Source organism: Mustela putorius, unplaced genomic scaffold (genome assembly GCF_011764305.1).
Source record: "Mustela putorius furo isolate JIRA1106 unplaced genomic scaffold, ASM1176430v1.1 tig00000238_pilon_pilon_pilon, whole genome shotgun sequence".
Taxonomy (NCBI): Eukaryota; Metazoa; Chordata; class Mammalia; order Carnivora; family Mustelidae; genus Mustela; species Mustela putorius.
This window is the reverse complement of record NW_025421324.1, coordinates 423,136-495,224: the sequence shown is the minus strand read 5'-3', so window position 1 is coordinate 495,224 and position 72,089 is coordinate 423,136. Positions and strand designations below refer to the sequence as shown.

Here is a 72,089-nt window from a genome sequence, read left to right as displayed (position 1 = left end):
AGAAACTACAGCTTGTGCTAGGGATTTGTAAGGGATGTAGGGACCAGCACACCTGTTGTCATCCCTCAGAGTGATGAGCATAGCTTCTGGCATATCAGGGGGCTCAGCAAACATCCCCTTGCTTATGAAATTGAAGCGACTAAGAGAAGAGTTAACCAATAGTGTCTACAATGCATCTTTCATTGCGGACTCTGAAAAACAATCTGAGGGTTTTGAAGGGGTGAGGGGTAGGAGGTTGGGGGAACCAGGTGGTGGGTATTAGAGAGGACACGGATTGCATGGAGCACTGGATGTGGTACAAAAACAATGAATGCTGTTATGCTGAAAATAAATAAAAAAAAAGTCAATGAAACCAGATGCTGTTGATTCTTGTAGAAAATCATTAAAATTGATAAACCATTAGCCAGACTTATTAGAAAAAAAGAGAGAAGACACAAATGACAATAACAGGAATGAGAAAAGTTCTATCACTACAAATTCCACAGATACTAAAAGGATAATAAAGAACCATTACAAACAAATGTATGTGCATAAATTCCACAACTTAGAAACACGAAAACAACCAAAACTTCCACAATTATTAGACTGAAGCCTTTAAGAAGTTACTCAAGTGACTAAGCATTTGTTTCTTTGTAAAATGGTGAGGTTGTTGAGGAGTAAATGAAGTTCTTAGCTGCTATCATCATCATCATCATCATTTTGAATTCAGACAGGAACTGCAAAAGAAGATCTGGATGTAACTGAGAAGAAACCATGTGACCCACAATCAGCATCCTTAGGAACAGTTTGATTTGGTAAACCATTCTCTTTGGACTCTGATCTTATTTCAGTCTTCTCTTTCTACCTAAAAATTTTCCTGTTCACTTGAGGGTTCTTACTGGTGCTTTGTGCATTAAAAACCTGACTAATCACATAAATAAATTGTGCTGATTAAAAAAAAAAGTCCTCTTAGTACAGTCTTTGAACATGTCTTGAATGGATAGAATGAAGTAGCAGAAACTAAAGGCATTTTAAATGGACACTTTAAAGTGATAAACTTCCAGTTTTAAGAGATAAGTACTGGGGATGTAATGTATAGCATGACAACTGTGGCTAAAACTGCTGTATGGTATATTTGAAAGTTATTATGAGACTAGATCTTAAAAGTTCGTATCACATGGAAAAAAATTTTTTTCTTCTTTTTTGAATATACATGAGATACTAGATAGTAACTAAACTGTGGTAATAATTTCACAATATATATAAGTCAAGCTATTATGCTGTATACCTTAGACTTCTAAGCTGCATATGTCAATTATATCTCAACAAACTGGAAGAAAAAACAAGATGTTTTGCCAGTTTAAGTGAAAATTTGTGGAGTTACTTTGTTAACACAGAATGACTGTGGCCCAAGTGTGCTGGAAGGGGCTGTTTTTAAAAATGTGAAAAGGAGAGGAGTGCCTGGGTGGCTCAGTGGTTAAGCCTCTACCTTCAGCTCCTGTCATGATCTCGGGGTCCTGGGATTGAGCCCTGCATCAGGTTCTCTGCTCAGCAGGGAGCCTGCTTCCCCCTCTTCCTCTCCCTGCCTCTCTGCCTACTTGTGATCTCTCTCTGTCAAGTAAATAAATAAAGTCTTTAAAAAAATGTGAGAAGGGGGATGGGAGAGGCCAACCACTAGCCATTTACCTCACTCCCTGTTTTGCACATTAGTCACATTTGCAAGAGGAATACAGAGCCTTTTGGAAAAGAATATCTGAAACCATTGAACACTGCTATTCAGGACCAGCGCAGATTTAAATGAAGAGCCAGGGGGCACCTGAGTGGCTCAGTGGGTTAACGCTTCTGCTTTCGGCTCTGGTCATGGTCTCAGGGTCCTGGGATCTAGCATCCGGCTCTCTGCTCAACAGGGAGCCTGCTTCCTCCTCTCTCTCTGCCTCTCTGCCTACTTGTGATCTCTGTCTGTCAAATAAATAAAATCTTGGGGAAAAAAAAAAAAAAAGAAAACCCTTTAAATGAAGAGCCAGTAGCAAGAAAAAGCAACAAATCTCCTGGAATTAAATTATCTGGAGGAAAAGGGAGTTTATGCTGGTGACCCGTGCTCAAAGCAAAGACCTAAATACTGTTGAAGGAACAAAACTACATTTTCCACATATAATAAAGTAGAGTTTGGGAGCCTTTGAGTACACAGTCATCCTGATACGCTCTTGTTTTTTAGATATATTCTAAGCCTATGGGTGTTAGCAATGAGAGCTGTGATGTCAGAGGCCCCATGTGGGACATCAAATTGTGCAGCCAGGGAATCTATGAAGCTTTGTGTTAGAGCCAGGAGAAATAAATGCTTCATAACCTGCAAGTCAACACTGCTCTCTCGTGGATACTAACAGGAATAGCAATACTGGGGTGAACCTCGTTCTCAAACCTCTGCTTGATGTTTGAAAGGTGACTGAAAATTCTGTTATGAAAACTCCTGGTATCTCCAACACTTAGGGAAGAAGCAGTGAGTGGCTACAGGAAAATACTGTACTTCCAGCTCATAAGGCACATGGGAATTTAATGATTAACTTAAAAAAAGAAAAGATTATAACATTTATACTCTGCTTTTCTTTTCTTCAGTGACACCCAAAATTAATATCAAACCAATGACATGAGTCTGGAATTCCTAAGAATAGAATGTATCTTGGTATTTAATAAGATGTTACATTAGCAGTATAGGCTAAGGATTATGCATGGTAATTAATGTTTATTCATTCTTCATCTCCTCAGCCAAAAATTAGTTGAGTGTTTTGTGTGATTAACACATTAGTGATTAATATAGAGAGTTAGGAATAGATAAACTACTTTTAGAGAATTTATGGTCAAAACAGTCCATGAACTATCATTTTCCCCCATTTTTCCAGTTAGTCAATTGAACAAAAAGGTAAAATGCTAATGGTCATTCAGCTAACAGACTGGAATCAACTGAGAAATCAGGCGTATTTGCTAAATAAATCCATTTTTCCTATCATGTTGTCTAGAGATTGAGGTACATTTTTAGACTTCACCTGGACAGCTTTGTAGTTTTCTGATATATTTGTGTTCCAGATTATGGATAGCAGAGGCAGTGCACATCAAAACCATCATATATCAAATTAGTCAATGCAAGTAAAGTTAGTTAATACAGCAAGGATACCACAGTAACTTAGCACAATACTATTTTACTTCTCATCCAAACCCATTCCAGTGCATGGGGGCTTTGCTTCATGTTAATACTTAGGAATCCAAGCTTCTTCCTTATGTAGACCCTCCACGTATTAAGCCCTAGGAATGTCCACAGATATTTCTGAATCTGGCTGATGTACAAATTTTTTTTTAAGATTTTTATTTATTTATTTGTCAGAGAGAGAGAGAGAGAGAGAGAGAAAACACAAGCAAGGGGAGCATCAGGCAGAAGGAGAAGCAGGCTGCTGCTGAGAAAGGAACCCAATGTTAGACTTGACCCTAGGACACTGGGATCTTGACCTGAGCTGAAGGCAGACACTTAACTGTCTGAGACACCCAGGCATCACATTGTTCCAGATCTTGTAGGAGATTTTAGTGGCTCACTCTGAGAGAGATTTATGTCACTTTTTCTTTCATTCCACTGGCCACACTGCTCACATAGATCCAGCTGCCTATGGCTGAGACTGGGTCACTGAATAATGATTTTTTAAGAGAAATGATACAAGATACTCTTGCATGTAAAATACACTTACCTTCTCCCCAAGGGAGACCACCCAGGCTCTCACACAGTCCAAGATCTCAAGCAGGGAGTGTCTTCTCCATCAAGTCCTGATGTGATTCCTTGTGGATCAGTCATTTTTCTCACCGCATAGGTAATGGTGGAGTACTGGTACCCATCATTAAGATTCCCATTTGGAGGGGAGGCATGGGATTCATTCAGTTGGAACTTGTCCATGGTAATGCTGGAATATTTTGAGGGCAGGCACTGCCACATTTTTACCCACTGAAGCGGTGGAAGTTCCTTGACTAGACACTGGTTATGTTCTCTGGGAGGAACTTGCCATTGTTTCTCTGGCCCCTTGTTCTGCCTTTGGGGAGTTGTGTCTTCTTCATTGTCCCCCATGGCGTTATGACATGCAGGCACTGGAATATGTGACTTCTTTTGCATTACTGCATTTGGAGGCTGCTTCCAGCTCATAAAATATTAAGATCAATAATTGCTTTAATTATTTATCTTGATATTAAAGATATGGATACAATGCATATTTAATTAATTAAAGTTGAGTTTGATAGACTGACCTTTACTATGGTATTATGAACATTCAATTATATGCACTAATACTTCTGGAATTTTAGAAAAGGGTCAGCTCTTAAGTTATTTTTCTCTTCATTAAGTTAAATTAATATACAATTCTTAGGTTTCTTCTTCTGCCCCAAGGAAAACATTCTTAATTATTAAGAATTTTAAATTAGAAAGGTACAGCATAGGGGAATATAGTCAGTGGTATTGTAATAGTGTTGTATGGTAATGGATGGGAGTTACATTTGCAGTGAACACAGCACAATGCACAGACTTGTCAAATCACCAAGTTGTAAACCTGAAAATAAAGTAACATTGTGTATCAACTATACTCCAATAAAAATACTAATAAGGAAAAATAATTGCTTTAATTATTAATCAAAAACTTTCTTTAAAAGCAAAGCTCAGGTGTCTTTGTCAACAAACACCCTCAAAACCCAAACAGGTTTCTGATCTATTTGTATCAGGCAGTTCCATGCATTAGTAATCACACACGCATATGTTCTTCAGTATAATTTTAAAAATTTTTCTTTTGTTTCTTTGTCTTTTCCAGTTCACCATGCCACTCCTTTTTAGGAAATGGTGTCTATCTAAGGCCACTGGACTTGAGTACAACAACTATGCACATAATCTACTCTTCTTAGTTCTGGTTTCTATGAGTCTGTGTTTTTCAAAAACAGTCTAAAACTTTCTCTTAACCTCTGATGTCCCAAGCAGTAGGACAGTTTTTCAAGACTCCATATTTATGGACTTTCTCTATTATCATTAATTTCTGCTTGAAGATCAGCCAATTTCCTGCTAAGCTCATCTACTTATCATAATAGCTTATCAATGAAATAAACAATTGCAAATACCCACAATTATTTTCAACTGTAACCAACTGTTTCCCCCAGACTTACTATTTAGTAGACATGTCAGCTTTCCTTGTTGTGTGATCTTCCTAACATTGGTTGTCAATTTTCTCAGTGCCTGCAGTGTTAGTCAGGATATCTTGCTAGCTGATGAAATGAACAAGTCCAATGTGTTAGGGGTTTAACACATACAACTTTATTTTTTGAGGACATCCATCCAATGCATGTGGAAGAGGAGGCTCTCCTCCATGCCATCTTTAAAAAAAAACAAAACAAACAAACAAAAAAACCTAACTTCTTCCATTGTGTGGTTACATAATTTCCAGGGCTTCACATCTTCCATGGATTAAGTTCAACTGGCCAGAGTGGTGGGGAGAGAGGGTAGAGGACATCAAGTAGGCTGTAAAGATTGTGCCTAGAAGAGGTATGTTCCATCTCCTTGGTCAGACTCAGTCTTACAGTCCCACTAACTATAGGTGAGACTTGAAAATGTAAATGTATCTGTGTGTTTAGGAGGAGGAAGAACTCAGTTTAGTAAACATAGCCTTGTCTCTGTCATTTATATCCAGATGAACTTCAGGTATGCAGTGGGAAGGGGGAGAAGTGGTGGGAGAACTCAGGATATTTTGTGGCTCTCCTGGTCTCTCTGAGACACTGTGAGCACTAGAGCCTGGTTTGCTCTTTGTTTGCCTCTTTCAGAACCCTCATTAAGTAGATCATCAGGTTTTATTTTAGACTCGTAAGAGAGAAGCAAATGAGCCTTTCTGAGTTCCTTCCATGTTTTCTAGTCATCCCCGTAACAGTAGTAAGGATGAAGAGAGGGACATTAGTATCTGCATCTTAGTGGATTGGTACAGGGATTTCAATGCCCTCCCTTCCAGACTCAGTCTGTGGCCCAGGACTGTCCAAACACATTCCTGAAAGCTGCCTTAGGATTTGCTGGGATGACATCAAGAACCTGACATGGGAATCAAATGAGTAATGCATTTTTTGCTTATTCCTTGAGTTTGTACAGAGTTCTTCTGGCCTGTCAAGAGACATTGCTGTTAGGACACAGCAGGTGGGGACCTGGTGAGTTAATCTTCCAGTGAAGGACAGATCTTGCTGGATTTATTCCACAAAGTCACTGAATTATTGCCTTCACTTGGATGTTTATAATAGAATTAAGAACTGTGTCCTGTTTGAGAAAGAGGCTGTGAGTTTCCTTAGACCTATGCTTGTTTCTGAAAAGTAAATATTGATTTGTCTGTAAATGGAGCCAAAAGAGATCTGTTCATGGGTCCATGTCCTGAGAGCTGGGTGAGATCAGTTTCCTTGCTGCTGCCTTTGGAGGAGTCTGAGGAAGTCTGTGCACTCTATGTTTATCCAGCCAACTACTGCCCACTAGAACGTATTTCTGAGACTGTAAGATCACACTTCTCTACAAGTCTTTTTTCTGTTGTGGGGCAAATACTGCTTTGGTTAGTATCACCATCTTCACTTTCCTTTTGCACCATCATCTTTTTTCTCAGCCAAATGGATTACATAGTTCACCTACCCCCTCCTCATCCTGCAACCCTTAGTATTTTCTCCATATTTATGAGTCTGTTTCTCTTTTGTTGTTGTTGCTTATTTGTTCATTCATTAGCTTAAGTGTTTTTTTAGATTCCACATATAAATGAAATCACATGGTATTTATCTTTCCCTATTTGACTCATTTTATTTAGTATAATACTCTCTAAGTCTATTTGTGTTGTCACAAATGGCAAGATTTCATTCTTTTTTATGGGCAAGTCATATTCCATTGTGTGGATATATACCACATCTTCTTTATCCATTTGTCTATCAAAGGATATTTAGGTTGCTTCCTATCTTATATATTTATATATATATTTATATATATTTATATAACATATATATGTATAACATGTTATGTGCTCCATATGTCACATTATAGATGTCATATATGTACTTCATATTATGTTATATATATATATACTTGTTATATATATATATTCTTTAAATATAAAGTATATTTATATAAATATAAAATATACTTTATATTTAAAGTATATATATATTAAATATATACTAAATATATATATTAAATATTTTATATTTATATAAATATAATATATTTAATATTTATAAATATATAAAATATTTAATATAAATATTAAATATTTTATATTTAAAGTATATATATATACTGTACTTTAAATATATACATATGTGTGTATGTATGTGTGTATATATATACACACACACACACATTTCCACAGCCTTCTGATATCTGTTGTTGCTGTTGATAAGTATACTACCAGTCAATTGCTATTCCTTTGTAAGTAATGAATCATCTCTCTTGCTGTATTCAGAGCACCTCATCTTTAAGGTTCTGGAATGTTAGCATATGTGTAGGTTGTTAAAAAAATAGATTTGAGAGCACAGAAAAAAGCCCATATTTATATGGTCAATTAATCTACAATAAAAGAAACAAAAAATATACAATGGGAAAAGACAGTCTGTTCAATAAATGGTACTAGGACAACTAGCAAAAAAGTTCTTACATCACACACAAAAGTATAATCAAAATAGATTAAAGACCTAAATGTAAGACCTAAAAACATAATTCTACTACAGGAGAACATAGGCAGTAATCTCTTGTACATAACCTTAGCAATATTTTTCTGGATATGTCTCTCTACACTAGGAAAACAAAAGCAAAAATGAATAATTGGGACTACATCAAACTAAACTCTTGCACAGTAAAGGAAACCATCAACATAAGAAAAAAGCAGCCTACTGAATAGGAGAAGATATTTGTAAATAACATATCACATAAGGGGTTAATACCCAAAATACATAAATAACTCATACAACTCAACATCAATAAAACAATCTGATTTAAAAATGGGGAGAGCTCTGCATAAACAGCTTTCCAAAGAAGACATACAGATAACCAACAGACACATAAAAAGATGCTTGGCAACACTAATTATCAAGAAAATACAAATCAGAACCACAGTGAGGTATCACCCTGCATCAGCCACGAGGGCTGGTATCAAAAAGACAAGAAATAACAAGTGTCAGCAAGAAAATGGGGAAAAAGGAACCCTCATACACTGTTGGTGGGAATGTAAAGTGGCAAAGCCACTGTACAAAAGAGTATGGAAGGTCCTAAAAAAATTTAAAATAGAAATACCATATAATCTAATAATTCCACTTCTGGGTATTTACTCAAGGAAAACAAAAACACTAATTCAAAAAGACAGATGCACCCCCTTTTTTTTTTAAAATTTATTTTTAGCATAACAGTATTCATTATTTTTGCACCACACCCAGTGCTCCATGCAATCCGTGCAATTATATTATATATACATATATTATATATATATTATATGTATAATATATATAATATAATATAATATAATAATATAAGAGATATAATATAAGAGATTTAATATATTTATAAATATATATATATAAAATATATAATATATATATTATATATAATATATATAAAATTTTATATATTTATAAATATATAAAATCTCTTTAGATTTATTATTATTATTACTTGTGTTATTCTTGCTGTGACTTTATGTAAAGTTTCAGTCTTCCTCTGTAAGATGACAGAAGCCATTTAAAAAAATTTTTTTTTTATTTTAAAGATTTTATTTATTTGACAGACAGATCACAAGTAGGCAGAGAGGCAGACAGAGAGGGGGGTGTGAAACAGGCTCCCCACTGAGCAGAGAGCCCGACGCAGGGCTCAATCCCAGGACCCTGGGATCATGACCTGAGCTGAAGGCAGAGACTTTAACCCACTGAGCCACCCAGGCACCCCCAGAAGCCATTTTTTAATGTACATATTTCAAATGTAGTGCCTTGTCAAAGTAGGGTAAAAATATTTGTTCAAAGAAAAAGTAAAAGTAATTTTATCCTTACAACAAATCTGTGTTGGAAAGTTTGTTATGTCTATATTTCAGGTGAGGGAATTGTGGTTCTGAGAGCTGATGAACTTTCTTCAAGGAAAAGCAATGAGAAAGTAGTAGAACAAGAGTTCAAATAGAAACCTCCAATTATCTCTTCCCAATATCCCTATGATCTGACAGTGAAGAGGGATTATTCATTTATAAGAAACACGGGGGCCAGGGTATTTTGCCCAGAGTGAACTGTATGCTTGCTCTAGCAACATTCTTTCACTGAATGATGATTCACCCATGAAATAGTTTTTTTCATTTAGCATATCTATCACTCTATTTGATGCTGACAAGGTCCTTGGCACTTCAGGCAGGACCTCCAAGTAGCAAGGAGGAAACAAGATTATATTCTATCTACATTCCTGTCCTGAAGTCTCTTCCAGTAGTTGTGGGCAGGAAAGTCTAAGACCTAGAACCAGACTGCACTTGCTCTCCTCTCTGCAAAATTCCTGTGCTCAAAGCCTTAAAGATCCTACATTTAGCCTGAGAATCCCTATCATAAGACACATCTGGGAAGGTCCACAGGAATGGTGATCTTTTAAGTTCTACTGTGCACTACCTTCAGAGTGGGGGCTGCACTGGTGGCAGTTACACTTGTTCCCAAGGAAACAATGCCAAGTGTTTCTGTGTGGAAGGTAAAAATTGTTAATGGTTGATCTTTCTGCAACCACAGTTAGATAACAGAGTTTAGACCAAGAACGACCATGAAGGTGAAACCTTGGACATGAGACCCATGTGTGTAAATGGCTCCGCCCAGGGATTTGCTTGGATGCAAACCATGGATGCTCCCACTGCAGGAGAAGGACTCACAGGGAATGTGCTCTCTGGCCCCTTGGTTGCCCATGGTTCATGCTCCTCTGAGATCCATGCTCCTTTTTTGGCTGGAGGTGTCCCTGTGTCACCTCTTCCACAGAGTTATAGGGCTGAGGAGAGTTTAGTCAGTTCTTCACCATAGGAGCATGCACATAAATTTTCCTGGAGAAGATTCTCATCACACAGTTTCCTTACCTTTCTTTTCTCAGGCTTTCTTTATTTAGACTTCTCAAGAACCTCTGACCTCTCTTTATTTTATTGACAGTGCTGAATCAAACCTTTTACAGTATATTCTCTTGGGAAACAGACCGTGGGACTTCAGGGCCCTAGTGCTTAACAAGAGCACCAACTCCCGTGAGCAATGGGGAGAGGGGCCACAGTGGAGGCAGAGTTCATAATACCAGCCTCCAGAGCCCTTGAAGGGGCCAGTTTAGCGCTTTCTCCAGCAGCCAGAAACAGCAGCAGTGCAGCCTTCTGAAGCTGGTGAGTCTCAAGCTGGACCAAGCAGGATGATTGTGAGGAAGGAGATAATGAAGAGAGGAGGGACTCCAGGACCTTAGTTTGCAAAGCAAAAAGAACTCTTTCAGTAGGACCTGGTATACATGCTCACCCAGCCAAGATGCTTAGATCTGGTATAAGGCTGAGTGGCAGAAACTGACCTAATGCTGTTAGAGGTGAGGCTGAGTCATTTTGTGTCCATCCAGGATTTTTTTTTTTTTGAGTCTGTAGACTCAAAGACCCCCGCCCCCTACCAACCCAATATCATGGCTGGGACCCCAAGACCCCAAGACCCCAAGACCCCAAGACCTTCCTTTCTGTGCTCATCTAAATTCATCTATGAGCCAGGTGATCAGTCTGTTTTCTCATATGGGCTTGGGTATTCTGTTGTAATTTGCTTAGGCAAGGCTTATGTGGCCTTTCCAGACTGTCAATATATCCCTGGCAGAGACCATGTTTGTTCAATAGCACTTAGAACAAGGATCACCCCTCTGTAGATGTCAGTCTGCCAGTACAAATGAATGGAACTTAATATTGAATATCAGAGCAATGCCCCAGATGGCCAAAGAGTCCTCATTTCTCAGATTAGGAGACCTCAGTGAAACTGAGGAGAATGCAGAAAGAGAAGAAGGATGATCCCAGCTTTTAAGGAATTTACTAACAGAGATGAAAGTATATTACCACCTGGGAGGAAATATCAGTGTTACAGGAGTTAAAAGGTCCCTGGTGATGTTCTGGACTCCAATCTCTCTGCCCACTCAACCTCTCTTACACTAAACTCTGTAGGTCTCACCACACTTCAGATATATCCTTCTTCTTTGCCTGCAATAGCTTTCCTTCAGATGTTCATCACTTTTCCTTTGGACTCCTCAGGCCTCCCCAGAAGCTTCCACCCTTCTGTGTGATCCCCTGTGTCCCATCAACCACATCATTTCCCAGTCTCAAATCCTCTGTGCTTCCTTACAGTGTACATGATCATGACTTTTCTCAGGCAGACCTCACATGGTTGCGCCTGCACAACTTACCCATGTCTCCTGACACTCTGCTCTCCTGCATGCTTCCCCCAAGAACATAGGATCTACCAGCCCCTAGCATCTTTTTACCAGTCATGCTGAACATCCACATATATGTTTCTTCTCTTGCCATTGCCTACAAAGAGAGTCCTCCTTTCCCAGGTGAATGTGGCCTCATTTTTGTATCCTTCTCTGATGCTCTCAGCTAATAGTGTCTCTTGGCCTAATAGGGCCTCAGGAAATCATAGACCTTTTTTTCTCCCCACAACAACATCTGAAGTTAAATATCATTTATTGATTTCATGTGAGGAACATATACATCACAGAATTTAAATAGCTTTCAGGGTCCTTTAATGTGTGTAACAGGCTTCATTTCTGTTTGAAGCTAAATTTTCAACCATATCACATTGCTGTGTTCATCTGTGTATTTGCTCTTTCCGACTATTTGTAAGATCATCTTTACTACCACGAGTATACTGTCTTACAAGTACGTGTAAGTCAGTTTTCCTCTATTAGTTTTTGCCTAATGCATACTATACATTTGTAGGCCTAACATTAAGACTAGGTATACGGAAGTCACTGACCATTTTCTTGCTTATTCAAGAGATCAGGTTATGCTGAGGATATAGACCTTAAGGTTTATGGAAAGGACAAGACTTTACTGAAAAGGCAGTTATGTTTTCTATCCTTTTTATGTCTCTGATTCACATTGAGAGTCATTTCCTAATCACATATGAAAATACAAGGCAGAGTTGATGCCTAATTGTCCCTACTTTATTTTAGTCCTTGAATCTTTGGTTTGTTTTAAAGCCCTTTAATTAGTAGAAAGTGTGTGAAGTGTGTTTTTGTGTGTGTGTGTTCACATGCTTGCATGCACATGTGTGTGTATGTGTGTGTGTTGTATAACCTTATTTGGGAAGTCTGGGATATTCAAATATTCAAAATGAAAATCTTATCCAATCTATTGGCTCCTATCTTCTGTGGCAGCTAGTCCGATGCCTTGTTTTCCAAATTTATTCTTTTTGAAGAGATTTATCAGGTACCACAGGTGAACAGGATCAGTAATCCCACCTATACTGTTGAGTTGCTACCAGGGATCCCTCTCCTAGTTTACTCTGACTCCCTTGCTGTCTTCTGATTCTTTGGCTGGGACAGCCCTTACTGTCACTCTTCTTTGTACTTGACCACTCTGTTCTTTTTTTAATGGTGATGGAAATAAGATAGTTTTCAAAAAAAGAAATAACTAAATAAAGCAGAGGGGTTTATAGAGCATAGATTCCACACGGGTAGAATAATTGGATTTTGGCCACAAGGGATCACAGATAATGTTGCTTACCAGATAAATGAATTCTGTATAGGTTTATATACCTGAAACATTACTTCCAAATCTACCTTTGGTGAATCTACTGGTATACCCCTCAGTACTAATTGTCTGGTGTACCCCTCAGTACTGACTGTCTCTGTTACCAGAATATGAAATTTATAGGTGTTTCTAAAGAATCCAAGCCAAAGAAATACTCTAGAACATCACAAAGAGAAAACACAGAAAACCGGGAAGAGTGATAAACTCTATGCTTTTAAGAGTGAAATCCTCTTTGGTACTAGAAGATATTACTGCTTTTAGATAGAGTTAAGGGATGCCCTACCTTTAATCCAATATTCTTACAGAATGAAAATTAGAAACCCTGAAGTCACGCCTTGTCTGAGTCAATGGAGTAGAGGCTGGGGTTTTCTGGAGACTTCAGTTCTGCTTAGTCCTGCTAAACAAAACTCTCATAATTTATTCCTTCTAAATTCCAAAGGAAGATAGGGCTTAGTTAAAATTGTGTTTGTTGAGGCTAAGTAACGTATAGTTGCTGAAAGCAGAGAATTTAGTCAGACTCTTTTGTCATAGTCCTGGCTTCACCACTTACTGGCTGTCTAATTTTGATCAAATTACTTCGCTCCTCTGCCTATTCCTTTTAATTACCTGGAAAATTAGGATAATGATATTATTTACTCTTAAGTGTTTTATAAAATTAAATGTGATAGTGAATATAAACTTTCAGCATAATGTGTAGCACGTGATAACTTCTCAGTTAAAGGTTAGCAATTATTGAGATGGGATGATAATGATGATTTGAAAACTTGAGCCGGGTTAAAAGCCCTGATGAAAACCTGAGTTTTAATACATGTAGAACACATATGTGATGAGCACTGGGTGTTATATGCAACTAATTAATTGTTGAACACTACATCAAAAACTAATAATGTACTTACTATATGTTGGCTAACTGAATATAATAAGAAAAGAAGAGAGAAAAAAAGAACACATACTTGATATGTTGATGTATTTTTGTCCTACTTTTGAAGGGACTCTGGATTTTTAGCTTGTTCAGGATACTTTATATGGCTTCACCCAGCAACTACTCCATTGCTCCTGTTATTGAATTTCTCCTCATCTGCTTCCCTAACTACCAGAGTTGGCAGCACTGGCTGTCCCTGCCCCTCAGCCTCCTCTTCCTCCTGGCCATGGGGGCCAACGCCACCCTGCTGATCACCATCTGGCTGGAGGCCTCTCTTCATGAGCCCATGTACTACCTGCTCAGCCTCCTCTCCCTGCTGGATATCGTGCTCTGCCTGACGGTCATCCCCAAGGTCCTGGCCATCTTCTGGTTTGATCTCAGGTCCATCAGCTTTTCAGCCTGCTTCCTCCAGATGTTCATCATGAATTGCTTCCTTGCCATGGAGTCCTGCATATTCATGGTCATGGCCTATGACCGTTATGTGGCCATCTGCCACCCACTGCGATACCCATCCATCATCACTGACCAATTTGTGGTTAGAGCTACCATATTTGTTGTGGCCCGGAATGGCTTCATTTTTCTTCCTGTTCCAGTTCTTTCTTCTAGGCTCAGATACTGTGCAGAGAACATCATCAAGAACTGTATCTGCCCTAACCTGTCTGTGTCCAAACTCTCCTGTGATGACATCACCTTCAACCGGCTCTACCAGTTTGTGGCAGGCTGGACCCTTCTGGGCTCAGACCTCATCCTTATTGTTCTGTCCTACTCCTTCATCCTGAAAGCTGTGCTAAGGATCAAAGCTGAGGGTGCTGCAGCCAAGGCCCTGAGCACATGTGGTTCCCACTTTATTCTCATCCTCTTCTTCAGCACAGTCCTGCTCGTTCTGGTCATCACTAACGTGGCCAGGAAGAAGATTCCCCCAGATGTCCCCATCCTGCTCAACATCCTGCACCACCTCATCCCCCCAGCTCTGAACCCCATTGTTTATGGTGTGAGAACCAAGGAGATCAAACAGGGAATCCAGAAGCTTCTGAGAAGGTTGTAAGAGGTAAAATGGATCAGATCCACCTTTGGAAATGTTAGTAGAATTCAGGAATTATTTTTATGTTGGAAAGGAAATTTTACTTTTTAATCCCAGAATGGATTCTGATTCTTTTTATCTCAGACAACAATGAAAAGATTCTGTGAATCCTTGTTTCCTCCTGCTTCAAAGGAAACCTTCTTTCCTGGATTCTGTGGTGACTTGCAAATTTGCCCTGACTGACTCCTTATCTGAGGGTCTTGCCAAGCCTTAGCCAAGTGGAGCTGGGTTGGAGTGGGAGTGTTCGGCCCCAAAGAAACAAACTTTATAGTTAAAGAAATCTGCCTGTCCCGATTTGCAAAGAACACAGATGACTCTTCTGCCTCCTGTTTCAGACATGGCTTTTGTGTTGTGAGGGGTTGATTGGGCTGAAGTAAGGACATTCAATCAGAATTTTGGTCTTTGGCATTGAGTGCTTTATTGTGAATATCCCTGACTCTCTTTGTTGGCACCCGTGGCAGATGTGTCATCTCCTGGCTCCTCAGATCCTTAATAGGGGTTGACCCTAATAAGCTTTTCCATTTGTGCAACTTCCCTGGGAGCATCTTCTCCTACTCACCCTCCCTCCTTCCTTCCCTTCCTCCTTTCCTTGTTTCTTTCCCTTTTCTTTCCTTCCTTCCTTCTGTCCATCCTCTCTCTCTATCTCTCCCCGCTCTTTCTCTTTCTTTTCCTTCCTTCCTTCCTTCCTTCTTTCTGTCCATCCTCTCTCTCTCTCTATCTCTCCCACTCTCTCTTTTTTTTTCCTTCCTTCCTTCCTAAGATTTTTTGTTCAGATTTTTATTTGTAGAGGAGGTAGAAAATTTTTTTAGGATTTTTTTTGCGGGGGAGGGGAAGACTTGTATTGTTTGAAGTGTCTTATGTTCTTTACCTCATTATCTTCATGACTCTGTAATCCTCACTTTATCCCATATACCTCCTACAAGGAACTTAGAATGCTACATCACATTTCAGACACCATCCCTCTCCAACTATGACCTGTGCATCCTAGGCACAACTCAGCTGTCCAGTTCATTCCTTCTATTGCCATATTTGCTTCGACCTTCAGCCTGGGCTGGTATAGCTGTTGACAGTTTTTCCAGGATGACATAGAAGCTCCAGACTCTGATTTTCATGAATAAATGTGTTCCGCTATTTTGCTATCCCCTTCATGATATCACATGTTAGTCCAATGTTTCCAAGGAACATTTTATAATAACTACCTGTCTCTTTTGTGGATGAAAATTAAGAGTTTGTAGTCTGTTATTTTACCAAGCATCATTTGAAGAACATTCCCATTGGACTATCCTACTTTCTTTTGTGTCAAAACTTTTCTTGGGGTGCCTGGGTGGCTCATTCAGCTAAGTCATGATCCCAAGGTCCTGGGATTGAGCCCTGCATTGGGTTTCCTGCTTCTCCCTCTCTCTCTACCACTCTCCCTTGTTGTTCTCTGTTTCTCTATCTCTCTCTGTCAAATAAACAAATAAAATCTTAAAAAAAAACAGAAGAAAAATGAAACAAAAATATTTTCTTTGATGAATGACTTATATTTAAACTTAATATTTCTGTACTATTTTAAAAAGTTATATATTTTGCAGCAGTGATCCTCTTTTCTTCCTTAGAGACCTCTATTTTTGGTTCTAACAGACTTTCAGACTTATCTCAAACTTTGTTTCCCCTACTGAGCTAAAGCAAACTGCTCACTTTTCCCTGAACATCCCCTTTTTGTGTTTGCTGTCTGTCTTTAATCATTTGACCCTTTCAAGACGAACCTTCATTTACTAGTATCATTACTGCTGAACTCCATATTTCCCATGAGGCTGAAGTCAAGCAGCACTTTGCACAAGGGGGACTTCTTTTAATGACTCTCACCTGGAATCGCTACTCTAGCATCTTTAGTATCTATATGCCTTTCTCTGATGGTGTCATGAGTTTCTTTTTGGTTGAGAGACTATTTTATTCATCTTTTTATTCTGCATGTTTAATTTTATGCTTCCTTATGTAGAAGACTTTAGAATAAAGATATATCAAATAGGGTGGAACATTTTATTAGTGCATATCTTGTCCCTCCTGTCCTTTGAAAACTACTAAGGAACAATGATCAAATCTTACTGTAATATGTGTTTTTATAGTACCTAATACAGAGACTATTTTTAGCCAACAATAAATGGAATTTATATGAAGAATCACCCTCAGGTTGGAATAATCAGAGTAATTGGGATTTGATTCTTAGATAGACCAATCTGGCCAAATTTGCCAATTCAGGTTTTATGAGCTTTGGCTAAACTTCTTTACCTTGAAAATGGTGATAATGATCCTTATCTCTTACCATTGTCTTGAAGAGTAAATAGACTAAGTATGAAAAATTTTTCTCAGTACCTTGAATGTACATACCTTAGTTACATAGACATTAAATGAAGTGTTATTATTATTTTCCTAAGCACACTGCTTTCCCCGCTGCCCTCTGAGTATGAGGCAGGTTATTGTTTCACACCTCATTTTCCTTGAAGTAACAGATATTTGTGTCATTTTGTCTTCCTCTAGCTCTATAGTCATTTTATTACTAATACATTTCCTTGAGAAATCTTTTATATATGTGATGGTTACTTTTGAAACTCCAAACTATTTGGTGCTCCATAAATCTGTCAGTCAGGAATATTCTATTCATATCTATTTTAATCTGGGTATGCCAATAGGCTACCTACAAGTGTACCTTCTGGAACTGCAAAGGTCGCCATGGGTGATACATGGCTATGAAACCATCTAGTGCTCACCTCCTTTGAGGCTCTCTGGCTTCCAATGTCACCTGTCCCCCAAAGCTGCCTCCATGTTTCCATCTGGGACAGTGAAGGGGGAAAGGCTCTGGCACACCGGTCATGAAACAGCAGTCTGCTTTCATCACACCCAGACAGCTGTTGTAGTACATTATCTTACTGACTTGCGGCCACATGGTATGCAGATACTTGATTGCTTTGCAAACTCAGGGCAGTAGAAAGGAATATCACTCTCAGTTTACCTGTAAAGTAACCAAAGAAATAAACAGAGCCTAAATTCTGTACCACTTATTTTCTACAGGTTCCACGGAGTTCTTACTTTAGTCCAATTCCCCTTTTCTAGGCTATAAGGCTCCTGCAATTTCTCTCAGAACCAGCTATGACTTGGCACTTCATCTGAGAAAAGCTGCAAAGCTATGATTCTCTGCTTTGGAATTGTTCTCAGTAGAAAAGAGTGATGGTATCATTCTTTGGTCTCATCACCATTGTTTGTATGCCTTTCTCTTTTCTGTTATGATTTCATCTGTGTGTATTATATTTCCTAATTTAGACTCTTCCTGAGTGAGGGCTTCTGGTTCTGGCACATGGATGCTACATAAACCAGATGGTAACAGGAATCTGGGAACTTCCCTTCTGTGCAGGAAGAGGTGGCAGGGTTAGAAGAATAAAGTAGAGCAGCATTACCTCAGTCCTAGGCAATAATCAGGGGCAGTGGTAGCATAGCTAGTGAGGTGAGGGTAATAGCAAACCCAAGATTCCCTTTGGAAGACATAGAGACAAATTCAAAGCAAAAGAGGCAGTGTCTTACCCAGCTATGTCCCATCATCTGAAATGTGATGACAAACCCAGTCATGGGACTCAGACCTTGTGGAAGTGAGAAAGAGAGAACCGTGTCCAGCCTCTTCTCCAACTCCCTCACTCCTATTTCTGGTACCTCGAAGTTTTCCACAGCATTTCCCCTTTACTGCTGTGTATACTCAGATGAAGCCTATACTCATCAATAAGTTAGGCTTTCATGTTCTTATCATGCCCTCTCATTAATAATAATTTTTGAAGTGTCCATTTAATTGGCTATTTCCAATTAAGCCACTGCACTGTGGGTAATAGAGGAAATGATATGTCCATAACATGCTAGTTGCACGGCCCATTTTTGTACATTGGCCATAATGAGATGACCCTAGTTTAAGGATAATATTAAACTCTCATTTAATCATAATTTTTCTAAGAGTACACTTAAGACCTGAAATAAATATCTCTCTGTTCTAAGTCTAGAAATATTTGTTTTTCAAATGTATGTGCTCTTTATTTAGAAGCACCCTTCTCCCAAAAGATTTCCTCAACTCTCTCCTTGTTCACTGCTATTCCTATATTAGATTTTTCTTCTCTGTTTTCTCTGCTTTCTTCTCTGCCTCCTCTCCTGAGAATATGGACCTTAGGCTCTATGTTCAGATGGCTAAAATAGTTTTAACCTCTGTGGGCTGTGGGGAGGGAAGAGACAGGATGGGCCGTAGGGCCTTAAAAAATAGCCTCTGGAGCCTCTGAAGGGCTTGGCCGGGTGGTGCAGTAAATAGTCATAAATAACAGCAGTAGAGTACAGCCTCCTCAAGCTGATAGGTCTGGTTTGGAGGCAGGAAAATCGTGAAGATACAAATGACACAGCATGTTGGCCTCCAGGTATTCAGTATTCAATACGAGCAGGGAGAAGGAATTCTTCTGGTAGAATTGTAGCAGGCCTGGTGCTACAGATTCCAGTTCTATCAAGTGGTCTGAATCTGGTGCATCACTGCTTTGAACCTAAGATCAAGACCTGAACTGAGATAGAGAGTTGGATGCTTACCTGACTGAGCCACCCATGTGCCCCCGTATCATTGCTTTTATTTAGGAGCAAATTTTTTCTAGTATAAGCTATACCCTTCCCATTTAGAAAAGCTGAGATCAGGGTGAGTGCTCTTGAATTAAATCTATATCTTCATTATTGCTTATGGCAGCTAGAGGCCCAGAGTTGATTTCCTCAACTGCAATCCTGGTTCCCTACAGAAGATTGCCGTAGAAGCACTAAATTGGATAGGACTGTAATCCCAGTTGCCTTGATTACTCCCTCTTGGCCATTCGCTCTCATCCTGCCTTGTCTCCCAGGGCTCTTTCTTGCTTCTCTCACTGGGACAGAATAGATTTCTATTATTCATGTTACCATGTTCCCCAGAAGACTGAATGTGGAGTCAATTCCCTATTTTTGGTTCACTGTAAAGGAAAAAGAACATAATGACTGGAAATGAAGCAGATGAATTTATAGGAATAGATTTATTTCTTTAGGGTAACTGGAATCTAGTCACAGGTAAGTTTGTATGGTCTAAGAGGACAAACTGTTTTGTCTGGATTTATGTTTGAAGCTATAGCTGTAACCTTGAGTCTACCCTCTGAACTTCCACTCCTTTGTCACCCTTTGTAACAAAACCTAGTTCCAGGCCCTGAATATATCTTATGTGGAAGAATGGTGTTCCTATAGACCACATTTGGAGATACCTAGATATTATGGTATTCTTTACTGACTAGTGACTCTGACTCCAAAAAAAATTTGATCACCTCACTGGTTTAAGTTAGGGGTCAGGGCAAGAGTGACAATCTAACTTGAGTCAGGGAGGTAGGGGCTGCTGGAAAGTCCTAATCTCTGATAGAAGTATCTATGTTATCTAAGCTGGGAGCTCTGGATGTGTTGATTATCTCTGTCCTTAATCATTCCCATCCTGAAGTTTGAAAGATCAATTTACTAAATAATCTCTAAAGGAAATTTGATGGGGAGTATTGAAAAAGAAAATAAACTATAAATTTGAGCTGACCCAGGGTCAAATGAATGGAATTTCCATAAATAACCCAAGATATAGATACTATTTGCCAATAAAAAAAGTGAATTCATGTTAAGAAAAATAGAAAGAGGAATGTTTAGTTTCCCAGAACTCTAGAAACAATGTCCAATACAGTATACATCCAGTCCACATGTGGCTATCAGTGCTTGAAATGTGGCTAGTCAGAATTAAGATGTGCTGCATGTATAAAATGTGCCTGATTTTGAAGACTTAATGCAAAAACAAAAAGAATGTCAAAGCTCTTTAACAGTTTTTCAGATTGATACATGTTGAAGTGATAACACTTTGGATTTATTGAGGTAAATAACACATTATTAAAATTAATTTCATGTATTTCCTTTGAGTTTTTTAAGGTAGCTACTAGAGATGCAAAATTATGTATGTGGCTCACAATGTATTTCTGTTGGAACTGCTGCTAGAGATTATATAGCAAATATGGAAACTGAAAGGCAATATTATTGATTAGGCAATATGGAGAAACAGATATATTTTTTCCAATTTCAAAATCTGCCTTCAAATATTTACACTTAATTTACCTTCTTACCTCTCAGGAAAGACAGGGAAGTTGGATTTAGGAGGGTTGAACACTGATTAGAACCATTGCCCTTGTTTTTTATTTTTTTTCTTTTCAGCGTAACAGAATTCATTGTTTTTGCACCACACCCAGTGCTCCATGCAATATGTGCCCTCTCTAATACCCACCACCTGGTTCCCCCAACCCCCCACCCCTGCCCCATCAAAACCCTCAGATTGTTTTTCAGAGTCCATAGTCTCTCATGGTTCACCTCCCCTTCCAATTTCCCTCAACTCTCTTCTCCTCTCCATCTCCCAGGACCACTGCCATTGTTGATAAAAACTGGCTTATTTTGGGTATCCTCAAAGCATGGAAAACAAAGTGTCACTGAACATGTCACTCAGCATTCTGAGATAAGCCTTAGCATGGCAGCCATATAAAGTTTATCTCAGAAATGTCTTAAATGCTCATAACGGGTTAGGGTGTACCAGGCCAGGAGTCCATGTGAACTTGGGTTCAGTGTTTGTGACTGGGTTTATGACTGATGGATAATCCACATGGAATCAGATGAAGGTAGCGGTTGTTACTACCCCTCACTCTTTGGTAGTGGTGTTGGACTAAAACTGTTGACTCCTGCAATTTCTTGTTCTTATTCCTACTGTTTGCCCAAGATATTAGAAGACTTTTTTATACCTTCTTTTCTCAAAGTATGTTCTTTTTTAGACTTCTCTAAGATGCTATTTCCTATATAAATGATAGCCATGACTCTACTGCAGTCTTTTTTTATTGTGTTATATTAGTCACCATAAAATATATCATTAGCTTTTGATGTATTGAAGTCTTTAGGTATTTCATGTTGATGCATGTAGTCCTGATTTCTCCCTTCCCTGTGATGTCATCTCTTGGAAGAGGAACAGGGGTATGCATTTTTGCAGGGCTTATGGTTGATCTGCTCTATCAATAGAGTCTGCATATGTGTCTTGGTATAATAGGTGGTACTAGCATAGTTGGTAGCTGTAGATTCAGACTTCATAATTTCAAAGCATGGCTACACCACTGTGATTTTAATAAAATGACTTTACTTACTCTTGCCTTTGTTTCCTCATATGTAAAATTGGACTATCAATGGTGTTTTGTTATAGGAGGATGATCGTGTAATTTATCAACCAAGTTGGGAAACTATTAAGAGTGTGTAAGGGCTTAAATGGGAATTATCCCAGGCAAATAGGAAATATGGTCATTCTACTATCATCCTACTTACAGGATTTTTAACAGGATGGATGAGTTCATATTTATAAAGTACTTAGGAGGAGATTATACAAAGTAAAATAAGTCAAGCAGAGAAAGACAATTATCATATGGTTTTACTTATATATAGAACATAAGGAATAGTGTGGGAGACTAGCGGGGAAGGGAGGGAAAACTGAGTGGGAAGAACTCTGAGAGGGAGACAAACCAGGAGAGACTCTGGACTCTAGGAAACAAACTGAAGGTTACAAAAGGCAAAGGGATGCAGGGATGGGGTAGCCAGGTGTTAGGTATTAAGGAGGGCATGCACACATGGGGCACTGGGTGTTATATGAACTAATGAACACTACATCAAAAACTAATGATGTACTATATGGTGGCTAACTGAACATAATAAAAAAAGAATAGTGGCAGACACTTAACTATTTTTGCTTTTTGAGTCAGGATTTATTATTTATTTTTTAATTTATTTTTAATTTATTTTCAGCATAACAGTATTCATTATTTTTGCACCACACCCAGTGCTCCATGCAATCCGTGCCCTCTATAATACCCACCACCTGATACCCCGACCTCTCACTCTCCGACACTTCAAAACCCTCAGATTGTTTTTCAGAGTCCATAGTCTCTCATGGTTCACCTTCCCTTCCAATTTTCCCCAACTCCCTTCTCCTCTCTAACTCTCTATGTCCTCCATGCTATTTGTTATGCTCCACAAATAAGTGACTTATTTTTGGAACTATTATTATTTTTAAGTGATTCTATGAAAAATAAGTTACTTCCCCATGCATATTCTTATTGTTTAGATGGATTTATTCTTGTCTTACCCTTTAAGGTTTTCTGAAGTGTCAGTAATGAGTAGGACACTTTATATGGCTTCACCCAGCAACTACTCCACTGCTCCAGTTTCTGAATTCCTCCTCATTTGCTTCCCTAACTACCAGAGTTGGCAGCACTGGCTGTCCCTGCCTCTCAGCCTCCTCTTCCTCCTGGCCATGGGGGCTAATGTCACTCTGCTGATCACCATCTGGCTGGAGGCCTGTCTTCATGAGCCCATGTACTACCTGCTCAGCCTCCTCTCTCTGTTGGACATCATGCTTTGCCTTACTGTCATCCCCAAGGTCCTGGCCATCTTCTGGTTTGACAGTAAATCCATCAGCTTCTCAGCCTGCTTTCTCCAGATGTTCATCATGAATAGTTTTCTGACCATGGAGTCCTGCACATTCATGGTCATGGCCTATGACCGCTATGTGGCCATCTGCCATCCACTACGATACCCAACCATCATCACTGACCAATTTGTGATTAAAGCTACGATCTTTGTTGTGGCCCGGAATGGCCTTCTTACTATGCCTATCCCCATACTTTCTTCCCAGCTCAGATATTGTGCAGAGAACATCATCAAGAATTGTATTTGCACTAACCTGTCTGTGTCCAAACTCTCCTGTGATGACATCACCTTCAACCGGCTCTACCAGTTTGTGGCAGGCTGGACCCTACTGGGCTCAGACCTCATCCTTATTGTTCTGTCCTACTCCTTCATCCTGAAAGCTGTGCTAAGGATCAAGGCTGAGGGTGCTATGGCCAAAGCTCTAGGCACTTGTGGTTCCCACTTTATCCTCATCATCTTCTTCAGCACAGTCCTGCTGGTTCTGGTCATCACTAACGTGGCCAGGAAGAAGATTCCCCCAGATGTTCCGATCCTGCTCAACATCCTGCACCACCTCATCCCCCCAGCTCTGAACCCCATTGTTTATGGTGTGAGAACCAAGGAGATCAAGCAAGGAATCCAGAAGCTGCTGCGAAGGTTGTAAGAGGTAAAAATGGGTGAGAGCTAACCTGGGGAATTGAAATTGATGATGGGGAATAGTTTTCATGATGAATAGGAAATTTAGTTACTTCAGGAATAAGTTTGGATTTTTCATTCTCCAAATTTTCAGTTGATTATTGGGATATTCTTATCCTGACTCCTACTTTCCCTGCACTGACTGGAACCTTAGTTTTTTTGCATTCTGATGTTATCTGGAAATTTCTTTTAACCTCAGCTGTGTGAGAGAGACTTGTCAAGTTATATATAAGTACAGGGTATTAATTAGAGTGAATCTCTTTTCAATAAAGAAACAATAGTATTCTAGTCACTTTCAGTTCCTCTCAGTTTCCTCAATTGCTTAATACTTAGATACGTATTAGACCACTTGGTTCTACCTGACACAGTTCCAAATGGTTTTGTGTCATGAATGGATCTCCTGTGAAGTTAAAGAAGTTGGCTCTAAACCTTTGATTCTTACAGTGAGAGAATGATATGTATCACCCACTGCCTCCTGTAAGCCCTGACAGATATTGTTAATATATTTATCTATTGCCACTTCTCTGGATTATGAATTTCCTGGAGTTCTTTACTTATTTTTAATGAATTAAAAAATACTAAGATGACTCATTTTTCTATGTGTGCATTTTGTTTTAAGTGAAAGTGTGTGTCCTGTTTTCACTAACTTGTGTCTACATCCCCTCCTATCTCACTTTTCTATCAGATTTCAGGCACTATCTATATCCCCAATTTTTCCTGCTGATCTTAGATATACAGTTAAGTCGACTTATTCATTCTACTTTCAGCTCTGTTTTATCAATCCTCATAGTCTGTGCTGGTGCCAATATAACATCCTATGGGATCCAGACAACCATATTAGTGGGTTATTTGAACAAGGACAGGTGTGTTTAATTCTTTTCAGTTTCCTTCCAGATCATGCCCTGAAAATGGTGGGGATTCATGTATTAGACAATATCTCTTGGGATTAATTTGCATTGGCAACAGAGTCACCTCTTTATTATTATTTTTTTAATTATTATATTTTTATTTTTTAAACAGGAAATTAGATAAAGAAGGTATGGTCCATATTTACAATGGAATATTACACCTCCATCAGAAAGGATGAATACCCAACTTTTAAAAAAATTTTTTTCAGTGATCCAAAATTCATTATTTATGCACCACACCCAGTGCTCCATGCAACATGTGCCCTCCTTAATACTCACCACCAGGCTCACTCAACCCACCTCCCCTCCAAAACCCTCAGTTTGTTTCTCAGTGTCCATAGTGTCTCATGGTTTGTCTCCACTTCCGGTTTCCCCCAACTCACTTCTCCTCTCCATCTCCCAATGTCCTCTGTGTTATTCCTTATGTTCCACAAGTAAGTGAAACCATATGGTAATTGACTCTCTCTGCTTGACTTATTTCATTCAGCATAATCTCCTCCAGTCCTGTCCACATTGATACAAAAGTTGGGAACTCATCCTTTCTGAGGGAAGCATAATACTCCATCAGAATATATGTATATATATGTATATATATATGGACCATATTGTATTATGGACCATATCTTCTTTATCTATTTGTCTGTTGAAAGGCATCTTTGTTCTTTCCACCATTTGGTGACTATGGCCGTTGCTGCTATGAACATTGGTGTACAGATGGCCCTTCTTTTCACTACATCTGTATCTTTGGGGTAAATACTCAGTAGTGCAATTGCAGGGTGATAGGGAAGCTCTATTTTTACTTTCTTAGGAATCTCCACACTGTTTTCCAAAGTGGCTGCACCAACTTGCATTCCCACCAACAGTGTAAGAGGGTTCCCTTTTCTCCACATCCTCTCCAACATACGTTGTTTCCTGTCTTGTTAATTTTGGCCATTCTAACTTGTGTAAGGTGGTATCTCAATGTGGTTTTGATTTGAATCTCCCTGATGGCTAGTGATGATGAACATTTTTTCAGATGTCTGATAGCCATTTGTATGTCTTTGGAGAAGTGTCTGTTCATGTCTTCTGCCCATTTATTGACGTGGTTATCAGTTTGTAATACCCAATTTTTGTATCAACATGGACAGGCCTGGAGAAGATTATGCTGAGTGAAATAAGTCAAGCAGAGAGAGTCAATTTTATTATATGGTTTCACTTACTTGTGGAATGTGAGAAATAACACAGAGGACATTGGGAGAAGGAGATGAGAAGGGTGCTGGGGGAAATTGGAGGAGGAGATAAACCATGAGAGACTGTGGATTCTGAGAAACAAACTGAGGGTTTTGGAGGGGAGGTGGGTGGGGGGTTGGGTGAGCCTGGTCGTGGGCATTAAAGAGGGCACATATTGCATGGAGCATTGGGTGTGATGCATAAAAAATGAATCTTGGAACACTGGAAAAATAAAATAAAGTTTAACAGAGTCCCCTTTTGGATACTGAGAGCCTCACATATAAGAGCCATTTGAGAATGTCTTCTAACATAGCTGATCTATGATGTACCTAGCCATTCTTGGAAAATTTACAAACTAATTTATCATTCCTATAGCATTGTCTTTAACCAAAATAATAGCTTTTATCCACTCTCTTTTCTCTTTTCCACAGCTCCAAAGACTGATCCTAACCAAACAATGTCCTAGTCACCCATCATTCCATTGTTCCTAGCTCATTATTTTCAGATTATACCCATTGATATATATATATATTTTTTTTTTTCACTTAATGTTTAATGTTTATTAATACTTCAACCCTTTTGAGCTGGCAGTGGGTAAGATATAACCAGGCAACAGAATTTAACAGCATGCAAATTTAGGAACACACACACATACACACACAGTATAAGCATCAGTTAGCTATTGTGGCAATAATGCTGTGTAACAAGAAACTAAAACATTTTCAAAAAATTTCAAGACATTGAATGATTTATTCACTTCCATGGGAGATAACAAAAGGACCTTCCTTAGCTAGGGGCTGCAGTGTGTCTGTTAATTTCAGCTGGGCTCTGTTACATGTCTCTGGTTCTGCTTATGTGGGTCACAACAGCTAAAGAAGCATTCTTTCATACTCCAGTTCTTTGAGTCTTTTGTATATGTTTCTCATTCACCTTGGATCAGCATATTATCCAGAAATATCCTTCCAGTAGCAATGACAGAATCCCAAGAATGCCTCTTAGTTCATCTTCTTGTCTTTAGCCATTGAATCAACAAGGTGTAGCTTGGTAAGAATCTTGATTCAGTTTCTGCAGGTATGTTGTGAGTTACGTAACAGTGTGGGCCACCTATGGAAGCCGTGTTAGCTGGTGTGGCACATATGCATACCTGAAAGGTCTGGGTGACAAACTGGAGGCCCTTAGGGATCTCCAGACTGATGCCTTTTTTTTTTTTAAACTGATATTACATATTTTATTGGTTAGATATAACATTATGTTATTTGCCAAGCTCCTATTCAATTTTTCTTTCGTTTTGTCCAAAACTTCCATGAAAAGAAAATATTTCCAATAAAAAATTGCACTAATTATTAACAGTAAAATTTCTATTCATCTACTCATCATAGGTACTGCTTTAAGAAATTTACATAACTCCACAAAGAATGTACTTATTTTCTATTCCATGAATAGAAACACTGGTGGGTTGTTTTTAAATTAGTGTTAGAATAATTTTTTTTTAAATTTTACATTTTATTTTATTTTTTTTTAAAATAATTTATATTTTTTATTTTTTATAAACATATATTTTTATCCCCAGGGGTACAGGTCTGTGAATCACCAGGTTTACACACTTCACAGCACTCACCCAAGCACATACCCTCCCCAATGTCCATAATCCCACCCCCTTCTCCCAAACCCCCTCCCCCCGGCAACTCTCAGTTTGTTTTGTGAGATTAAGAGTCACTTTTGTTTTGTCTCCCTCCCAATCCCATCTTCTTTCATTTATTCTTCTCGTACCCACTTAAGCCCCCATGTTGCATCACCACTTCCTCATATCAGGGAGATCATATGATAGTTGTCTTTCTCTGCTTGACTTATTTCGCTAAGCATGATATGCTCTAGTTCCATCCATGTTGTCGCAAATGGCAAGATTTCATTTCTTTTGATGGCTGCATAGTATTCCATTGTGTATATATACCACATATTCTTGATCCATTCATCTGTTGATGGACATCTAGGTTCTTTCCATAGTTTGGCTATTGTGGACATTGCTGCTATAAACATTCGGGTACACGTGCCCCTTTGGATCACTACGTTTGTATCTTTAGGGTAAATACCCAATAGTGCAATTGCTGGGTCATAGGGCAGTTCTATTTTCAACATTTTGAGGAACCTCCATGCTGTTTTCCAGAGAGGTTGCACCAGCTTGCATTCCCACCAACAGTGTAGGAGGGTTCCCCTTTCTCTGCATCCTCGCCAGCATCTGTCAGTGGTGATTTTAGCCATTCTGACTGGTGTGAGGTGATATCGCATTGTGGTTTTGATTTGTATTTCCCTGATGCCGAGTGATATGGAGCACTTTTTCATGTGTCTGTTGGCCATCTGGATGTCTTCTTTGCAGAAATGTTTGTTCATGTCCTCTGCCCATTTCTTGATTGGATTATTTGTTCTTTGGGTGTTGAGTTTGCTAAGTTCTTTATAGATTCTGGACACTAGTCCTTTATCTGATATGTCGTTTGCAAATATCTTCTCCCATTCTGTCAGTTGTCTTTTGATTTTGTTAACTGTTTCCTTTGCTGTGCAAAAGCTTTTGATCTTGATGAAATCCCAGTAGTTCATTTTTGCCCTTGCTTCCCTTGCCTTTGGCGTTGTTCCTAGGAAGATGTTGCTGCGGCTGAGGTCGAAGAGGTTGCTGCCTGTGTTCTCCTCAAGGATTTTGATGGATTCCTTTTGCACATTTAGGTCCTTCATCCATTTTGAGTCTATTTTTGTGTGTGGTATAAGGAAATGGTCCAATTTCATTTTTCTGCATGTGGCTGTCCAATTTTCCCAGCACCACTTATTGAAGAGGCTGTCTTTTTTCCATTGGACATTCTTTCCTGCTTTGTCGAGGATTAGTTGACCATAGAGTTAAGGGTCTATTTCTGGGCTCTCTATTCTGTTCCATTGATCTATGTGTCTGTTTTGTGCCAGTACCATGCTGTCTTGATGATGACAGCTTTGTAATAGAGCTTGAAGTCCGGAATTGTGATGCCACCAAGGTTGGCTTTCTTTTTCAATATCCCTTTGGCTATTCGAGGTCTTTTCTGGTTCCATATAAATTTTAGCATTATTTGTTCCATTTCTTTGAAAAAGATGGATGGTACTTTGATAGGAATTGCATTAAATGTGTAGATTGCTTTAGGTAGCATAGACATTTTCACAATATTTATTCTTCCAATCCAGGAGCATGGAACATTTTTACATTTCTTAGTGTCTTCCTCAATTTCTTTCATGAGTACTTTATAGTTTTCTGAGTATAGATTCTGTGTCTCTTTGGTTAGGTTTATTCCTAGGTATCTTATGGTTTTGGGTGCAATTGTAAATGGGATTGACTCCTTAATTTTTCTTTCTTCTGTCTTGCTGTTGGTGTAGAGAAATGCAACTGATTTCTGTGCATTGATTTTATATCCTGACACTTTACTGAATTCCTGTATAAGTTCTAGCAGTTTTGGAGTGGAGTCTTTTGGGTTTTCCACATATAGTATCATATCATCTGCGAAGAGTGATAATTTAACTTCTTCTTTGCCGATTTGGATGCCTTTAATTTCCTTTTGTTTTCTGATTGCTGAAGTTAGGACCTCTAGTACTATGTTGAATAGCAGTGGTGATAATGGACATCCCTGCCGTGTTCCTGACATTAGCGGAAAAGCTTTCAGTTTTTCTCCATTGAGAATGACATTTGCGGTGGGTTTTTCATAGATGGCTTTGATGATATTGAGGTATGTGCCCTCTATCCCTACACTTTGAAGAGTTTTGATCAGGAAGGGATGCTGTACTTTGTCAAATGCTTTTTCAGCATCTATTGAGAGTATCATATGGTTCTTGCTCTTTCTTTTATTGATGTGTTGTATCACATTGACTGATTTGCGGATGTTGAACCAACCTTGCAGCCCTGGAATAAATCCTACTTGGTCGTGGTGAATAATCTTTTTAATGTACTGTTGAATCCTATTGGCTAGTATTTTGTTGAGTATTTTCGCATCTGTGTTCATCAAGGATATTGGTCTATAGCTCTCTTTTTTGGTGGGATCCTTGTCTGGTTTGGGGATCAAGGTGATGCTGGCCTCATAAAATGAGTTTGGAAGTTTTCCTTCCATTTCTATTTTTTGGAACAGTTTCAGGAGAATAGGAATTAGTTCTTCTTTAAATGTTTGGTAGAATTCCCCCGGGAAGCCGTCTGGCCCTGTGCTTTTGTTTGTTTGGAGATTTTTAATGACTGTTTCAATCTCCTTACTGGTTATGGGTCTGTTCAGGCTTTCTATTTCTTCCTGGTTCAGTTGTGGTAGTTTATATGTTTCTAGGAATGCATCCATTTCTTCCAGATTGTCAAATTTATTGCCGTAGAGTTGCTCATAGTATGTTCTTATAATATTTTGTATTTCTTTGGTGTTAGTTGTGATCTCTCCTCTTTCATTCATGATTTTATTTATTTGGGTCCTTTCTCTTTTCTTTTTGATAAGTCGGGCCAGGGGTTTATCAATTTTATTAATTCTTTCAAAGAACCAGCTCCTAGTTTCGTTGATTTGCTCTATTGTTTTTTTGGTTTCTATTTCATTGATTTCTGTTCTGATCTCTATGATTTCTCTTCTCCTGCTGGGCTTAGGGTTTCTTTCTTGTTCTTTCTCCAGCTCCTTTAGGTGTAGGGTTAGGTTGTGTACCTGAGACTTTTCTTGTTTCTTGAGAAAGGCTTGTACCGCTATATATTTTCCTCTCAGGACTGCCTTTGTTGTGTCCCACAGATTTTGAACCGTTGTATTTTCATTATCATTTGTTTCCATGATTTTTTTCAATTCTTCTTTAATTTCCCGGTTGACCCATTCATTCTTTAGAAGGATGCTCTTTAGTCTCCATGTATTTTGGTTCTTTTCAAAATTCCTTTTGTGGTTGAGTTCTAGCTTTAGAGCATTGTGGTCTGAAAATATGCAGGGAATGATCCCAATCTTTTGATACCGGTTGAGTCCTGATTTAGGACCGAGGATGTGATCTATTCTGGAGAATGTTCCATGTGCACTAGAGAAGAATGTGTATTCTGTTGCTTTGGGATGAAATGTTCTGAATATATCTGTGATGTCCATCTGGTCCAGTGTGTCGTTTAAGGCCTTTATTTCCTTGCTGATCTTTTGCTTGGATGATCTGTCCATTTCAGTGAGGGGAGTGTTAAAGTCCCCTATTATTATTGTATTATTGTTGATGTGTTTCTTTGATTTTGTTATTAATTGGTTTATATAGTTGGCTGCTCCCACGTTGGGGGCATAGATATTTAAAATTGTTAAATCTTCTTGTTGGACACACCCTTTGAGTATGATATAGTGTCCTTCCTCATCTCTTATTATAGTCTTTGGCTTAGAATCTAATTGATCTGATATAAGGATTGCCACTCCTGCTTTCTTCTGATGTCCATTAGCATGGTAAATTCTTTTCCACCCCCTCACTTTAAATCTGGAGGAGTCTTCGGGCTTAAAATGAGTTTCTTGTAGGCAACATATAGATGGGTTTTGTTTTTTTATCCATTCTGATACCCTGTGTCTTTTGACAGGGGCATTTAGCCCATTAACATTCAGGGTAACTATTGAGAGATATGAATTTAGTGCCATTGTTTTGCCTGTAAGGTGACTGTTACTGTATATGGTCTCTTTTCCTTTCTGATCTACCACTTGTAGGCTCTCTCTTTGCTTAGAGGACCACTTTCAAGATTTCCTGTAGAGCTGGTTTGGTGTTTGCAAATTCTTTCAGTTGTTGTTTGTCCTGGAAGCTTTTAATCTCTCCTTCTATTTTCAATGATAGCCTAGCTGGATATAGTATTCTGGGCTGCATGTTTTTCTCATTTAGTGCTCTGAAAATATCATGCCAGCTCTTTCTGGCCTGCCAGGTCTCTGTGGATAAGTCAGCTGCCAATCTAATATTTTTACCATTGTATGTTACAGACTTCTTTTCCCAGGCTGCTTTCAGGATTTTCTCTTTGTCACTGAGACTTGTAAATTTTACTATTAGGTGACGGGGTGTGGGCCTATTCTTATTGATTTTGAGGGGCGTTCTCTGAACCTCCTGAATTTTGATGCTCGTTCCCTTTGCCATATTGGGGAAATTCTCCCCAATAATTCCTTCCAGTATACCTTCTGCTCCCCTCTCTCTTTCTTATTCTTCTGGAATCCCAATTATTCTAATGTTGTTTCGTCTTATGGTGTCACTTATCTCTCGAATTCTCCCCTCGTGGTCCAGTAGCTGTTTGTCCCTCTTTTGCTCAGCTTCTTTATTCTCGGTCATTTGGTCTTCTATATCACTAATTCTTTCTTCTGCCTCATTTATCCTAGCAGTGAGAGCCTCCATTTTTGATTGCACCTCATTAATAGCTTTTTTGATTTCAACTTGGTTAGATTTTAGTTCTTTTATTTCTCCAGAAAGGGCTTTTATATCTCTCGAGAGGGTTTCTCTAATATCTTCCATGCCTTTTTCGAGCCCAGCTAGAACCTTGAGAATTGTCATTCTGAACTCTAGATCTGACATATTACCAATGTCTGTATTGATTAGGTCCCTAGCCTTCGGTACTGCTTCTTGTTCTTTTTTTTGTGTTGAATTTTTCCGTCTTGTCATTTTGTCCAGATAAGAGTATATGAAGGGACAAGTAAAATACTAAAAGGGTGGCAACAACCTCAGGAAAATATGCTTTAACCAAATTAGAAGAGATCCAAAATCGTGAGGGGGGAAAAAGGGGATAAAAAGAGGTTCAAAAAGGAAGAAAAAGAAAAAAAAACAAAAAAGAAAAAGAAAAGAAAAGAATTTAAAAAAAAAAGAAAACACCTAAGAAAAATATAAAAAAGAAAAAATATATATATTAGATAAACTATTAAAAAATCGTTAAAAAAGAAAAAGGTCACAGTTAAAAAAAAAATTTTACCCGAAGGCGAGAAAAAAAAAACAAAAAATGAAAAAGAAAAAAAATTAAATTAACTGCAAGACTAAAAAAAATCACAGGGAAAAAGCCATGAGTTCCGTGCTTTGCTTTCTCCTCCTCTAGAATTCTGCTGCTCTCCTTGTTATTGAAACCGCAATCTTTGGTAGGTGAACTTGGTCTCGGCCGGATTTCTTGTTGATCTTCTGGGGAGGGGCCTGTTGTAGTGATTCTCAAGTGTCTTTGCCCCAGGCGGAATTACACCGCCCTTACCCAGGGCCGGGGTGAGTAATCTGCTTGGGTTTGCTTTCAGGAGCTTTTGTTCCCTGAGCGCTTTCCGTAGAGTTCCGGAGGACAGGAATACAAATGGCGGCCTCCTGGTCTCCGGCCCGGAGGAGCCGAGAGCCCAGGGCCGCACCCCTCAGTGCGAGGTCAGAGAACCGCGCCCAGTTACTCCCGTCTGCCTGACCTCCGAGCTCACTGAGCCTGCGACCGGTTCAAGGTCACCCCGAGCTGCGAGCTTACTGTCGGCTCTGTCTCTGTAGCTGGCTTTCCCGTTCCAATACCCGCAAGCTCTGCGACACTCAGACACCCCCGATCCTTCTGTGACCCTGTGGGACCTGAGGCCATGCTGACCCTGTGTGGGCTTTGCACCGGGTAGCCTCTGGAGCGATGTCCCTCAGCGGAACAGACTTTTAAAAGTCCTGTTTTTGTGCGCGGTTGCTCCGCCGCTTGCCGGGAGCCGGCCCCTCCCCCCGGGGTCTATCTTCCCGTCGCTTTGGATTCACTTCTCCGCCGGTCCTACCTTTCAGAAAGTGGTTGTTTTTCTGTTTCCAGAATTGCTGTGCTTCTTCTCTCCATCTGCCGATGGATTTTCAGGTGTTTGCAATCTTTAGATAAGCTATCTAGCTGATCTCCAGCTAGCTGAAGTAGTCTCAGCCTGCTACTTCTCCGCCATCTTGACTCCTCCTGATATATACATATTTTTTTAATTTTTAATTTTTTATAAACATATATTTTTATCCCAGCGGTACAGGTCTGTGAATCACCAGGTTTACACACTTCACAGCATTCACCAAAGCACATACCCTCCCCAATGTCCATAATCCCTCCCCCTTCTCCCAAACCCCCTCCCCCCAGCAGCCCTCAGTTTGCTTTTTGAGATTAAGAGTCTCTTAGGGTTTGTCTCCCTCCCAATACCATCTTGTTTCATTGATTCTTCTCCTACCCACTTAAGCCCCCATGTTGCATCACCACTTCCTCATATCAGGGAGATCATATGATAGTTGTCTTTCTCTGCTTGGCTTATTTCGCTAAGCATGATACGCTCTAGTTCCATCCATGTTGTCACAAATGGCAAGATTTCATTTCTTTTGATGGCTGCATAGTATTCCATTGTGTATATATACCACATCTTCTTGAACCATTCATCTGTTGATTGACATCTAGGTTCTTTCCATAGTTTGGCTATTGTGAACATTGCTGCTATAAACATTCGGGTGCTCATGCCCCTTTGGATCACTACCATTGATATTTTTTCTTAAAGTTTATGTTCAAGAATCTCCTTCCGTATAGAAAACCAGTACCAGTGTCTTCATTTGACAAACTGCAAGTCTCACTTTTTAAAAAATTTTAATTAATTTCTTTATTTTCAGTATAACAGTATTCATTATTTTTTCACCACACCCAGTGCTCCATGCAATCCATGCCCTCTATAATACCCACCACCTGGTACCCCAACCTCCCAACCCCCTGCCATTCAAACCCCCCAGATTGTTTTTCAGAGTCCATAGTCTCTCATGGTTTACCTCCCCTTCCAATTTACCCCAATGCCCTTCTCCTCTCTAACACCCCTTGTCCTCCATGATATTTGTTATGCTCCGCAAATAAGTGAAACCATATGATAATTGACTCTCTCTGCTTGACTGATTTCACTCAGCATAATCTCTTCCAGTCCTGTCCATGTTGCTACAAAAGTTGGGTATTCATCCTTTCTGATGGAGGCATAATGCTCCATAGTGTATATGGACCACATCTTCCTTATCCATTCGTCCGTTGAAGGGCATCTTGGTTCTTTCCACAGTTTGGCGACCGTGGCCATTGCTGCTATAAACATTGGGGGTACAGATGGCCCTTATTTTCATGACATCTGTATCTTTGGGGTAAATACCCAGGAGTGCATAGACCAGTGGAACAGAGTAGAGAGCCCAGATATAGACCCTCAACTCTATGGTCAATTAATCTTTGACAAAACAGGGAAAAATATACAGTGGAAAAAAGACAGTCTCTTCAATAAATGGTGCTGGGAAAACTGGGCAGCTATATGTAGAAGAATGAAGCTCGACCATTCTCTTACACCATACACAAGGACAAACTCAAAATGGATAAAAGACCTCAACGTGATACAGGAGTCCATCAGAATCCTAGAGGAGAACATAGGCAGTAATCTCTTTGATATCAGCCACAGCAACTTCTTTCAAGATATGTCTCCAAGGGCAAAGGAAACAAAAGCGAAAATAAACTTTTGGGACTTCATCAAAATCAAAAGCTTCTGCACAGCAAAGGAAACAGTCAAAAAAAAACAAAGAGGCAACCCACAGAATGGGAGAAAATATTTGCAAATGACAGTACAGATCAAAGGTTGATATCCAGGGTCTATAAAGAACTCCTCAAACTCAACACACACAAAACAGATAATCATATCAAAAAATGGGCAGAAGATATGAACAGGCACTTCTCCAATGAAGACATACAAATAGCTATCAGACACATGAAAAAATGTTCATCATTGCTAGCCCTCAGGGAGATTCAAATTAAAACCACATTGAGATATCACCTTACACCAGTTAGAATGGCCAAAATTAGCAAGACAGGAAACAACATGTGTTGGAGGAGATGTGGAGAAAGGGGAACCCTCTTACATTGTTGGTGGGAATGCAAGTTGCTGCAGCCTCTTTGGAAAGCAGTGTGGAGATTCCTCAGAAAGTAAAAATAGAACTTCTGTATGACCCTGCAAGTCTCAATTTAAACACCACCTTCTTTACAATCCTTCCCTTTATTCACCCCAGCAGAAGTAATCTATCTTAAGCAATATTTGTATCTCCCTCTAACACTAGATTATGAATTCCCGAGTCTGTTGAGAGTTATTCATCTTCTTAACTTTATTTACTTATGGCTAGTAGCACTATTATTTACATATCTTAGTTATTTTTGTTGAGCTAAAGTGAATAATTTATACATGCACATCTTGTTTATTATTTCTTCTGAAAATTAAGGGAAAGATCAAGTTGTTAATATAATGTGTTCTTCCCAAAGCACTTTACAAAAAACCTTATATAACTCATGTTCATGTTGAACTTATATAACATAGTTCCTAATATTGCTTCTCTTGGATGAGATAAGACTGAATCTTTATTTATTTGAACGTGAGGTATACCAGTTGGTACTGACTGGATGTGTAATTTTTGACTCACTGATCTGAGCTCTCATTTTCTCATTTCAGAATAGTGATAATAGGCCTTTTATTATGTAATTTATATGATTATTGAGTGACCCACTCTAGGAAAAGTTTTCAACCAGAGAATAAAACATCTTAAGAACTTATAAATGGGAACCCATTTTATTATTTTCTTATAAACACTGATTTCTCTCATGTCTTCAAAAGAAGATGCTCTTCATTGTCTTATACACCATGACACATTTCAGAAGTGCTCTTCCCTGCTCTGTGTGTCATTCCTGGTCCTCAGTGCAATTTCTTGAATTATTGTGCATTACTGACTTTTAAAATCCTTTCCTTATTGAAACCTCATGATGTTGTGCGATGGCACACTCAGTCATTCCTTGTTCTAAGTAATCTTTTAAAATCTTGGTCCTGCCACCTCATTTCAGATGTTGGCAGTTGCCTAAGAGTCTGGCTGGAATGCATACAGACTAAAAGCACTTCTCTTCACAATGAAAGCCTGGAGGGATCTCAAGAGAGCCAGTGAAGAACATGTACTCACAGATTCACTACCTGTATTTCTATAATTTTTCATGTCACTATTTCATTTTTTATTAGTTTTTTTAAAATTTTCAGCATAATAGTATTCATTATTTTTGCACCATACCCAGTGCTCCATGCAATCTGTGCCCTCTATAATACCCACCACCTGGTACCACAACCCCTCCCCCCACTTCAAACCCCTCAGATTGTTTTTCAGAGTCCATAGTCTCTCATGGTTCACCTCCCCTTCCAATTTCCTGCAACTCCTTTCTCCTCTCTAGCTCCCCACGTCCTCCTCCATGCTATTTGTGAGCTCCAAAAATAAGTGAAACCATATGATAATTGACTCTCTCTGCTTGACTTATCTCACTCAGCATAATCTCTTCCAGTCCTGTCCATGTTGCTACAAAAGTTGGGTATTCATCCTTTCTGATGGAGGCATAATACTCCATAGTGTATATGGATCACATCTTCCTTATCCATTTGTCCATTGAAGGGCAACTTGATTCTTTCCACAGTTTGGTGACCATGGCCATTGCTGCTATGAACATTGGGGTACAGATGGCTCTTCTTTTCATGACATCTGTATCTTTGGGGTAAATACCCAGTAGTGCAATGGCAGGGTCATAGGGAAGCTCTATTTTTAATTTCTTGGGGAATCTCCACACTGTTCTCCCAAGAGGCTGCACCAACTTGCATTCCCACCAACAGTGTAAGAGGGTTCCCCTTTCTCCACATCCCCTCCTTGTTAGTATTTTAATGATATATTTTTTCCATTCTTTTGTTTTCAATAATTCTGAAAATATGTCTTTTTTAAGTGACATGAATATATTCAATATAATAGTCTTAGTCTTTTACTTAATACTTGGTCCACTTACATAAATAAAATTGCTGATTGCTTTATAGCTACCATCTTATGATTTGTATATTATCTCACACATTTTAATTTTCTCCTTATTCTTTCTTGTCATTCTTTGGATTAATGAAATTTTTATGCCTTTGGTGATTATCTCTTTTTGTGATTATTTTGGTGATAATCCCAGAATAAAAACTGATATTCTTGACTTACTGCAGTCTATTTAAACACACTGTTTGTAGCGTTCAGGATTCTATCTAGTTGTTTTCTTTTCAGTGACATATTTTCCCTGTGTGAAGATATTTCTAAAACTTAATGTAAGTCAATGATGAGATAAGTCATCATAAAGCACTAATTTTAAAAACTATTTTCCTAGAATGTAGCTAATATGTAAGATGAAGTCATTTGTCTTCCTAAAGTGTGTTTTAACTCCATCTTCCTGATCCCTGTGATATTCCAGATACCCCTAGTGATATTCCTTTCCATTACAAATAGTACATCTCAGTTTATGTAATTCTCAGACACCTCAAAAGAAGCTATGAGCTAATCACTGCTCTTACACTTACTCTGAGTATATATATAGAAATCTCTTTTTAACATTAGGAATGTGTGTGTATCTGCAGGAGGCAGGAACCCATGGGAGCAGGATGCCCCAACCAACTCTTCATATTTCCAGCCACAGGAGAGTGGTGGCTATTATAGGGACAATATCTTCATAAAGTTGTCCAAAGTCACAATATTCTGGTTTCTCTTCAGGCCACATAAATCTTTCCAATTCAACCAAATCCATAAGGAGAAGTCATACATTGCCTGACAGCAGTTGGATGGTCAAACTGTCATTTGGAGCAGAATTTCTCTGTAAGTATTTTTGGGAACAGTACACTGAAAAGCCAAGCACAAGTGATACTTTGAATTTGGTCTTCAACTTAATTCACTATTTATTTAAAAGTATATTATTGTGTCCTCAGATGTTAGTATGTGAAGACCCTGAAGATCACCCACGTCAGAAAAGTATGAGGACATTAGGGTGTCGTCAGCTCAGCTCTGTCTCTGATTATTAGAGGCATATTTTATGTGCCTGAATTTGTGCTAACTGCCACAAAGAAAAATTGTGCATACCTTGTTTCTGACCTTAGTGAGCTTTGGTTCTCCTAGGAAAGGTGGCTAAGAACTACAGATCCAGGCAGAGAAATAAAACCATGAAAAAAGAACCAATAGAATTCCCAAGGTGTCCCTGGAGGAAGACCATTCCATGCTCATGGATCAGAATAATATACATTGTTAAAATGTCTATACTGTCTAGAGCAATCTATACTTTTAGTGCCATTCCGATAATTTTTCAAAGCATTTTTCAAAGAGTTGGAGCAAACAATCCTAAAATTTTTATGGAATCAGAAGAGACCCTGAATTGCTAAGGGAATGTTGAAAAAGAAAAAGAAAACTGGGGATATCACATTGCTTGATTTCAAGCTTTACTACAAAGCTGTGGTCACCAAGATAGCATGGTACTGGCATAAAAACAGACACATAGGGGCGCCTGGGTGGCTCAGTGGGTTAAAGCCTCTGCTTTCGGCTCAGGTAATGATCCCAGGGTCCTGGGATCGAGCCCCACATCGGGCTCTCTGCTCAGTGGGGAGCCTGCTTCCTCTTCTCTCTCTGCCTGCCTCTCTGCCTACTTGTGATCTCTGTCTGTCAAATAAATAAATAAAATATTAAAAAAAAAAAACAAGCACATAGACCAGTGAAACAGAGGAGAGAGCCCAGATACGGACCATCAATCCTATGGTCAAATAATCTTCGACAAAACAGAAAAAAATATACAGTAGAAAAAAGACAGTCTCTTCAATAAATGGTGTTGGGAAAATTGGACAGCTATGTGTGGCAGATAACTTTTGAATTAGGAGACCAGAGATTGGCCAGAATTGTGCTCAGTTAAGTAAAGATAATGGGAGAAGCAGCCAATGTGATATTGAAGCTGAGCAGAGCTGACGTTAGGACTGGCAGCACGAGGTGGCAGTCTTAGATTAGGGTAGCCTAAATCAGTGGTTAGGTCCATTATGACAGGTGGGTGTAGCTTTGTCATTCTCAAAGCATGGTCCCTGGAAAAGCAGTATTGACATTACCTGGGAACTTGTTAGAAATGTAAATTCTTGGCTCCCCCCCACCCTCAGAACTATTGAATTGGCAATTCTAGAGGTTGGTATCAGCAATCTGTGTTTCAACTAGTTCTCCAGGTGATCTCATTTGAGATCCACTGGTTTAGATAAAGGAGAATCCTGATGAGAAGCCCACACTGTAGATTCAAGGAAAACAAAAAAAAAAACAAACAAACAGCTCTAAACCTTGATTGGGAGATGTGTGTGTGTGTGTGTGTGTGTGTGTGTGCGTGTGCGCGCGTGCTCGTGCAAACGCCTGGGGCACCCCAATAACATGCTGCAAAATCCATCTGTGAAAGGTGGTTTTTCCCCTGCCTCAGAGGAGAACACAGCAGACCCCTGCAACTTCTTCCCATCAGGGTCCGGAATGGTTAAGATACTTGAAAAGAACTGAAGCTCCAGTTGTGCAGTGTCCTGTCTTGGGGGCATATTTCAGTATTCCTTTAGTTCTTCTCTTGTTCTAGAGGCCTCATTTCCTTATTTTTTTCCCCTACCAAGGAAATATAGTGTTTTTTTTTATTTTATTATTTTAAGTTACTTACCAAATATAGATGCAAGTAAGATACTTGCAAGTAAAAGGCAAGTAAGATATCTTTTGTATTTATTATTTTCACCCTGAGGTTTTACCACTATTTTTTTCCCCATTCTGCCTTATTCAGATTTTTACTGAGTGTTAAACAAAAATACTGGTGGTTCACAGAACAGAAAGATATGGAGATGCTAATTTAAAAGAGTTAAGGGTATTATGATGCTTTCAATAATCTGTCAGTTTCATATATCTGACTTGTACTTATTGAGTGCCTGTGATGTCCGCAGATGCATGAGGTCCTTTTCTCTGAGCTATGATAAAAAGACAAGACTCCCTTGCTGACAGATGGAGCACTGACTGTTTGGAAAACAAATAGGAAATATTATTTTATAGTAGAGTATTTTTTAGATGTTTTAATAACAGCAAGCTCAGGATATTTAGGAATCATAGAGAAACAATGGAAAGGGAAAGCATCTAGATATGGATGCAGAAAGAGTAACAAGAAAAAGCATTCCTAAGAGCTGTAACTCTTGGTCCAGATAGGATGGGACAAACAGAAGTTAGTTATTTGAGGGCAAGAGAGTTGATGTAGGAGGAGGATATGACTTGTAAAAACAAAGAGGTGAGACAAAGTTCAAAGCATGTTCTATCAGTGACTCGGTCTATGTGTGGAGTTGGAATATACTTGTGAAGGGAGTTATTCTTTATTCATAAGTTATGAGTGCTAAGGACATTGTTTTAACAAAGAGTAACTTGGACAATTTAAACTTTAGACAGATTTTATGTCAGCAGAACCATGGAGAAACTTGACAGCCTAGAACAGAGGCAGGTACATTGGTTAGGAGGTTACTAATGAAACAGTCAAACCCTGAATTCATGTCTTTTCTTTCAACCAGTTTCAGGGCCACTTGACCGTCATGGTACTATTTCTCAACAACACAGGCACCCAGGTGACTGAATTCCTGATGATCTGCTTCCCAGGAATGCAGGACACACAGCACTGGCTATCTGTTGTCCTGGCTCCCCTCCTGGTTTTGGCCATTGGGGCTAACTCTGTGTTGTTACTCACCATCCAGCAGGAGACATCTCTGCACGAACCCATGTACTACCTGCTTGCCATCCTCTCCATGCTGGATATCATCCTCTGCCTCACTGTCATCCCTAAGGTCAGACCCCACTCTAGATTCACTTCCAGGCACTCATTCATCTTTCTGTGAATAGTATTGTTTTGCTACTGTAAATCCTCCTAACCCTGAAGGCAAACCCTCAAAGAGTTGTCCATACCATCACACTGGGTCCATCACATCTCCCACACATGTCCCCCTTCTCAGTCTCAGTGTCCACTTTTTTTTTTTTAAGGTTTCATTCTTTCCCAACTAATGAGTCCTCTCTCAATGTTTGGGTCAGTGATGTGCCAAGTTTTGACCTTCTTTTGACTACTAGGGAGAGATTCTTCTTGACTCAGAATGACCCCACATTTACATCCAAGAGCTCTAGAATTTACTTTCTAAAAATGTAACTGGATGTATGTTTACATTATATGCTGAGATAAGAATAATAATTGGAAGAGGTTTCTTTCTTTCTTTCTTTCTTTCTTTCTTTCTTTCTTTCTTCTTTTTCTTTCTTTTTTTATTTTTGGAAGAGGTTTCTTATGTGTACAGAGAGATTGGAGGGTATTCAAATATAAGTATTAGACTTACTGAGTTTTGATGTTCTTGTGATGCATTTAGGTGGGCAGATGTGTTCAGCTGGAGTTCAGATAAGAACTCTAAGGTTGACCAAGAGAAGACATCCTAGAAATAAATACTTACAAGCAAAAGGCATGGTCTATAAATGGAGAGAAAAGGGTATAAATATGGCTCTAATTGGGATGCCCTTAGAAAATACTTGAAATTAGGATATTGTACCGGCTGGGATTATGGGGACTGTGGCTTGGGGATGTAGATGGTTGTTGAAACCGTGGGGGTTTCACCAAGTTTAGGGACCCTGGGATGGGAATAGATGCAGTTTTTGAGAATAATGATTCTGGCAGGTCCTGCTCATCTTCTGGTTCAACATGAAGACCATCAGCTTTGCAGGCTGCTTTCTGCAGATGTTCGTCATGAATACATTCCTTCCCATGGAGTCCTCCACCTTTCTGGTCATGGCATATGACCGCTATGTGGCCATTTGCCATCCTCTACGCTACCCATCCATCATCACTGAAAAATTTGTCATTTATGCAGCCATCTTCATTGTCTTTCGCAATTTGCTAGCCACATTACCTACACCAGTTTTGGCTGCCAGGCTCAACTACTGTGCCAGCAATGTGGTAGAGAACTGTATCTGTGCCAACATTTCTGTAGCAAAGCTCTCCTGTGGCGATATTCACCTAAATAAGCTCTACCAGTTTGTAAGTGTTTGGTGTCTACTGGGTTCTGACCTCATGCTAATCTTGCTATCCTACTGCTTTATCCTGAGGGCTGTTATGCGTCTGCAGTCAGGAGGTACAGCCACCAAAGCCTTGAGTACTTGTGGTTCCCATCTCATTCTTATACTTTTCTTCTATACATTGCTGCTAGTATTTATCTTCACAAACAAGGCAAGAAAGAAGGTGCCCTCAGAGGTACCCATTCTTCTCAATGTCTTACACCACCTAATCCCACCAGCCCTGAACCCCATTGTTTATGGAGTACGAACCCAGGAAATCAAGCAAGGGATTATCAAGATACTCAAGTACCAGTTCTGAGAGATATGAGTCAAAGACCAGGGATTATGGAAATTTGTTTTAGTGTTGGTTTCATCTGAATGCCACAAGGAGCATATTTACATCCATGATGCTACCCTCATCTTGAACTTAAACCTTCTCCAGCCACTATCACAATATTTACCCTCACAACTCCTCCTCAAATCCTCTTGAACACATGTTTGGGCATCAACTGCCCTTTTATTCTAACCCCTTGCCATCACAATCCTTCAATTCTAGCTCACTAAATGATTAACTTTTACATACTTCTCAGTCTTTACATTGAGTCCCTGTCACAATTAATTCATAGGACGAGGATGAGACAACACTTTAAATAGAACATGCGAAATATGACTCGGGTCAGGGGAACCAGTGAGGATGTAATTTGAATAGTCTAAATGAAAAGTAATAATGACCTGGATTAAGGTGGTGAGAAAAAATTGAAGTGATGGGTCACAAGATTTGCTGAGAGTCTGTATTTAGGGTATAAAAGATGGAGAGGAATAAAGGATGACTCCAGGGCTTTTTTTTTTTTTTTTAAAGTTTAAAAGTTTTTTTTAATTTAAATTAAATTTAGGTAACATATAGTGTATTATTTGTTTTAGGGGTGGAATTTAGTGACTCATCAGTTACATATAACACCCTTGCTCATTGCCTCAAGTGCCCTCCTTCATGCCTATCACCCAGTTACCCCATCCAACCACCCACCTCCCCTGAAAAAACCTGTTTGTTTCCTATAAAGAGGCTCTTTATGGTTTGCCTCTCTTTCAGTTTTTTTCCCATTTTATTTTCCCTATGCTTTCCCCATATGCATCTGTTTTGTTTCTTGAATTCCACACATGAGTGAAATCATATGATATTTGTCTTCTTCTGGCTTATTTCACTTAGCCGAATACTCTCTAGTTACATCCATGTTGCTGTAAATGGCAGGATTTCATTCTTTTTTTTTTTTTTGTTAAGATTTTATTTATTTGACAGACAGAGATCACAAGTAGGCAGGGGGGAGGCAGAGAGAGAGAGATGCAGAAGCAGGTTCCCTGCTGAGCAGAGAGCCTGATGTGGGACTTGATTCCCAGACCCTGGGACCATGACTTGAGCCAAAGGCAGAGTCTTTAACCCACTGAGCCACCCAGGCATCCCTTAGATTTCATTCTTTTTGATAGAAGAGTAATATTCCATAATATATCTATACCACTCTTTTTTTTTTTTAAGATTTTTATTTATTTGAGAGGGAGAGAGAGAGAGACAAAGAGAGACAGGGACAGAGAAAGAGAGAGAATAGAGGGGAGGCAGCAGCAGAGTGGGGGAGCAAACTACCCCCTGAGCAGGGAGCCTGACATGAGGCTCAATCCTAACACCCTGGGACCATGACCTGAACCGAAGGTAGATGCTTAACCAGCTGAGCCATTTAGGTACCCCTACACCACATCTTCTTTATCCATTTATCTGTCTATGGACTTCCGGGTTCTTTCCATATTTTTTAAAGTTTTAATTTAAATTCCAGTTAACATGCAGTGTAATATTAGTTTCAGGTGTACAATATACTGATTCAACACTTTTGCACAACAGCCAGTGCTGATCACAACAAATCAAATACACTCCCTGATCTTCATTACCTATTTAACCCACTCTCCCACCCACCTCCATTCTGGTAACCATCAGTTTGTTTTCTATATGTAAGAGTCTATTTCTCCAAGGCTTTTTTCAAGAGTAGTTGGAAAGTCAAAAGTGCCATTAACTGAGGATCCAGTTTTATATGTGATATTAGAAGTTTAGCTTCAGACACTTAACTCTATTTCCATATCAAACTCCTACAAATGACACCCTTTAAAATGAATTTTATGACTACTAAATATACAAATGGAGAAGTAAAAGTAAGCAACTGGACTTGTGGCACTGTTCAGGGACCAGGTATAAGCCAGAGACAGAAGTTTGAGTCATTAGAGTATAAAGGATGTATTTAATCCTATTTAAATGTGTGATACAAATTATGTCAATGAATTATCCACTTATTCCTATCCCTGTCTTCAAGAAATTTGTTCACATGTTGGGTACTCTGGATGCATACTTGGCTGCCACCTCCCAAACACTATAATCCCAGCAAGATCAGAGACTGTTTATTTTTTCTTTGTATCTAGCACTTTGTAGGTGCTTTTTCAATTAATAAATAATTTTGACTCTCAAAACTTTTGTTCTCACTATGTGGATCTGGATTATGGAGTCGTGATCCAAAGAGTAGTATTTGTGGATGAAATTTCATATACTGTTATTAGTAAGCAATAAAAGTTATATAACTTTTTTTTAGGAAGAAAGACATTCATTAGCAGAGTTTAGCAGAGTAATGGGCTTCTTATATTCAAAATCAATGATAGAACTTCAAAGTAATATTTAAATAGTTGCAAAACATAAGCAGTAATCTCCTGACGTCAGCTTGGCAGTGATTTCTTTGGATGGATGATACCAAAAGCAAAGGCAACAAAAGCAAAAATGAACTATTGGGAAATGGTGATGCAACATGGGGGCTTAAGTGGGTACGAGAAGAATAAATGAAACAAGATGGGATTGGGAGGGAGACAAACCATAAGTGACTCTTAATCTCACAAAACAAACTGAGGGTTGCTGGGGGGAGGGGGCTTGGGAGAGGGGGGTGGGGTTATGGACATTGGGGAGGGTATGTGCTTGGTGAGTGCTGTGAAGTGTGTAAACCTGGTGATTCACAGACCTGTACCCCTGGGGATAAAAATATATGTTTATAAAAAATAAAAAATAAAAAAAAAATGAACTATTGGGACTACATCAAAGTAAAAAGCTTCTGCACAGCAAAGGAAATCATCAACAGAATGAAAAGGCAATCTGTTAAATGGGAGAAAATATTTGCAAATCATATTACCTGATAAGGGGCTAATATTCAAAATATATAACAAACTTGTACAACTCAAAAACCAAAAGAAAAAAAGTCAAAAGAGAAAATCTGATTAAATAATGGATGGAAGATCTAATAGACATTTTTCCAAAGAAGACATACAGAAGGCCAAGAGGTATATGACAAGGTGCTCAACATCACTTATCATCAGGGAAATGCAAATCAAAACCCCAGCGAGATATTACCTCACATCTGTTAGAATGGATATTATCAAAAAGAGAAGAAATAACAAATGTTAGCAAGGATGTGGAGAAAAAAGAACACTTGTGTATTGTTGGTGGAAATGTAAGTTGGTACAACTCCTATGGAAAACAACATGGCGGTATCCCAACAAATTAAAAATAGAACTGCCTATCAACCCATCCGTTCCACTTCTGAGCATTTATCAGAGGAAAATGAAAACACTAACTCAAAAAGATATGTGCACTACTATGTTCATTGCGGCTTTGTTTGTTTGTTTGTTTGTTTTATTACTCAATAGGCTCCATGCCCAAGGTGGGGCTTGAACTCAAGACCCTGAGATCATGAGTCTCATGCTGTACTGACTGAGCCAGCCAGTTCCCCAGCAGCATTATTTATAATAACCAAGATATGGATATAATCTAAACGTACATTGATGGATGAATAGATAAAGAAAATGTGATACACGCATGCATGCACACACACACACACACACACACACGAGAATATTGCTGAGCCACACACACAAAAAAAAAAGAAATGAAATCTTGCCATCTGTGATAACATGGATGGACTTTGAGGGCATTATGCTAAGTGGAATAGTCAGGTAGAGAAAGACATACTGCATGATCATACTTACATGTGAAATCTAAATGAACAACAAACAAAAACCCCTGTGCTTGTAGAAACAGAGAACAGATCGATAGTTGCCAGAGGCAGGGGGAGTGAGGGGTGGGTGAAATGGGTGAAAGGGGTCAAAAGGTATAAACTTTCAGTTATATAACAAATAAATCATGGGGATGTATAACTATACATCTAAACCTGTATTGCATACTATGAAGTTGCTATGAGTGTAGATCCTAAAAGTTCTCATCATTAAAAAACAAAAAAAATTGGGGCTGCCTGGGTGGCTCAGTGGGTTAAGCCTCTGCCTTCAGCTCAGGTCATGATCTCAGGGTCCTGGGTTCAAGTCCCGCATTGGGCTCTCTGCTAGGCAGGGAGCCTTCTTCCTCCTCCCTCCCCCTCTCTCTCTCCCTCTCTGCCTACTTGTGATCTCTCTCTGTCAAATATGTAAAATCTTTTAAAAAAATATTCTAACTATGTATGGTGACAGATGTTAAGTAGACTTACTGTAGTGATCATTTCATAATATATTCAAATATCAAATCCTTATGTTGTGCACCTGAAACTAATATGTTGTGTCAATTATGCCTCAATAAAATTATGCCTCGTAATTACACCTCAATAAAAACACAAATTAAAGACATTCACACAGGAGGATGTTACTAAACATGTTGTCAGTAGGAAAAAACCCTCTGACTGGGCAGGCTGAATGTGTCCCTGCCCCCACCACCCCAAGTGAGATCCCAGAATCCCTGGTAAAGTGTATGGGGAAAGATGATTGTTTTAGGTCTCCTTTATTTACAGCTAACCTGGCCAGATTTAATAACCTACTATTCGGCTCAGATCTGCCTCCACTGATGTCCAGTCTAGGAGTAATGAGGATGAAATTATGCAATAAGTCCATATTTGAAGAAGATACTTCGAGTTGGGAACAATTGTAATTAAACTTGCCCAAGACATAGTAGTGTTCTCTCTGTTGTAAGCATTCCAGCTACTGTACTATTATAACAATAGGGTCTAACCTTTAAACTCTGACCTCTTCTCCTGTATGTCTCTGGTTTGTAGGATTGGGTCCCTGTCTGGTTCTTTAAATGTGAGTTCCCCTTTACTAGTTTTGCATTGACCTCTAGTCTTTGTCAGGTCTTGATATTCACCTGCTTTTTTTTTTTTTTTTTTTTTGGTTTAAGATTTTATTTATTTATTTGTCAGAGAGAGAGAGCACAAGCAGGCAGAGTGTCGGGCTGGGGTGGAGAGAAAAGCAGGCTCCCCGCTGAGCAAGGAGCCTGATGTGGAACTCCATCCCAGGACCCTGGGATCATGATCTGAGCCAAAGGCAGTGGCTTCAGTGACTGAGCCACCCAAGCATCCCTGATAGTCAACTTCTTTTTTTTTTTTTTTTAAGATCTTATTTATTTATTTGACAGACAGAGAGATCACGAGTAGGCAGAGAGAATGGGGGGTGGTGGTGAAGGGAAGCAGGCTCTCTGCTGAACAGAGATACTGATGTGGGGCTCAATCCCAGGACCCTGAGATCATGACCTGAGCAGAAGGCAGAGGCTTAAGCCACTGAGTCACTCAGGCCCCCCAAGAAATAATTTTTTAGTTTTTTTTTCTTTTATTTATTTTCAGCACAACAGTATTCATTATTTTTGCACCACACCAGGTGCTCCATGCAATCCATGCCCTCTATAATACCCACCACCTGGTACCCCAACCTCCCAACCCCCCGCCATTCAAACCCCTCAGATTGTTTTTCAGAGTCCATAGTCTCTCATGGTTTACCTCCCCTTCCAATTTACCCCAATGCCCTTCTCCTCTCTAACTCCCCATGTCCTTCATACTATTTGTTATGCTCCACAAATAACTGAAATCATATGATAATTGACTCTCTCTGCTTGACTTATTTCACTCAGCATAATCTCTTCCAGTCCTGTCCATGTTGCTACAAAAGGTGGGTATTCATCCTTTCTGATGTAGGCATAATACTCCACAGTGTATATGGACCACATCTTCCTTATCCATTCGTCCATTGAAGGGCATCTTGGTTCGTTCCAGTTTGGTGACTGTGACCATTGCCGCTGAATTTATCTTTGTGTATGGTGTAAGAGAATGGCCGAATTTCATTCTTCTACATATAGCTGTCCAGTTTTCCCAACACCATTTATTGAAGAGACTTTTTCCCACTGTATATTTTTTCCTGTTTTGTCGAAGATTATTTGACCATAGAGTTGAGTCCATATCTGGGCTCTCTATTCAGTTCCACTGGGCTATGTGTCTGTTTTTATGCCAGTACCATGCTGTCTTGGTGATCACAGCTTTGTAGTAAAGCTTGAAATCAGGTAGTGTGATGCCCCCAGTTTTATTTTTGCTTTTCAACATTTCCTTAGCGATTCGGGGTCTCTTCTGGTTCCATACAAATTTGAGGATTATTTGCTCTAGCTCTTTGAAGAATACTGGTAGAATTTTGATTGGGATAAACTCAAAATGGATAAAAGACCTCAACGTGAGACAGGAATCCATAAGAATCCTAGAGGAGAACATAGGCAGTAATCTCTTTGATATCAGCCACAGCAACTTCTTTCAAGATATGTCTCCAAAGGCAAAGGAAACAAAAGCAAAAATACACTTTTGGGCCTTCATCAAAATCAAAAGCTTCTGCACAGCAAAGGAAACAGCCAAGAAAACAAAGAGGCAACCCACGGAATGGGAGAAGATATTTGCAAATGACAGTACAGATCAAAGGTTGATATCCAGGATCTATAAAGAACTCCTCAAACTCAACACACACAAAACAAATAATCATATCAAAAAATCGGCAGAAGATATGAACAGACACTTCTCCAATCAAGACACACAAATGGCTATCAGACACATGAAAAAATGTTCATCATCACTAGCCACCAGGGAGATTTAAATTAAAACCACATTGAGATATCACCTTACACCAGTTAGAATGGCCAAAATTAGCTAGATAGGAAACAACATGTGTTGGAAGGGATGTGGAGAAAAGGGAACCCTCTTACACTGTTGGTGAGAATGCAAGTTGGTGCAGGCTCTTTGGAGAACAGTGTGGAGATTCCTCAAGAAATTAAAAATAGAGCTTCCCTATGACCCTGCCATTACACTACTGGGTATTTTCTCCAAAGATACAGATGTAGTGAAAAGAAGGGTCATCTGTACCCTAATGTTCATAGCGGCAATGGCCACGGTCGCAAAACTGGAAAGAACCAAGATGCCCTTCAACGGACAAATGGATAAGGAAGATGTGGTCCATATACACTATGGAGTATTATGCCTCCATCAGAAAGGATGAATACCCAACTTTTGTAGCAACATGGATGGGACTGGAAGAGATTATGCTGAGTGAAATCAATCAAGCAGAGAGAGTCAATTATCATATGGTTTCACTTATTTGTGGTGCATAACAAATAGCATGAAGGACATGGAGAGTTAGAGAGGAGAAGAAAGTTGGGAGAAATTGGAAGGGGAGGTGAACCATGAGAAACTATGGACTCTGAAAAACAATCTGAGTGGTTTTAAGTGGCAGGGGGTCGGAGGTTGGGGGAACCAGGTGGTGGGTATTACAGAGGGCACGGATTGCATGGAGCACTGGGTGTGGTGAAAATAAAATAAAATAAAATAAATAAATAAATAAATAAATAAATAATTCGATCATAAAAAAAGAAAAAAAAAGAAATAACTTTCAGATGATTGATGGAAAGATGCTGGTAAATATATATAGGTGTAAGTATTATCTATTTCATTTTTAGAAGTAAATCCCACTTTTATTTTCAGAAGTGTCACTGGTATTTATTTACACCTATGTTGAATTAAGGTCTTTCTCTGAAATAGCAATATTTCAACAGTGAAATTTTAGTTGGATATCTGGTCTATATAATAAAGGTGTATAATGTGAATGGAATTTAGACTTAATATTCCCTGCAATTATTGTTTATTATTAGGGTGATGTACATGTATTTTCATTTTCAATGATATACTAATAGGAGTCCAATAATAGCAAACCCGAAGACGTTAGAAGAAAGACTTATGCTGAATGGAGGATTAAAAAAAACAGACAATGTGTGGCAGACCAAACCTGACGTAGGTTAGTAATTTGTCAAATAGTTTCTTTCAAGACAAATGGCCTATATTTTGGGAACTGTACTGATAGTGGACTTTGAGGTACTTCCATCTTAGGGTCAGAAGGCAGGAACCCATAATTTTAGGTATCGTAGAACTTCCCGGAATTGATATCTCCCCCATCAGTAATTCTGGGAACATGTGAATCCTAAAGACCAGATGAAGATGCAGATAGTATGACAACTTTCTCATTACGCTTTGTCTGTGGGGGCCCCCCTGGCTATTGGACCAAGAAGTCAACATACATGTAGCCCTGCCATTAGGAAGGATCATAGATTTCCTTTGGCCAGGTGAATGCAGGCTGGGACCTGTAAATGATGTACATGTACAAATGATCTAGGAAGGCTTGAATTTCAACTTGTGAATGAAATCATGTATTGTGCTCTTTGGAAGTTATCCCCAATACAATGTTTATATTTCCCACTTAGTTTCAACTATGGTGGGGGGGATGTCAATAGGGGACGTGTTCATGCCCATGCTTAAAGGCAAGAAGTATGGAAACAAGACTCAATAGCAAGCATGATACCCATCTTAAGGTAGAACATGGTTTCATAGACCTTCATAGAATGAGACTTATATTCTAAAATAACTTGTTCATTGTTTTCATATAACAAAAGAAGATCCTGAACCTCAGTGAGGGTACTAATTTGTTCCTGGTCACAAATCTCATATGTGGTTATGCAAGTACTCGAGTGCAGAATTTCTAACTCACCATCTCAGAACTTTTCTCTTTTTCAAGTTACCTCATTTATTTATACCTCATTTCTACTTCGTTCTATGGAGAGGAAAATATGTCTTCAATGATAGGGGGTCCAGATTGCATTATATTCTGTCAGCAAATGTGTTCTTCAATGACTGTACATTTGTTCCGTGCATCTTTGTGCCCTTGAAATCTAACAAAGTTGCTATACCAGAGCAGTTGCCTAGAAAATCTTGGTTCAATAAGTAGTGGTCTTAGTATATTTAAGTTTCATTACTGGAACATCTGATGCTGTGACATATTTGTACACCAAGCAGAACCCTATATACATATCACATGTTTGAATCCTGAAGATAAAGCTTCATGCACACAATGGTGTGAAGAGAGTAAAGATTAGGCTTTGCGGGATAACTTCTCTGAAACCCAGGTAATCCCATTTCTCCACATGTGAGCAATTCTTGCAAGGGCTCTGCCCTTTTGAGGGTTGCACCAGGAGGACACAATATTTTCTTGAACAAGAATAGGAAGAGACGAAAGTGATTGGCTTGTTTGGCAGTAACTGAAAGAGCTTTACATATGAACTCTAGCTATGTTTTTGTCTTTCAGAGCTGACATTTAAATACTGTGGTCTTATTCAACATTTAAAATCCACAGTTACCAAAGCACATACCCTCCCCAATGTCCATAATCCCACCCTCTTCTCCCAAACCCACTCCCCCCAGCAACCCTCAGTTTGTTTTGTGAGATTAAGAGTCACTTATGGTTTGTCTCCCTCCCAATCCCATTTTCTTTCATTTATTCTTCTCGTACCCACTTAAGCCCCCATGTTGCATCACCCCTGGGGATAAAAATATATGTTTATAAAAAATAAAAAATTATACTTAAAAAAAAAAAAAAAAAATCCACAGTTATAAATATATGTATTTTAAGGATTTATTTTTTGGAACGAGAAAGAGAGAGCACAAGTGTAGTGGAGAGGGACAGAGAAAGAGGGAGAGAGAGAATGAAGCAGACTCCCATCTGAGCACAGAACCAAATGCAGGACTTGATCTCATGACCCTTAGATCATGACCTGAGATAAAATTGAGTTGGATGCTTAACTGACTGAGCCACCAAACACCCCCACAGTTATATAATTTTTGAAAAATTACCTGTACAGAAATAGTAAATATGGCATTAACTGGAATTTAGTTTTCAACTAGAATTCATTCTCCTGAGTTTTCATGTTTTAGACAAAATAGAACTATAAGGATTGGGGGGAAAATTTAAAAATTCACAGAAATGCTACATTTTTCTTGGGGAAGTGTCAATACTTGAAGCATAGGAATAGAGTCAAGAAGCTGTTTCAGATTTAAACTTACTTCTTTCCTTGATCTTATATCTCAACTTATGTGAAGCTATGAGTTTCAACCTAATTTTCCATTAACTGATTTATAAGTCACCCTAATTTAGGAATGCAGAGATCCAATTGTCCTTATTGCGACCCTTTGTTCAGTATTCTGTGGATTCCTTGCTTGATCTCCTGGGTTCTTACTCCATAAACAATGGGGTTGAGGGCTGCAGGGATGACATGATGGAGGACATTGAGCAAGACTGGCACATCCGGGGAGACTTTCTTCTTTGCCACATGAGTGAGCACAAAGACCAGAAGGATGGTGCTGAAGAAGAGGAGAAGAATGAAGTGAGAGCCACATGTGCTCAGGGCCTTGGCCACGGCACCCTCTGCCTTGAGTCTCAGCACAGCTCGAAGGATGAGGCTGTAGGAGAGGAAGATGAGGATGAGGTCAGATCCTAGTAGGGTCCAGCCTCCCGCAAATTGGAGGAGGCGATTGATGGTGACATCATCACAGGAGAGCCGGGAAACAGACATGTTGGCACAGATGCAGTTCTCAATGACATTGCTCCCACAGTATTTGAGCCGGGCAGAGAGGATGGGAATTGACACTGTAAGAAGTGCATTCCTGGCCAAAATGAAAATGGCAGCCTTGACTACAAACTGATCAGTGATGATGGATGGGTACCTCAGTGGGTGACAGATAGCTACATAGCGGTCATAGGCCATGACCATGAATGTGCAGGACTCCATGGCAAGGAAGCAATTCATGATGTACATCTGGAGGAAGCAGGCATAGAAGCTTATGGACTTGAGATCAAACCAAAAGATGGCCAGGACCTTGGGAATGACAGTGAGACAGAGCACCATGTCCAGTAGAGAGAGCAGGCTGAGTAGGTAGTACATAGGCTGGTGTAGAGAGACCTCCAGCCGGATGGTGATTAGGAGAATAATATTAGCCCCCATGGCCAAGAGGAAGAGGAGGCTGAGGGGCAGGGATAGCCAGTGCTGCCAGCTGGGGGATCTGACGAAACAATTCAGGAGGAACTCTGAAACCCCATTGGAGCCATTTCTGTGAGGTGTCATCTTGTGGATTTTGTTTCTACAGATTCTCTTTGGTGATCTAAAAAGATAGGATTAGAATTAGTTTCTACTGTAGTTAAAATGGAAGATAAATTCAGCGTCATTGTAATCACTTTAGTGCTCAAGCAGGCTATCTTGCTTTCACTGGAGATTTTGCATGTTATATAGAGAAAGAAATTAATTTCAGTCTAGCAAATTTTATTTCTTCTCATTTCTCAAATATTTCTAATTCCTTAATGAAGCAATCTTATAAAATAGAATTAGCAATTTCAGTTAGCTGTGAGTCAGCATCCTCACTTTTGGAAAAATAGGCCCTCTGTTTTCAGTAGTGTGAAGGTGGTGAGATTGGTCTTCAGTTAGTCCTCTCTGTATCCCTTTACCCAGTTGCCCAGCTAATGTCCCCAACTTCCACAGCAAGTACTGCAGAGTGTTGTCACTCCTTTCTTCCTATGTACCTTTTTTTTCACCATTTATATACAGGAGACACAAAGATTAAGTATTATCCTTATTCTCAAGAAAGTGACAATCCATTGGGGATAAAAAAGATAAGTATGAAGACAACGGTAAGTATAATGACAGAGTAGTATGCAGAATATTTTGGGAGTGTAGGTGAAGATTAACTTCATTTACGTGGAAGTTAAGTGTTACCAGGACTCCCCTCCTCCTGAATATTTTTTTTTAAAGATTTTGTTATTTGACAGAGAGACACAGCGAGAGAGGGAACACAAGCAGAGGGAGTGAGAGAGGGAGAAGCAGGCCTCACCCGGAGCAGGGAGTTAGATGCAGGCCTGATCCCAGGAGCCCAGGATCATGACCAGACCCAGGCTGACGGCTGACACCCAATGACTGAGTCACCCAGGTGCCACTCCCCTCCTGGTGAATATTAAAGGGAAGCCCAAAGAAGGCTGTGAAAAAGAGTTACCTTTTGCAGTGATACAAGCCTGCAAAATGACATCAGCATTACTAGAGTCTTTCAAATCATGCTCTGTAGGGCCCCTAGATTTGTCCCTCTGGTACTGATGTTCTACTCAGGTGTCATCCCGTGATTGGAAATTACTCTGCTTCATCAGTGTTTAAACCACTATTTTGCATTTGTTTAACTAGCAGGAAAATAAAAATGCCTGCAGCGTATTGAATGAATTTTCAGTACTTAACAGGCACTGTGGTATAGGTACAATATCTCAGTTTACAATTAAAACAACAACATGAAATCTGTCTTAATATGACTTTGTGAGTGAGGAAAATGAGATGAAGAAAATTCCAAGATCACAGATAGTAAAACTTTCAATCTAGATACAAAATTCTATTTTATATTAAGCCCAGTTTTCAGTCACCTGTACTGTACTACATCTAATCAGCAATGGAACACAGAATTCCTCTGAGCCCTGGGACACCTGGGTGGCTCACTTGGTTAAGCATCTTCCTTCTTGTGACGAGTACTGGGTGTTGTACACAACTCCCGAATCTCTGAACACTACATCAAAAACTAATGATGTACTATATGGTTGCTAACTGAAAAAAAAAGTAATAATGGCATCCTCCTTTGGCTCAGGTCATAATCCCACAGTCCTGGGACCGAATCCTGTACTGGGCTCCTTGCTTGGCATAGAGCCTTCTTCTCTCTCTACCTATTTCTTCCTTTGCTTCTGCTCTCACAAATAAATAAATAAATAAACTCTAAAATAATTCCTCTGATCCCTGTAATGCCATGATATTGTTTGGTTCCTCAATCTCTGTAAAATAAGAAATCTATACCTCCAGGGTAGCCACAATTTTTGAAAATTGATTACAGTAGTAGAGAGGTAGTTTTGAAATGGGGGTTTAGGAGATATGAAAATATTTTTAACAGAAGTATGAACGGAGAACTGAAAATTGCTTTCAATCATCAGAATCTATTTGATGTAGCTGTTAAAATGGTTCTGTGCATGTCCTTGCTCCTACACTTCCAGTACTGATCACTTTGTGTTTTTTTGTTGTTGTTGTTTGTTTGTTTGTTTGTTTGTTTTTAAGACCTGGACCTTCTTACCAATGGCTCTGGGAACTGCTGGGTCAGAGAAAGATAGTGAGAATTACCCTCCTCTTCCCCGCACTCCTCTCTTCATTCAAGCAAGTGCTGTCCTATTAGTGTATGACAGAAACTGTGTGTCTCTCTCTGAAGACAAAAGTAATTTCCAGACACTTGGAGAGTTTACCTTACCTCTCACTTCTTTCCCTGGTATTAAGCATAGCATATGTTAACAGTGCTTCCATAGATTTCAGAGTGGTTTCAAAGTTGTCTCTTTTGTGCCAGTGAGACAACAGCACACAGGCAGATTTGCTAGTAGAGCAGCTAATTCCATCAAAGCACATTCAAAAATTTCAATGTTACATTCTGACACAGTTTCCTCCTATCACGACTTGTCTTTTGCCTTTAATTTTTTATTTCAGCTTCTCCTCTGCTGACAACTTACACAGTAACATTATAGCACTTTCATTCTTAGCACAGCCTCAAATCTCACCTTAGTCAAGCTGGATGAAGGATCCCTGCCTGCTTTCTAGAGGATCCAGCCACATGGAAGCACCCCCGATGCAGGAAGAGAGGGTCCATAAGGAAACCTAAGAGGAAGCAGATTTTTTTTTTTTTTTTTCAGTTTTCTGAGTAGTCTTGAAAAGATCATTTCCATTGCTAGGATAGAATTTTTGGAGAGCACAAAAGAAGTATTTCCCATCCCTCTCTTACTTCCTTCTTTTCTTTTCTTTTTTTTCTTTTCATTCCTTCCTTCCTTCCTTCTTCTCTCTCTCTCTTTCTTTTCTTGTCTCCCTTACTTCTTTTCTTTCTTTTCTTTCCTTTCTTCTTTCTTTCTTTTTCTTTCTTTCTTTCTTTCTTTCTTTCTTTCTTTTTTCTTTCTTTTCTTTTCTTTTCTTTTCTTTCTTTCTTTCTTTCTTTTTCTTTCTTTCCCCCTCCTGACTCTTTATTCAACCAATGATTTGTCGAGCTCAACTCTGGGCTAAAGTACTTGGATATACCTCTATGTTTTTCATTTCCTTTTTCAATCTTCCTCTGGAATCAGAAACCATCTATGTATGGCAAGTAGGACTGAGACACCAAAGCTATGTCTTTCCCTCATTAAGGACAGGGTGTGGAATCCTTCTGAAGTTGGAGATCAAGGCAGGGAATTTACTTAAAAGCCCTTTCTCAAGGCTCTGCAAAGTTACGGTACCCTGGAAACACAGAGTTAGGAATTTGGAGGGGATGAAAAGGTCTCCTGGCCTCAAGATATTTGAAGAAACTTGTGAAATAGTGCCTCAGGTCTGCCCTTCAAATTATGGACTGGATCTAGAGATAGAAAGGAAATTACTTTTTTTTTTTTCTTGGCAGCTTTTTCTAGTATTGGGATTCCAGCTTTTAGAAAGTATATTACTTATATTTATTTACTTATATTTACTTGAGCTAATATAAATTGTTCTCCCTCTTCTTGCTCTTATACACATCCTTATTTTCTGACCTTTGTCATGACATAGAGTGAGCTTATTTCTTCCTCTAAAGAATCCAGTACATATACACAGATTTCCTCTTGTATGGCTTCTAGATCTACCAACCTCACACTAAAAACATGAATTCATTTTACTGGGTCCTACGTTTCAGCTATCCCAAGACATTGGTTAATATTCCATGGACAAACTCCAGCTTAAGTATATTTGTGGTACACGAAGCCCCAGATTTGTTCAAGGCAGTTAAGAATATCCTTTCATCACACAGGACACGCTCTCTGTTACCTCTGTTTAGACAACTCAAGCACCCTTGACTCAGAAAAGGACAGTAATACACATCTGGACTGAAGAGATAGGGCCCTGTCCTCTGGCAAATCTTGACATCTGTGTGGTGCAGGTGCCTCTCCAGGCTTTCCTTCACAGACTCACTTTCAGAGGATGTGATAGCATGGGTTCTGCCTCCATTGATGTTGGAGCTCAGACTCTAATAGCCTCAGTGGCCTTTGGGACCCTGCCACGGGGGAACCTGTCCATTCTTATTCCCTTGAGAGGGAGATGGAAATCAAGAATAGCAATCTCATAAGGCCCTACTAAGATGGATAGGCATGTAGTTAAGGAAGAGAATGGTTTTCTCTGCTTGAGAAAAGAGTCTTGGGGATCCCATCCCTAGAGGCTTTTTGTGTCTATGACCTGCTTTGGATCATTTATCTGAATGTCAAGGATTTACCTTTACACCTGTGCATTGATTTGGGTACATGTATGGTATCATCTCCCTCCAAGGATGTGCAAATTCATCTGCACGTTCTTATGGATTTCAGGCATGTGCTCAAGGAAGGATTGGTATTGTCTGTCCATGTTGTTGAATGAATAATCACTTATGGTGACTTAACCGGGACATTATAATGATAAAAGGGACGTGAAACAAAAATTTTACCGATTGAGAAATGAAATGCATTTTCCAGAGAGGATATCCACATAGAAGTATTTTTGTTACAATGAAAATGTAATTTGATTTTAATTTTTCACTCAAAAGTCTCTAAATAAAAACCGATCCAAGGTACAACATGCAAACATAGTTCATTTCTTTTAACTTTGAATAGCATTCTATTGTATGTATATAGCTTTTTATTAATACAAGCAACATTTCATTTATTACTTATATTTAAATATTTTAATTTTTAATTTATTTTTATAGATTTTATTTATTTATTTGACAGAGAGAGAGATCACAAGTAGACAGAGCAGAAGGCGGAGAGAGATGGGGAAGCATGTTCCCCACCAAGAAGAAAGCCTGATGCGGGCCTGGATCCCAGGACCCTGAGATCATGGCCTGAGCTGAAGGCAGAGGTTCAATCTTCTGAGCCACCCAGGAGCTCCTTGGTTTCAATTCTTAATCTACATCTTTGATCCATCTGCATTTTATTTTTAAAATGATTTTACTTATTTATTTAGAGAGAGATCACAAGTAGGCAGAGAGGCAGGCAGATAGAGAGGGGGAAGCAGGTTCCCAACTGAGCAGGGAGCCCAATGCGGGGCTCGATTCCAGGACCCTGAGACCATGACCTGAGCTGAAGGCAGAGGCTTAACCCACTGAGCCATCCAGGTGTCCCATTCATCTGCATTTCGGCTTGCTTTGAGGTATGCATTAGGGATCCAATTTTTTTCTCTCTCTTACATGTGGATACCCAATTAGATAAGGCCATTAAATGTATAATCTGTGTTTTACAGACATGTCCATATTTAAACATGTCCTATAAATCGGCACATTCTCTAATACAAACACAATAAAGACACTTGGGAAATTCAGCAGTTGATCACACAGTATTATATTCTACATATTCAAATTGCTCCTAATTGTCCCAACAATTCTTTTTAAACTTTTTTTATTTTTATTTTTAAAATTTTATTTATTTCTTTTCAGTGTTCTAGAATTCATTGTTTATGCACCATACCCATTGCTCCATGCAATATGTGCCCTCATAATATTCACCACCAGGCTCACCCAACCTCCCACCCCTCTCCCCTCCAGAACCCTCAGTTTGTTTCTCAGAGTCCACAGTCTCTCATGGTTCATCTCCCCCTACAGTTTCCCCCCAACTCTCTTCTCTCCATCTCCCCATCTCCTCCATGTTATTCCTTACGCTCCACAAATAAGTGAAACCATATGATAATTGACTCTCTCTGCTTGACTTATTTCACTCAGCAAAATCTCTTCCAGTCCTGTTCATGTTGATACAAAAGTTGGATATTCATCCTTTCTGATGAAGGCATAATACTCCATAGTATGTATGGACCATATCTTCTTTATCCATTCGTCTGCTGAAGGGCATCTTGGTTCTTTCCACAGTCTGGTGACTGTGGCCATTACTGCAATGAACATTGGTGTACAGATAGCCTTTCTTTTCACTACATCTGTATAATTTTAAATATATATATATATATATATATATATATATATATATATATATTTGAGAGAGAGAGAAAGAGGCAGCACACTTAGAGAAAAAAGGAGAGGGAAATGTAGACTCCCTGCTACGCAGGGAGTCCCCATGTGGGACTCAATTCCAGGGCACCCTGGGATCATGATCTGAGCCAAAGGCAGATGCTTAACTGACTGAGCCACCTAAATGGCCTATTATAGGCCACATTTAGGTTGGGACCTTGGTGTTAATACATTAGGAGGAATATTGTCATTTAGCATTTTCTTAATGGACATGTGAAAGTTTCCTTGTAGTGTATACCTAAGCATAGGATCACTGAATCAGAGGGTTCAAACATAATTTTCTCTTAACTATTCTGGATACTTATGCAATCCTATCAGAATTAGATTAAGTATCTTGATTTGTTATATGCATGACAGTATTAGATATTATCCAATCTTCTTTACAGATATGATGGTTGAAGGTAGTCCTCATTATTTTGTTTTAATTTTTGATTGCTTAGTGTTTATTTCTTATTATTTTTCTTAGTGTTTTTTAAATAAACTTTTAGTCATTCTGGCTTTCCTTTCTCTGAATTATCTGTTTATTTTTGTTCCTCTTCTTTCTTGATAACTTACAGAATTTTTTTTTAATATAATTTTTTATTTTTTTTAAACATATATTTTTATCCCCAGGATAAGGAGAGAATATTAGCAAAATCTAAAACTAGAATCAAATGTTCTAAAATTTAAATAAAAAATTCTGTAAGTATCATGCTTAGCGAAACTTACAGAATTTTTTATTTAAATTTTAGAACATTTTTTTTTTTTAGATTTTTTTTTTTTTAAAGATTATTTATTTATTTGCCAGTGATAGAGGGAGAGAAAGCGAGCAAGCACAGGCAGACAGAGAGGCAGGCAGAGGCAGAGGGAGAAGCAGGCTCCCTGCCGAGCAAGGAGCCTGATGTGGGACTCGATCCCAGGACGCTGGGATCATGACCTGAGCTGAAGGCAGCCGCTTAACCAACTGAGCCACCCAGGCGTCCCAATTTTAGAACATTTGATTCTAGTTTTAGATTTTGCTAATATTCTCTCCTTATCTCTCACAAATATGTCTATTTTTGAACACGATGTCTTTTGTTAAGTAGGAGAGCAATCTGCTTTATTCAAATTCCACTAATTTAAATGTTAATCTCATTGAAAAACTCTCACAGAAACACCCGGAATATATTTGACCAAATACCCAGGCATTTCATGACACAGTCAAGTTGACAAATAAAACTAACTATCACAATCCATTTTGGTCATTTGTGTCAGTCAAGAATTTGTCCAATTTATATAGTTGTCAAATAGTTGTGAAATTTATTGGTAGGAAGTTCACAATTTTCTTTTATTATCTTGTTACATTTCCTGTAATGATGTCCTTTTTTTTTTCATCCCAAATTTTGGAAATTTGCACTTTTTTCTATTTCTCTTTTTTTTAAGTGTACAAAACAATGTTTCTTTTAAAATTTTTATTTAAATTAACTTTAGTTAACATATACTCTATTATTAGTTTCAGGGGTAGAATTTAATGATTCCTCAGTTACATGTAACATCCAGTGGTTATTACATCACATGTAGTCCTTAATGCCCATCACCCAGTTATCCTATCTCCCCTCACCTCCCCTATAGCAACGCTCAGTTTGTTTTCTGTAGTTAAGAGTCTTATGGTTTGCCTCCCTCTCTATTTTAATCTTATTTTATTTTTCCTCCCCTTCCCCTATGTTTGTTCATCTGTTTTGCTTCTTAAATTCCACATATGAGTGAAATCGTGTGGTATTTATCTTTCACTTACTGACTTACTTCACTTAGCCTAATATCCTTTAGTTCTATCCACAGTATTGTAAATGACAAGATTTCACATTTTGATGACTGAGTTAATACCACATTGTGTGTGTGTGTGTGTGTGTGTATACACACACATCTTTATCCATTTGTCAGTCAGTGGACATCTGGGCTCTTTCTATAGTTTGGCTATTGTGGACATTCTTGCTATAAATATTGGGGTGCAGGTGCCCCTTCTGATCACTTTGTTTGTCTCCTTTGGATAAATACTTGGTAGTGCAATTTCTTGGTCATAGGGTAGTTCTATTTTTAAATTTTTGAAGAACTTCCATACTGTTTTCCATAGTGGCTGTATCAATTTGTATTCTCACCAACAGTGTACGAGGGTTCTTCCTCTTTTTCCACATCCTTGCCAACATTTGTCATTTCCTGACTTGTTAGTTTTAGTCATTCTGACCAATGTGAGGTGATACCACATTGTGGTTTTGATTTGTATTTCCCTGATGCCAAAGATATTAAGCATTTTTTTCATGTGTCTGTTTGCCATTTGCATGTCTTTTTTGGAGAGATGTCTGTTTATGTCTCCTGCCCATTTTTTGACTGGATTATATTTTGGATGTTGATTTGATAAGTTCTTTATAGATTTTGGATACTAGCTCTTTATATGATATGCCATTTGTGAATATCTTCTATTCCATAGGTAGCCTTTTAGTTTTGTTGAGTGTTTCCTTTGTTGTACAAAAGCTTTTTATCCTAATGAAGTCCCAATAGTTCATTTTTGCCTTTGTTTCCCTTGCCTTTGGAGATGTGTCCTGTAAGTAGTTGCTATAGCCAAGGCCAAAGAGGTTGCTGCCTGTGTTCTTCTCTAGGATTTTGATGGATTCCTGTCTCATATTTAAGTCTTTCATCCAATTTGAGTTTGTGTGTGTGTGTGTGTGTGTGTGTGTGTGTGTGTATAGTTTAAGAAAGTGATCCAGTTTCATTCTTCTACATATGGCTGTCCAATTTTCCCAGCACCATTTATTGAAGAGACTATCTTTTTTCCACTGGATATTCTTTTCTGCTTGTCAAAGAATAATTGACTGTAGAATTGAGGGTCCATTTCTGGGATTTCAATTCTGTTGCGTGGTCTGTGTGTCTGTTTTTGTGCCAGTTCCATGCTGTCTTGATGATTATAGCTTTAAAAAACAGTGTCAAGTCCAGAATTGTGATGCCTCCAGCTGTAGTTTCTTTCTCAACATTCCTCTGGATCTTTAGAGTCTTTTCTGGTATAATACAAATTTTAGGATTATTCCATCTCTGGGAAAAATGTTAATGGTATTTTGATAGGGATTGTATTGATGTGAGGTTGCTTTGGGTAGCATAGATTTTTTATGATTAAATAAATATTGATTATTCCAATCCATGAACATGGAATGCTTTCTCATTTCTTTGTGTCTTCCTCAATTTCTTTCATAAGCATTCCATAGTTTCTAGAGTATAGATCTTTTACCTCTTTGGTTAGGTACATTCCTAAGTTTCTTATGGTTTTGGTACAATTGTAAATGGAATTGATTCCTCAATATCTCTTTCTGCCTTCTTCTTTGTTAGTACATAGAAATGTGACTGGTTTCTGTGCATTGATTTTATATCCTGTAACTGTGCTGAATATCTGTATCATAGATTCTGGCAATTTTTAATGGAGTCCTTAGGTTTTCTACATAGAGTATCATGTTGTCTGTGAAGAGTGAAAGTTTGATGACTTCTTTACAGATTTAGATGTATTTTATTTTAGAATTTAATTTAATTTTGTTTTCTGACTGTTGGGGCAAGGAATTCTAGTATTATGTTGAACAACAGTGGTGAGAGTGGACATCCCTGTGCTATTCCTGACCTTAGAGGGAAAGCTCTTTTCTCCCCCAGTGAGGATCGTATTTGCTATGGGTCTTCCTCTATCCCTACCTAGTGGAGGGTTTTTATTAAAAAAGAATGCTGTACTTTGTCAAATGATTTTTATGCATCTATTAATCAGATTATATGTTTTTTGTTCTTTAAAAAAAATTGATTTGAGGGCACCTGAGTGGCTCAGCGGGTTAAGCCTCTGCCTTCGGCTCAGGTCATGATCTCAGGGTCCTGGGATCGAGTCCCTAATCAGGCTCTCTGCTTGGCAGGGAGCCTCCTTCCTCATTTTTCTCTCTGTCTGCCTCTCTGCCTATTTGTGATCTCTCTGTGTCAAATAAATAAAATAAATCTTTAAAAAATTAATGTGATATATCACATTAATTGATTTGCAGATGTTGATCCATGCTGCAGGCCAGGAATATGTCCCTCTAGGACATGGTGAACAATACTTTTTTTTTTTTTTAATTTTCAGCATAACAGTATTCATTATTTTTGCAACACACCCCATGCTCTATGCAATCTGTGCCCTCTCTAATACCCACCACCTGGTTCCCCCAACCTCCGACCCCCTGCTGCTTAAAACCACTCAGATTGTTTTTCAGAGTCCATAGTCTCTCATGGTTCCCGTTCCCTTCCAATTTCTCCCAATTTCCTTCTCCTCTCTAACTCCCCATGTCCTCCATGCTATTTGTTATGCTCCACAAATAAGTGAAACCATATGATAATTGACTCTCTCTGCTTGACTGATTTCACTCAGCATAATCTCTTCCAGTCCCATCCATGTTGCTACAAAAGTTGGGTATTCATCCTTTCTGATGGAGGCATAATACTTCATAGTGTATATGGACTACAGCTTCCTTATCCATTCGTCCATTGAAGGGCATCTTGGCTCTTTCCAGTTTGGCGACTGTGGCCATTGCCACTATGAACATTGGGTACAGATGGCCCATCTTTTCACCACATCTGTATCTTTGGGGTAAATACCCAGTAGTGCAATGGCAGGGTCATAGGGAAGCTCTATTTTTAATTTCTTGAGGAATCTCCACACTGTTCTCTAAAGAGGCTGCACCAACTTGCATTCCCACCAACAGTGGAAGAGGGTTCCCCTTTCTCCATATCCCCTCCAACACATGTTGTTTCCTGTCTTGCTAATTTTGGCCATTCTAACTGGTGTAAGGTGATATCTCAATGTGGTTTTAATTTGAATCTCCCTGAGGGCTAGTGATGATGAACATTTTTTCATGTGTCTGATAGCCATTTGTGCGTCTTGATTGGAGAAGTGTCTGTTCATATCTTCTGCCCATTTTTTGATATGATTATCTGTTTTGTGTGTGTTGAGTTTGAGGAGTTCATTATAGATCCTGGATATCGACCTTTGGTCTGTACTGTCATTTGCAAATATTTTCTCCCATTCCGTGAGTTGCCTCTTTATTTTCTTGGCTGTTTTTTTTTGCTAGCAGAAGCTTTTGATTTTGATGAAGTCCCAAAAGTTTATTTTTGCTTTTGTTTCCTTTGCCTTTGGAGACATATCTTGAAAGAAGTTGTTGTGGATGATATCGAAGAGATTACTGCCTATGTTCTCCTCTAGGATTCTGATGGATTCCTGTCTCACATTGAGGTCATTTATCCATTTTGAGTTTATCTTTGTGTACGGTGTAAAAGAATGGTCAAGTTTCATTCTTCTACATATAGCTGTCCAGTTTTCCCAACACCATTTATTGAAGAGACTTTCTTTTTTCCACTGTATATTTTTTCCTGTTTTTTCAAAGATTAATTGACCATAGAGTTGAGGGTCCATATCTGGTCTCTCTACTCGGTTCCACTGTGTCTGTTTTTATGCCAGAACCTTGCTGTCTTGGTGATCACAGCTTTGTAGTAAAGCTTGAAATCAGGTAATGTGATGCTGCCAGTTTTATTTTTGTTTTTCAACATTTCCTTAGCGATTCGGGGTCTTTTCTGGTTCCATACAAATTTTAGGATTATTTGCTTCAGCTCTTTGAAAATTACTGGTGGAATTTTTATTGGAATTGCATTAAAAGTATAGATTGCTCTACGCAGTATAGACATTTTAGCAATGTTTATTCTTCCGATCCAAGAGCATTGAATGGTCTTCCAACTTTTTTGTGTCTTCTTCAATGTCTTTCATGAGTGTTCTGTAGTCCCTTGAGTACAGATCCTTTACCTCTTTGGTTAGGTTTATTCCCAGGTATCTTATGGTTCTTGGTGCTATAGTAAATGGAATCGATTCTCTAATATTTCTTTCTGTATTTTCATTGTTAGTGTTCAAGAAAGCAACTGATTTTTGTACATTGACTTTGTATCCTGCCACGTTACTGAATTGCTGTTTGAGTTCTAGTAGTTTGGGGGTGAGTCTTTTGGGTTTTCCATATAAAGAATCATGTCATCTGTGAAGAGAGAGAGTTTGCATTGCCAATTTGGATACCTTTTATTTCTCTTTGTTATCTGATTGCTGTTGCTAGGACTTCTAATACTATGTTGAACAAAAGTGGTGAAAGTGGGCATCCTTGTCTTGTTCCTGATCTCAACGGGAAGGCTGCAAGCTTTTTACCATTGAGGATGATATTTGCTGTGGGTTTTTCATAGATAGATTTGATGAAGTTGAGGAATGTTCCCTCTATCCCTATACTTTGAAGCGTTTTAATCAGGAATGGATGCTGGATTTCGTCAAATGCCTTTTCTGCATCAATTGAGAGCGCCATGTGGTTCTTCTTTCTTCTCATATTAATTTGTTGTATTACATTGATTGATTTGTGAATGTTGAACCATCCTTGTAGCCCAGGGATGAATCCCACCTGGTCATGGTGGATAATCTTTTTAATATGCTGTTGGATACTGTTTGCTAGGATCTTGTTGAGAATCAGCATCCATATTCATCAGTGATATTGGTCTGAAATTCTCCTTTTTGGTAGGGTCTTTGCCTGGTTTGGGGGTCAGGGTAATGCTGGCTTCATAGAAAGAGTCTGGAAGTTTTCCTTCTGCTTCAATTTTTTGAAACAGCTTCAGGAGAGTAGGTGTTATTTCTTCTTTGAAAGTTTGATAGAATTCCCCAGGGAATCCATCAGATCCTGGGCTCTTGTTTTGGGAGATTTTTGATCACTGCTTCAATCTCGTTACCAGATATTGGTCTATTCAGGTTGTCAATTTCTTCCTGGTTCAATATCAGTCCGACATTCCCACTCCGCTTTACCTGCTCACTGGCATCTTCTGCCCCTGTAGAGATCCAGACATGGATAATTCTGATCTCAGGCTGATTTCATGGGTGATTGGAGTTCTTTGGTAGGTAACCAGCTCACTTTAGGGTACAGGTTGAAAAGGTGCCTCCTCCTACTTCCCCGCCATCTTGTCGTGAATAATACTTTTAATGTACTGTTAGCACCATACTATTGGCTAGTTTCTTGGTGAGAACTATTGTATCCATGTTCATCAGTGATATTGGTCTATAATCCTCTTTTTTAGTAGTGTCTTTGGTCTTGTGATCAAGGTAATGTTGGCCTCATAGAATGAGTTTGGAGGTTTTCTTTCCATTTGTGTTTTCTGGAAGTTTCAGAAGAGTAGGTAGTATATCTTCTTCAAATGTTTCGTAGAATTCCTCTGGGAAACCCTCTGGCCCTGGACTCTTGTTTGATGGGATATTTTTGATTATTGATTCAATTTCTTTGCTGGTTATGGGTTTGCTCAGGTTTTCTACCTCTTTCTGATTCAGTCTTGTTAGTTTATAAGTTTCCAGGAATGCATCCATTTCTTTCAGATCGTCTCATTTGTTGGCATGTAATTGCTCATAATATGTTATAACAATTGTCTGTATTTCCTTGGTATTGGTCATGATCTCTCTCCTTTAGTTCATGATCATATTAATTTGGGTCCTTTTCTTTTGGATAAGTCTGGCCAGAGGTTTATTGATCTTACTAATTCTTTCAGAGAATCAGCTTTTAGTTTTATTGATCTGTTCTACAATTCTTCTGGTTTCTATTTCATTGATTTCTGTTCTAATCTTTTTTTTTTCCTGCTTGGTTTAGGTTTTATTTGTTATTCTTTCTCCAGCACCTTTAGGTGGAAGATTAGCTTTTGTATTTGAGATTTTTCTACTTTTTTTGAGAGAGGCTTGTATTGCAATGTACTCCCCTCTTAGGACCATCTTTGCTGTATCCCAAAACTTTGTACAGTTGTATTTTCATTTTCATTAGTTTCTATGAATTTTTAAAATTCTTTTTTTAATTTACTGGTTGACCCAGTTCATTTTTGAGTAGGATGATGTTTAACCTAGTGTGTTTAAATTCCTTCCAAATTTCCTTTTGTGACTGAGTTCAAGTTTCAAAGCATTGTGGTCTGAAAATATGGGAAATAATACCAGTCTCTTGGTATTGACTGAGATCTAGTTTGTGACCCATTGTGTGATCTATTCTGAAGAATGTTCCATGTGCACTTGAGAAGAATGTGTATTCTGTTGCTTTAGTGTGGAATGCTGTGTTTATATCTGTGAACTCCATCTGGCCTAGTCTGTCATTCAAAGCCCTTGTTTCCTCGTTGGTCTTTTGCTTAATTGATCTATCCATTGCTGTGAATGTGGTGTTGAAGTCCCCTACTATATTGTATTATTATCATTTTTTAAAAAACTTTGGTTATTAATTGTTTGCTATAACTGGCTGCTCCCAAGTTAGTTAGGAGCATAAATATTTATAATTGTTAGGTCTTCTTGTTGGGTAGACACTTTAAGTTTCTCAAAGTGTCCCTCTTCATCTTTTACTTTAGTCTTTGGTTTAAAATCTTGTTTATCTGATATGAGGATTGGTGCCCCAACTTTCTTTTTAATGTTCATTAGCATGACAGATGGTTCTCCACCCTCTCACTCTATATCTGGGGTGTCTTTGGGTCTAAAATGAGTCACTTTTAAGCAGCATATTGATTTGTCTTGTTTTTCTTAATCCATTTTGATACCCTATGTCTTTTCTTGTTAATTTGGAGCTCTCTCTCCACTCAAAGGATCCCCTTTATTATATTTGCAGGGCTGGTTTAGTGTTCACAAGTTCTTTCAGTTTTTGTTTGTCCTGGAAACTCTCTATCTCTCCTTCTATTCTGAATGGCAGCCTTGCTGGATAAAGTATTCTTGGCTGCATATTTTTCCTGTTTAGCATGTTGAATATATTATGCCTGTCCTTTATGTTCTGCTAGGTCTCTGTGGACAGGTCTGCTGCCAGCCTTATATATCTACCCTTGTAGTTTAAGGATCTTTTGTCTTGAGCTTTTTATCTTTTTCTTTGCAATTTCCAAGTTTCAACATAATATGTTGGGTTGTTGAACATTTTTTTTTTTTTTTATTTTGAGGGGGTTTCTCTGTGCCTCCTAGACTTGAATGCCTGTTTACTTCCCCAGATTCAGACAATTCTTTGCTACAATTTGTTAAAATAAACCTCCTATCCCTTTTCCCCACTCTTCATCTTCTGAGACTCCTATAATATGGGCATTATTTCACTTTGGGGAATTGCTGAGTTCCCTAAATTTGCCTTTGTCACTCACTCTTTTTCTTTCCTTTTTTCCCCTCAGCCTTATTATTCTCCATTATGATCTTTTGAAGCCTGGCTAGTATCTTTATAATTATTATTTTAAATTCTAGTTCACACATCTTACTTATATCCAAATTGATTAAATCCATGACAGTGTGTGTACCACTTCCTGTTATTTATTTTGAGGTGAACTCTATTTTCTCATTTTGTACAGAAAATAAAGGAAGAAAGAACAAGAGAGAAAGAGGCTTAGATCTGGAGGGGTTTTATTTGTTTGTTTGTTTGTTTGTTTCTGTTTGTTTTTGCAAAGGTTTTTAACTACTAATTTAATTCTTTAATAGATATAGATCTATTTAGGTGATCATTTTTACTCAGGTGTGTTTTGGTAGTTTTTGTGTTTCGAAGAATGTCCTTACTTTATCTCAATTGAAGTGTTTATTGTCATAAAGGTGTTCATAATAATCCATTATTACTATCTTTTTAATATGTATAGGATCTCTAGTGATGTCACCTATCTCATTCCTAATACTGATAATTTGTATCTTCTCTCCTTCTCCCTCCTTTCTCCCTCTCTCCTCCTACTCCTTATCCTTCTTCCCTCTCTGTCTTTCCCTAATTTGTTTGGCTTATTCTTAGGATTTTATATTTTTTTTTACTCTTCTGAAAGTAAAATATTTTGCTTTGAATGATTTTCTCTATTGTGCTTTGTTTTTAATTTCTTTGATTTCTGTTCTGATATTTATTCTTTTCTTTAGTTTGGTTTAGTTTATTCCTGTGTTGTTGTTGTTGTTTTTAATGATAGAAGTTGATCATTGATTTGAGACATTGTTTCTTTCTTTTCTCCCTTTTTCCTTTCTTTATTTGTTCTTTTGTTTTTTTTTTTTTTTGTTATTTTTTTTTAGAGAGAGAGAGAGGCAGGAAGAGGCAGAGGGAGAGGAAGAAAGAAAGGAAATATTAAGCAGGCTACATGCCCAGTATAGGCTCAATCTCACAACTCTGAGATCATGACCTCAGACATGAGGTTGGATGTTCAAATTTATGAGTTGGACGCTTAATCAACTGAGCCACCAGATTCCTTGAGACCTTGTACTTCTAATAAAGACTTTAATAGTATATCTTTCTAAGTACAACACAGGTAATAACACCGGTTTGAACTCTGTGGGTTTGATTATACAAGGACTGTTTTTTTTTTAATATATATATATATATATATTAAATATTTTGTTTATTTATTTGAGAGAGAGAGAGAAAGAGAGAGCATGAATGGGGAAGGGGCAAAGGGAGAGGGATAAGTGGACTTCCTGCTAAGCAGTGAGCACAATGTGGGGCTCAATCCCAGGATTCTGGAATCATGACCTGAACTAAAGGCAGCCGTTTAACTAAGTGGGTGAGCCAGCCACCTCTGGACTATCTTTTTTTTAAGATTTTATTTATTTGACAGGTAGAAATCACAAGCAGGCAGAGAGGCAAGCAAAGAAAGAGAGGGGGAAGCAGGCCCCTGCTGAGCAGAGAGCCCGATGAGGGCTTGATCCTAGGACCCAGAGACCATGACCAAAGCCAAAGTCAGAGCCACTGAGCCACTCAGGCCACTCAATGCACTGAGCCACTCAGACCCCCCCCCCCTTTTTTTTTTTTTTTTGATACAGTGCAGTATTGTAAATCTATTTTCCTTTTCATGTAATTTTCTTAACATTTTCTTTTCTCAAGCTTATTTTGTTATAAGGACATGGCATATAGTACATATAAGGTATAAAATATGACTTAATCTGTTATCTAAATGTTGGTAAGGTTTTCAGAGAATAGTAGGCTTTTAGTTAAGTTTTTAGAGCATCAAAAGTTATATGTGGAGTTTTGACTATGTAAGGGGTCAGTGCCTTTGATGCTTATTTTGTTCAAGTATCAACTGTATTGGTTTAGCAGCATTTCAAAAATTTTGATATCTTGTATTTTAATTTTTCTCAGTGCAAAATACTTTCTACTTTTCATTGTGATTACTTCTTTATCTCATGATTAATTTATACATTTGTTTTTTGCATGTGAATAACTTTTTTTGAGTGTTTATTACATTTTTTATTCTTTAGCACCAAAAATTAAACAAATAAAATTGAACTTTTTTGATGTACTTTTAGGAGCATTAAGACTTATATAGATTCACAACCAGCATTGTAATAAGGATGCAGAATAGTCCTGTCACTTTGTATCTACTCCCTTGTAGTGTATTGTTTACTTTTTAATGTTTGGAATTTTTTTTCAGAGATCACTCTATTATTGATATCTTAACTTAATCCCACTGTGGTCAGAGAATATACTTTGCATGAATTCTTTTAGGTGCACTGGGATTTATTTTATGACCTAGAATATGATTTTTTTAATGAAAGTTCAGCATGCACTTGAGATAATGTACATTCTTTGTAGAAACTCATCTTTTCTGGTTAATGTAGCTATTCCCATTTTATTTTGATTAGTGTTGATGTGGTATATATTTCTATCCCTTTATTTTATTTTTTTTTATTTCTAACTTATTTCTTTTTTTTTTTAATTTTTAAAATTTATTTTCAGTGTAACAGTATTTATTGTTTCTGCACCACACCCAGAGCTCCATGCGATCCATGCCCTCTCCAATACCCACCACCTGATTCCCCCAACCTCCCACTTCCTGTCCCTTCAAAGCCCTCAGATTGTTTTTCAGAGTCCATAGTCTCTCGTGGTTCACCTCTCCTTCCAATTTCCCTCA

The 72,089-nt window shown here is 38.6% G+C and overlaps 4 protein-coding genes across 4 annotated transcripts; 3 read left to right on the top strand and 1 right to left on the bottom strand.

Moving 5' to 3' along the window:
• Positions 1-13,771: 13,771 nt before the first annotated feature.
• Positions 13,772-14,725, top strand: LOC101670630 (olfactory receptor 56A4-like). Its single transcript, XM_045078267.1, has one exon. It carries the CDS (start codon positions 13,784-13,786, stop codon positions 14,723-14,725), a length of 942 nt encoding a protein of 313 aa, XP_044934202.1. The 5' UTR covers positions 13,772-13,783.
• An 8,266-nt stretch (positions 14,726-22,991) lies between these two features.
• On the top strand, positions 22,992-23,951 carry LOC101670933 (olfactory receptor 56A4-like). Its single transcript, XM_004778983.2, has one exon. The coding sequence runs from the start codon at positions 22,992-22,994 to the stop codon at positions 23,949-23,951; it is 960 nt and encodes a 319-aa protein (XP_004779040.1).
• A 17,493-nt stretch (positions 23,952-41,444) lies between these two features.
• Positions 41,445-43,255, top strand: LOC101685405 (olfactory receptor 56A4-like). The gene is made up of 2 exons (XM_004779033.1): positions 41,445-41,693; positions 42,560-43,255. The coding sequence occupies exons 1-2, from the start codon at positions 41,445-41,447 to the stop codon at positions 43,253-43,255; spliced, it is 945 nt and encodes a 314-aa protein (XP_004779090.1).
• Positions 43,256-53,293: 10,038 nt separating this feature from the next.
• Positions 53,294-54,238, bottom strand: LOC101685701 (olfactory receptor 56A3). The gene has a single exon (XM_004779034.2). It carries the CDS (start codon positions 54,236-54,238, stop codon positions 53,294-53,296), a length of 945 nt encoding a protein of 314 aa, XP_004779091.2.
• Positions 54,239-72,089: the final 17,851 nt, after the last annotated feature.

Excerpts from the sequence above, each read along its gene's own strand:
- LOC101670933 (XM_004778983.2), top strand. The coding sequence starts at position 22,992 with ATGAGTAGGACACTTTATATGGCTTCACCCAGCAACTACTCCACTGCT.
- LOC101685405 (XM_004779033.1), top strand. The coding sequence starts at position 41,445 with ATGGTACTATTTCTCAACAACACAGGCACCCAGGTGACTGAATTCCTG. Across the intron at positions 41,694-42,559 it reads GCCTCACTGTCATCCCTAAG|GTCCTGCTCATCTTCTGGTT; the intron begins GTCAGACCCCAC and ends TGATTCTGGCAG.
- LOC101685701 (XM_004779034.2), bottom strand. The coding sequence starts at position 54,238 with ATGACACCTCACAGAAATGGCTCCAATGGGGTTTCAGAGTTCCTCCTG.
- LOC101670630 (XM_045078267.1), top strand. The coding sequence starts at position 13,784 with ATGGCTTCACCCAGCAACTACTCCATTGCTCCTGTTATTGAATTTCTC.